General features: G+C 34.1%; 1 protein-coding gene across 1 annotated transcript; it reads left to right on the forward strand.

Annotated features, from left to right (window-relative positions):
- Positions 1-1,871: 1,871 nt before the first annotated feature.
- LOC149568960 (uncharacterized) lies at positions 1,872-51,778 on the forward strand. The gene is made up of 4 exons (XM_089821768.1): positions 1,872-2,135; positions 2,628-3,036; positions 3,124-4,333; positions 47,956-51,778. Exons 2-4 carry the CDS (start codon positions 2,876-2,878, stop codon positions 51,334-51,336), a joined length of 4,752 nt encoding a protein of 1,583 aa, XP_089677894.1. The 5' UTR covers positions 1,872-2,135; positions 2,628-2,875; the 3' UTR covers positions 51,337-51,778.
- The last annotated feature ends 20,311 nt before the right edge of the window (positions 51,779-72,089 follow it).

A 72,089-nucleotide genomic window follows, 5' to 3' on the forward strand; every position in this document is an offset into this window, starting at 1 on the left:
TATATCATTTTTCTACACAAATGTATGTTTAACTTTTGTTAATTTTTAAAAGAAAATAAGTAGCATACTTCTGACTTCCTTTTTCATTTGACTATTTTAATGCATCCACCCTTACAATACCAATCATAAATATATAAAGTTGTGTAATAAATTAAAAATAATTAAGAATCAAATGATAAATTCATCAAATACAAAATGAACACTCATATTCCTTTATATGAAATATAAAAATTGTTGAGAATGAATATCATATATATTTTTTGTCTATTTAAAAATATTATAATATCTTTAACAAATCTTGACATGCTATAAAGAGAAATTTTTAACAAGAATAAATATTATTCTTGTGGAAAATGATGATAAAAGGACATGAAATTAAGAATATTCATTTTGCATACTATAGATATTAAAAAATGAAATGATTAAATATATATACAACCAATTACACTTTATATCAAATTAGAACATCATGACATAGCCTAACTTAAAATTGTTCATTACTATGTCCATTTTTTGTACTATATAAACTAAAAAATATTTGATAAAAGTATCTGTACATAATTATGTTCTATATTAAATAGAACATCATTATTATGCTCTTTTGTATAGAAATAGAGATAATACTATAATTTAGATCTATGCATGACTATCTCCTTTTTTTTACAATAAATAATTTAAAGGTATAAGATAATTATAAATATCCAGAGAATATTAAACTCTCTATTAAATTAGAACATCATCATTACAATCTTATGTACTATAATACAAATAGAAACATAATTTAAAATTGTGTTGTGCTATTTGATTTTTGCATACTATACAAATTTAAAAAATGAAATGATTAAAATATCTATACAAAATTACTTTCTATATAGTAAACAAAGATAAAATATTAAATTATTATTTGTGTATTATTAGCGCATTGCTATCTTCTATTTGTATACCATAGAATCTTTAAAAAATGTAACGATACAAAGTATATGCACATATTTATACTATACATTATAAAACAATACAATATTATTACATGTTTGTGCATGAAAATAGAAATCTTAAAACACCTAAAACTTTTGCATTACCATTTTGTATACCATAAAAACTTACAAAATAAAATAATTTAAAAATATATGTATTATATAAACATTATTATTATTTTTTTAATAAATAAAATGATTGAAACTATTTTTACACACTCATATTCTATATTACTATAGAACAACATAATAATAATAATAATAACAATAATAATAATTCTATTGAAAATAATAATAATAATTATTATTATTATTAATTGTACACTAGAAGAACCATGGTGTTATGTATGTAACACGAAAGACACCGAATTTAGGTTTTTTCACAACACCCCTCTCTCATATAAAGATATTAGAGTTTAAGGAAACTCCATAATTTTGAAGCTAATATTTGTACAAAGACAGCTTTTCCTTTCCTTTTTGAGTGATACGGGTAAGTTTTAAATAGTAAATGACCCTTTACGGTCTTGTAAGAAATTTGTACCACCCGACTCTCGCAAGTGATGCCAATGTTAACAGAAAAAAGAATGGTAGAAAATTGAAATGAATTGAGGTTGTGAGCGTGAATGTGGGTAAATGGTGTCAGTTGTTTAATCCGGGCAATATGACGGTCGGTAGAAGAGGTGCGGGGAAAAGGCCATACAAATTATCCCGCCTATTTTCCTTCCACTAAATGTCAGATCAAGTATAAATTTGACTTGGATTATGGAAGAATAATAAGGATCGGAGGTGGGGCCTCGCTGAGTCGTCAGTGGAGCGTAAGAGTGATAAAAAGACGTTAAAAGGCGGTCTGAAATGGTGTGTTTCCATATGACCAGGGGACTAGTAAGTCTCCGACATAACAGTCAACGTGGCGTACAGAGACCCACAACCAGCCTTTCCTGTCATAATCATTCAGAGCACCATACATGGGATGATGATCATAAGGCATCCCACCATATTTAGGGATGCTCATCATGGGGTTGCGTACCTACTACTTGCCCTCATCTGCTCTCGCTCTGCTTCATTTCGTTTCGCTTTCCCACGCCCACCCGGAGATGAGACGGAGATGGACAATGGGCGCTTCTGAAGATATTTTCCACCGATTCTTCGATTGCGAGAAAGGTGAGTGGATTCATTAGGTTCTCAGTCTTTTTGATCCGTTTTTCCTTTGGTTTGATCGTTGTTTAAGGTTCGTTTTGTTTGCATAGGGGTTTGTATTTTGCTTTCTTTTGAAGGTTCTTTTGTGTTGATAAAGAAATGGATTTCTGAACAAGATTCAAAACCCTAGGCCGTAGTTGTGGAAAATTTTGAGCATTAGCTGTAACTGTTGTTTTGCTGGGGTTTTCTGTTACATTTTGGTTGAAGAAAACTTGAATCGCTGAACCTTTTACCTTACTTTTGAGGATATGGCAGTTCTTTTTATCGTATCAAATCGCTTGTTGTTTTGAAGTTTTCCGTTTTGGCATCGCCTGTTTCTTGTTTTTGAGCTGTGAAGGCTTTATTTTGGAAGATGAATCCCTTTTTTGGTTTCGCCATTTGTGGCTTTTGTAATACTTTGGAGCGCCTGAAGCCGTATCTAGCCATTTTAGTTTGTGAAATTTATTACCGTGGCAGGTCACAGGGAGCTCGACACTTGAACGTTTGTCCAGATTTCTAGTTCTGCAATACATTTTCCTTGACTTAGATGCAGGCTTTTAAAAATAGAATTCCGTTTCCGCATGTTTGGAGCTTTGATAGAAGCCTGAACAATGAAGGGAGGACAATAGTTGAGGATTCTTTTGGTTTTTCGAAGTGGTTTTGGTCACGGGCAGAATTTTCGTCGGATCTATTTTCCTCAGTTTTGGCATTCCTCAAAAGTAGAGATGGATGCTGTATCCAATTCACACGAATGTGCCGACGGAAATGCTCGGGAATCACGCAAGAAATTTGTTCACAAATCAAAGATGTTGTCAAATCCAGATAATCCATCGGAAGAGTTGATCCTCAACGGTACCCAAGCATTTTCCGAAGGCTTCTCTATTCGGTAAGGTTTTCTATTTTCCTATTTGCTTCCGTTGGATATTTGTCCCTAGATGACGATAACAAAGCTTCGTTTGAAATTGTTTTGCAGTGAATATGCAGGCAAAGTTAGGGATTTAAATATCAGGAAATCATGGCCTTTCTCGGAGAGTATGCTTGATGATTGCTTGAGAGAAGGTCGAAACCAGGTGCTTCCACCTCTTGAAAGGCCGACATACAAATGGTGGGGATCTCAACATTCCACAGCTGAGCCGGAAGGTAATAGTGAGGGGATTATAGTATCCGAAGTGGATGCGGCCATTTCCAAGGATTTAGAAGAACAAATTAGAAAACTTATCACTGTCAAAATTTCTGAATCGGACGACAATACTGCTAACAGAGAAGGAGGTCTAAAGAGGAGAGAAAGTAAATACGAAAGGCGGTATAATAATGGTCACCGCCATCGCTCTTCAGCGGCCATTTCAACGCCAAAATTTACTTCGCAGTCAGATGGAGAGAAAAAGCTGCCACAGGTACAGGAAAAGGGAAAGGCTGATAGCGATAGCTATGAAGATGTTGCTACAGGAAAGCAAAACCAGAACGGAAAACCGGATAGATCTCAGGCGACCGAAAGGCAGGTACTGCGTTTTAGATTTGATTCTTCCAAGGAGGATTCGAAGTTATTAACGCATGGAGGTGTCGGAGAGGAAATGGACAGGCCGAAGAAGTCTAGAAAAATGGCGCGAGATCAGGTAGCGTTGGGGTTAAATTTAACACAGACTGAGAAGAACAAAATTGATCATCTGAATGTTGAGGGATATAAATCTGAGTCGGTGAACGATTTTGACATTAGCAATAATGATATTTCCGGACTGAAAGTTTGCCCGGTCTGCAAAACGTTTACCTCTACAACTATTACAGCTGTGAATGCTCACATGGATGATTGCCTCGCACAAGCATCTAACGCACAGAAAAGGCATGGTAAATTACAGAAACAGAAATCAAAGGCACAAAAGAAGCGGTCAATAGTTGATATTTTTGCTGCCGCTCCACCGGTAAACAGGCCTTCAGATTCATCAGAAAACATGGCGATGGAAACATCAGCGGATTCAGCTAAAGGTTATTGCAAGCTAAAGGAGACCATGGCGCTGATGGAGACAGCAGTAGAAAGCGCAAAATCTATCAGTTGCAAACGAAAGAGGACAATTAGCGCACATTCGCAGGAAATAGGGAAAGCTGGACGAAGAAAAGCTGAGACTGTTGAAACGAAAAGAAAACGGCAACGGCTTCGTCTAATATGTGGTGTTAGCAAGGGAGTTAAGGTATGCCGCCTATCTTATTCAAGTATTTTAGTTTTCGGTTGAGATTTCCTTCGGGCTTTGTGATATTTCAATAACCAGTCGAGATGCGTAGCTTAAAAAATAAACGTAAATGCTTAAGAAAATCCGAGATCCGATTATGTGTTAAATTTAATGAGCGAGTTCCGTGGCATCAAAACAACTCAGATTGTTACCAACAGCGAAAATAAAACAGGTAGATGGAAAGTTTAGGTGAACTGTTCGTAATTGATTTCTTTTCTATTAAAATTTCCGTGGCGAAAAACATTGTGATGTTTTGGAACTTCTCTCCATAACCATAATCGGACTTAGTTAAAAGAAAATCTTTCAACTCTCAACCACTGCATATGAATTGTGAGGATTCGTTGCTGCATTTTCCGCTGAATGTTTTGGTTATAAACTCTCTACTATTTTTAATATCATTTTACATTCGACCTTTACGTAAGAACTGTGACTTGCGAAGAGCATTGTTGCTCGTTTGCAATGCATTTCCCCGAAAAACTGTTACCCCATCGCGTATACTTCTGCGTATAACCAGCCTTTGAGCCTTTAATATTTATTTTGAGTGATCATTAGGAGGTTTTCAGCTGTACGAAACCATTTTGGTTCGTCCAAATCAATAATATAATTGTTGTGGATGGTTAAGCCTTTAGTACGGTTAGAACAAAAAAATGATTGTTTTGGACTGTCAAGACTTCCCTAGGGTTCAAAGAATATATTCTTACGATTGTTTTTAGTTTTTTCTGGGTATATTTTTCAATTGACATTTTGGAACACTTTCGTTTTTGATAAGATCACCGAACATCATCCGATCGGGATCGTTTAAAATATTTACGCAGTTAAATCAAAACCAATAGCAAATTGTATAAAAATATTATAAGAGGGTTCGAAGAGCTGCTGGACCAAACTCTCTAACCAATTTTTGGGTAGATTCTATCAGCCATTTAAGAGAAGAATTTTAAACAGATTAAAAAAATATCACTAGGATTTTATATTTTCTGCTCCGATGTGGCTTTCCTTGTTGTCTTGCACATTTCAGGTCGATTTCAATCTGACTTTAAATATGGGCTCGAAGAAAATTGGCACGATCACTTCAATTACATTCTATTGTTGTCCGTAGAGGTGTCAAATCTAGATTCATCTATGAAGCACCGGATATGTAAATTCGAATATTGTAATCGGAAATTTCCTCGATATCATTCAACAGTTCAGGCAGGTTGAATTTCAACATCATGACCACTCAAATATGTGTACTTGAACTCTCATGTTTCAATGGTTTCAGTTGAAGCTTACTTGTGAGAACAAAATACTAGCACACGGTAATCATGAGTTCTTTTAACAGATTTAGCCTGTGATAACTATATATAATAGCTCATTATCAAGAGTACTAGAGTGTTGTATTATCAATTAGCACATTCATAAGAGTACTAGAGTGCTGTTTTTTAATTGAATGAAACGACAATAATTAAACTTGTAGAGAATTTCCTCTTCTTCTGGAGAACAATGATTTTCCACCAGTAAAATGGAAATTCCGGTTCCTCTTAGCAGTAATGGTTGTTTCTTTCGATCTCAGAACTTTGTCTTTTTCTATAAAGGCATGTTAATTGCGTCAGAAATCCATTCGTCTGATTCGAAAATCATGAAAGTATTTATGAATACAAGCGGACAGTTGTTTCGAATTTTACGAGATGCCGAAAGAATAAAAACAAAAGCCATGTATGAAATTCCGTGGATGACAAACGACCATAAAACCGGCTCTAACTCTAACTAGAATGCTTCTCATAAAAACTCAGAAATCTTCAGATAAAAGGTTCCAAGTCTGTATGGAAATATGTCTGTAAACTTTGAATGGCTGCTATTATAACAATAACAACATAAAATCAACTTGACTTGCTAATAATATTCCGTGAGGCACCGAGGCGTGATGATAATGAATCAATCAAAAGAATCAACAAATTTCAACAAAATCTCCAAGAAGCCAATGAGAGAAAATTGTAGACGACTCCTACATGGCTGGGATAATTGGAGAATACTGCACGCTTATGCAGATGCCCATTCACAAGCTCTGAATGTGAACCTTACCCAGATTCTGTGGAAGAGATCATGTCAACATTGTAACGGCATCGTTGATTAAATGAAGTGGTGGGAGAAATGTAAGAACCCTTTCCAATGTAAGGTGGGTAATTGAATAATTAAATTAGGTAGGATAGAGGGTGTCAGGTACCGCCGGATGACCCGGAGAGTGATAGTCTCGAGGCAACGTAACGGTACGCCCTTTTGTCAGTCCTCCGTTGTGTCAATTTGATGTGAGCTTAGTACCGCCCTTTTGCTTTTTATGCCTCCTTTCCCCCCACTCACAAATCACAATTACCCCGTTAGGGTCTCGTCTACTCAGCGCAATCATGGCGAGTGGTGCGAATAATCCATTTCTCTTTACTGAAAGGAACAAATCCGGCATTCCTCATCTTCAGAACTGTTTAGCCCAAAGTCGCTTCCTTCAGCCGTCCCACGGCCTTTTATTTGATGTGTACATAGACCTAAAACAAGCAATCTTGATGTATATTCCCGTGCTAAAGCCAGCGCATGGTACCCTCAAATAGACAGCTGGAAGTCGAATATACCTTTTCGGCCACATCAATAGAGAGGAAACGGTCCAGAAAGTGAGGATGACCCCGTTCCGTACATCAGCAATAGCAATCGCTTTCCGAAAACTATAGCTCTGGGCAATAAATTATTTTGTTGTCGACTTCGCCAATTTACAAAAAGTTCAATTAGCGAACCAAACCGTCTTTTAAAAAGTTACGTCGCACGCTGTCCAATGCAAGACTGCTTTTTGTGTCGAACAGGTCGTCAATGAAATTTTTCGAACAATCATTATTTTAAATATTGTCTGCCTTGATTTTGCCCATTGTTTTCTTGGAACGATGAATTACGAACGGGTGAAAATGCTGTCTGTTGGGTCGGTTTAGTCTCTACGGCATTTTTATTTGGTGCGTTTGTGAAATCTTTACATGTAATTTCTGGAACAGATTATGTGAACGGGTAGATTTTGCTTACAAGTACTCTGAGTAGAGTTCGATTTATTGTACTGGCAAAGAACTTCGTTTAGTTTTATGTCATGTATACAAGGAAGAATAAGTTTTTCTTCAACCGTCAAGGTTGAAATCTGTCACCGAGAGAAGCAAACTAGTTGACGTTAACTACTAGAAAGTATCAGTTGCGTGTCTGTTATTATTTTTGTAGGATGTCCAAGAATACAAGTGTACGCTATGTTCCAAGTTTTCAAAATCACAAGTTAACTACCAATCCGTGAAAAATGAAATTCATTTTTTCTGCGAGAGAAAATATTTTGGAAGTATATGTGAATTGTGATGAGTGAAATCCGACAACCCCTTAAAACAAGGGAAACAATACGCAATGAAATTTAACTGACCAGGTATAATATTAGGTACTGTAGATCTTATGCATATCAAATGGACATGTACTTCAAAATTCAATTATTCTTTTTCATTTAACCAATGGCATTCATATGAAATGAAGTGAGTTTTTAATTTGAAATCTAATAAAATATATGATTTTTAACAGAAATATATTTATTGTAATATTGAAAGGATATTATATTTGATAGTATTATCTTCTATATTTTTAATATTAATATTTGATGTTATCTTCTTCTATCAATATTTTTTACATTGATTTTTTTCTACACTCCACAAATATAACTCATAAGTTATCTATATATTTAGAAATAAAGAGCTACGGAATAATTTTTTATATAAATTTTTTTACAGATACAAGAATTTGAATTCTTTTGCATATAGATTTACATTATGTAATTGTTTTTCACCTTTAGAATTATCAGTTTATTTAAAATATATAAATTTTAACTGTTTGAGTGAATAAGCACATCAAAAAATTGATGAGTCGTAAACAACGAAGAATAACCACATCAAAAATTTGATGAGTCGTAAACAACGAAGAATAACCACATCAAAAATTTGATGAGTCGTAAACAACGAAGAGATCTGATGAGCAAAAGCACCAGCCCACTATTTCAGCATCTCGACGACTATTAAGTGAGGCAATCTGCATATTTCCAAGCACGTTTTTATTTATTTACTTACGCTGAGTTTTACGACAAACTTTTCTTAATCACCTACAGGTGTAACGTGACTGTTACAAAAGGAGCAGTCTAGGTGTGCGTGCAAACATGAACATGATTGTGATCGAAAGAGCACAAATAGCCGTGCATAAACGATAGACAGTCTTACCGTGAAATGTTTAAACAAATACGTTTTATAGTAGTCAAATATTTCAGACAAGCCACACAATAAATAGGTAGATAGTAACGTAAGGAATCTGGAAATGAAAACTGTTCCCTTGCTGGTGTCATCACAACATATGATCTCCCACACATGGTGATATGAACCGCTTCGTCTGCTTTACCGCTCTTTCCTGCCACGAGTCCCTTCAAATTCTCAGCGCTTCTGCTGAGATTTACTCTGTAAAGGCCGGCTATAATAAGCATACGCATCATCAATTAAACATTACCTAATAAATTATCGTTGTAAAGTGATAGACCGTAGTCTAAACCGGGTAGCTTGTCTTTATCATCGGCTGCAGATACTCAATAAAGCTGAGGAGTGGATAGTTTTTTGATCAGTTGGATGACTTAGCTTTATGGAGACGAGGAAAGATGGCGGCCAATAAATAGTCGGTATTGAAGGAAGCGGATAGGATCGTTGACTTACTCACCGTCGGCTGAGAAGGAAAACGTAGGCAACAATTCAACTATTTCTTGGGTTAGTTGCAAAGAACTCTCTCAACACTTAAACTATTTCTTGAGTTAATTGTAAATAAATCTCTGAAGACTTGACTACACTTAAACTATTTCTTGAGTTAATTGCAAATAAATCTCTGAAGACTTGACTTGGGCTCTTAATTTATGGTGGACCTTCTGCGGTGGGGATCTTCTCAAAAAAATAAACTAGGTTTAATATAGCCTTGCTATCTAGAATTTGAAGCGCCATGATTGGAAATTATATACTCCTTCAGTATTGAGAATGAGAAGCCACGTTATTGTGAAAATATCTATCTCCTCCTTATCAATTATATTGTCCTACATTCTTGTGTACAATACTGATGTTGAGTGTCGGCACTATTTCAAAGATTGTGGCCCGCAATTCTATAACATTTTAATTAAAATATTATTGTTTTTATTGATGTGATAAAGTAGCTAATTTGTTATTTCAAACCGGACAACATTCTATTAAGTAATATATTATTATAAATATTTTAAATAATATATCTTAAAGATGTTATATAATTTAGGTAGCTAATTTGCTACATGATGAAGTGAGATAGTACTCAACAATCTATGAAGTAATATATTATTAAAAATATTTTAGATACATTTTTAAATAATGTATCTAAAAGATGTCATAAAATATTAGTTTTTCAAGCGTATATTAAATTTATTATTTAGGGTAGGCAAATGGTTTAATATTTAAATAAATAATTTAAAGATATTTATGTTTGTTTAATTATTATTTTTATCATAATTTGATAATATCAATAGCATTAGTTTTTCATCTAAATAAATAATTTAAAGATATTTATGTTTGTTTAATTATTATTTTTATCATAATTTGATAATATCAATAGCATTGAAATTAAAATACATTTTAATCTAAAATGAACATATTATTTTGTTTGTAGATATATATAAAATATAAAGATTTTTATTTAATTATTGTATTTATCTAAAGAGTTCCTTTATTGTACTTTAGAGATATTCTAATAAGTGTCATAGACATGAAAAAGTAAATTTAAAAACATGTATAAAAAATATTATAGTTTTTATTTGTCATTCTTTCATAAAATTCTCTAATTTTCTCCTCTCATTTGCCTTTGTTTTCACTGTTAACATGTGGAAATAAGATTTCTCTAACATTTCTAGCTCTTAATTTATCACAATGTGCACTTTAACTCTAAATTTGTATTAGAGGTACATCTCTTCTCCTTACATGCTTCTCCACTCTATTATCCATTTGCATCTACATCACTCGATTTCTTAAATAAACATCAAATCTACTATTTTTTTATGTTTGCTCCATTGTTCCTTCACTAAGATCTCTAGTTTTGTATTAACCAATGTAGTGCTATATGTATATTCAAACTAATAATAACAATCACTTCCCTCAAAGTCTATATTATTTTTTGTTTTTTCAAGAGATTTATAAAATTTTATGCAATTTATCACCAATAAATACAACTCATACTATATTTTAACCTTCAATTTTTGTTTCACATCTTGGGCAAAATTTATTCATGTTTTAATTTTAGTTATAGTTTTGCATCAACAATTGCAACTTACTCATCTTGTATAGTTCCCATAGTGGTGAGTGTATCCTTTACCTCTTCTTCCATTTTAGTAAATTCAAACAAAGGAAACCAAGGTATATTCAAACAAAAAGGAAAGAAATTCAACAAAACATACAAGAAACGAGATTGTTCAAAATTACAATGCTTCAAATGTGACAAATTTGGCCATACTCATAACTTTTGTTTAGAATAGAAGAAAACTCAAGCAGCTCTAGCAGAAATCAAAGGGAAAAAAGATGAAACTTTGCATTCTACTTAGGATTCTCAAGTGAACTAAACTACAACAAAAACACTTGGATTATATGCTGTGGAGCATCATGTCATATCATAGACTTTAGAGATAAATTCAAAAGCTTTGAAGGATACTCCTTTGAACAAGTAACTATTGGTGATAGCTTTACACACCCAGTAAAAGGTATTGGATTGTGTTCAATGCAACTGAATTCAAGTATCACTCTTCAACTAAATAATGCTTTGTTTGTACTTGGTATAAAAAGAAATTTGGTCTCAATCTCTGGCCTTTCAGACCAAAGGTATCAAATCAAATTCCAAGAAGATAAAGCACTATCTTGTCAAAGAACTCTAACATTAAGAATGATATATCCATCGGATTTAGAGGTGGAAGTTTGTCCAGACTTTGTAATCATCAAAATTTAGTCTTATATCATGAAATCTCTAACACGAATGAAATTTGGCATAGAAGACTAGGCAATCTTCATTTTTGTGCTTTATCATCCATAGAAAAAATAGTAGATGGGTTACCTTGTTTAAAATCTAATCATTTTAGTATTTGTAAAGGATGTGCCCTAGGTAGAAACACAAAAGGGTCCTTCCCTAAAAGTGAACACAAATCCAAATCTATACTTGAACTCAATCATACTGACCCAAGTGGTCCAATGTTTGTACCTTCCCTAAGTGGATTTCTCTACTATGTAATTTTTATTGACAACTATTCTAGGAAAACTTAGATTTACTTCCTTAAACAAAAAGAGTCAACCAAAATGTTATCTGAATTCAAAGAATTTAAGACTCCAGTTGAAAATCAATCTGAATAGAAAATCAAAACCCCAAGATCAGAAAATGTCAGTGAATACATCTAAGAAAATTTTAAAGATTTTTGCATCTCTGCTGGGACTAAGAGTGATTTTTTTGTACCATATAATCCTCAACAAAACGGAGTCGCAGAAAGGATAAACATATCCATTATTGAATCAGCCAAAGCTATGATGCATGATCAAAATCTTCACACCTCCTTCTGGGCTGAAGTTTCTAGCACTGCAATTTATATCCAAAATAGACGTTCTCACTCAATTTTGGAAAATACAACTCTTGAAGAAGTATTTACGGGTAGCAAACTAGACTTAAGCCACCTAAGAATATTTGGGTGACCTATATATATTCACATTCCTAAAGAAAAGAGAACTAAACTAGACCCATAAGGAAAGAAGGTTATATTCATCAGAGATAGTGAATCATCCAAAGGTTATAGGATCTACGTCCCAGGACAAAGAACCATTGAAATAAGTAGAGATGTAAAATTTGAAGAAGACATTGCTTTTAACCTCTCCAAGAAAATTGATGAATCATACTCAAAACCTACTACTAAACTGAGTGCAAAGGTTCCAGTAGAGAATGAGAGGTAGATTGATACTGGAAATCTTGTACCTCCTATTCCAAATTTAGAGAATGCTGAAAATCCTAACAATCAAAAGAGACCACTTTGGGCAAGAAAAATGATACAAGAAAATCATATAGAACCTAATGAAGTATTCAGAGAAAACAAGAGAACAAGCAACCATTCATGTTATGTAGCACTACTCTCTGAACTCATCAAAACAGAGCCTAGAAATGTCAAAGAAGCATTATCATGCCAACCTAAAAAAGATGCAATGATTCAAGAATACCAATCCATATTAAAAAATGATGTGTGTGATGTTGTACCCAGACCCAAAGATAAATTCGTTGTCTCTTCTAAATGGTTATTCAAAATCAAGCATGCACCAAATGTTAGTATTGAAAAATACAAAGTTAGTTTTTTAGCTAGCGGATTCTCACAAAAAGAAGGAATAAATTATGAAGAAACTTTTTCTCTAGTCGCCTGGTATACCTCTGTTAGAACCATTATAGCTATTGCAGTGTCTAAAGGGTGGAAGATACACCAAATGAATGTTAAAACTACATTTCTAAATGGTGAAATTGAAGAAGTATACATCGAACAACTTGATGGATTTATCACTCATAAAAAAAATTCTCATGTATGTAAACTAAAGAAAGCACCATATGGTCTTAAACAAGTTCCCAGGGCATGGTACGAAAGAATAAACAACTACTTTGCAAAATTAGGATATTCCAAAAGTGAAGTTGATCCTAATATATATTTCAAAATAGTTGAAGGTGATATGATTATACTTGTATTATATGTTGATCATTTACGAATAACAAGTGAAGAACATCTTATAGCAAAATGTAAACAGGAATTGACAGCAAAATTTGACATGAAAGATCTAGGGCTTCGTCATTATTTCCTATGGCTAGAAGTCTAGCAAAAGAAAAACTACATCTTTCTAAATCAAAGAAATATAGTATTTGACATTATGACTGAATTTGGAATGATGGATTGCAAACCCTTATCTACTCCTACGGAAGAAAATCTACATAAACTAAAGAATGTTAGATTTGAATATGAACCTATTAATCCTACCTACTACAGGCAAATCATCGAGTCATTAATGTACTTTGCAAACACTCTCCTTGATATCTATTATGCAACTAATGCCTTAAGTCAATTCATGTGTGAACAAAAGAAGATACATCTTATGGCAAGCAAGCACATTGTGTGGTACTTATGAGGTACAACTGATATGGGTCTCAAATATGATACATCTCTCATCTAATTAGATGCAACATAACCTAGCTATTCCTAGGTTCATTTTCCTTTAATTCATCAATATAAAGATATACTTTAAAGAAATACCATTTTTGAAATATCTTTGAATGCTCTACAGTAGTACAACATGTTCACTTTTGCTTTCTCTTCTCTTGGAGCTGCATTTTCTTTTTACATTGCTTTCAAATAGGATTATAGATCAATATACATCATTATGCTAGATATACTTATGATACAAATCCATAATATGTAACAATACATCTCAACATCAAATAATATACTTAAATATAAAGTTTTCAACAAATAATTTGGAAAGGGACATGTAAGGATCATCCATGAGACCACAAACTATTACCTCTATAAATTTAAGCTCCCAACCACATGGAACAGAAAAAGACAACTCCCTCAAGCAGAGATAGAAACCAAGGTCCACAAAAGAGGTGATAGCTAGAATATTTCTAAGCTAGTAGTACCATTCCCAAAATAGGCACAATAAGGTTATGTAAAACAATAATGCAAAAAGGACTACTAAAAGCAATAGAAAATAAGAGTAAGGGATGTAGAGTACAAGCTAGGTGAATGTCATCGCATAGCCCTTCTCATTGAAATCATTTCTAGTGGTTATGGACCCTAGAATCCCCTTGCTAGGATCATTCCTAATAGTCACATGGACCTTAATACTTCAATAGACATATGTAAACAAACCTCTATTATCTTGTTTAGTGTGTTTATGCCCCATTCCCAATTAGTTTTATTAATGTTTCCACTTGCTTCAACTCACCAGTATGATGGTTCTAACAACCACTTTAGGCCTTAACACCTACTATGAGCCACTCACGTAGAGTACCTAGGTTCACTACTCTTAAGAAAATATCATACAAGCATAGGAAAATATATTATCATAATTAGGCATGCCATAATAACATCAGAATATATTTTGATTACGTTTAGGAAACATTTAGTTGTCCCTTTTTCATCAAACCACCCTAAATCTTACGCTAACCTACAAAACTCGTGAGAATACATCAAAATGAACCTTACATGTTATAAAAACAGTATTTAATGTAATAAAGGTCAAAATGAATAAAAATGAGGATCTTAAAAGTCTTTAGTAACCTACAAGCCTCTAATACTTGACAACTTCTGAAATTGGTTTATTTTAAAAAAAATTAAAAATGCTAAGAGTAGTCATTAATGAACAATAACATAGACATCTTTCACAAAACACATAATTAATCTAATCCCTTTAGTGAGAATCAAGAAAACTTCCCTATTTACTTTCACTAAAATTTATATGAAGCTCTAGTGATTGGAATGAAAGTTATGACTTATCTTCCAAAATAGAAAACCCTAGTCAGAGTTCAAACTTGTGTTTGCTACAACAATTGTAACTTTCACAAAAAATAACAAAACTCCATCAAAACATTGGCATACAAAAGATATGATAGAGAAATATATCTCATATCAAATATATAACTTTCGTGATTGTATCGACCTTTTCCATACAAATACATTTGACAAAAAATCCGAATAAAAGATGGGCATGAATAGTTCGACAAAATGTTTATAATAGTGCACCAATTTGACCCTTAAAAATATCCAAGAGATACACATTTGAGATTTCTAAATTTCCATTATAGATCATCATTGAAGAAAATCCCTAGACTCAATTTATTTTATGTAAATCACAAATCTCCAAAAGAGGCTTGCTAAAAGCCCTAGGAAAACACATGGAAAATTTCTTTAAAAAGATCTCAAAGCTTTTGAATAACTTTAGCATTGGGAAGTGCAAATATGATACATCATGAGAACATATAAATAGATCCATGTTTTATCAGATAAATAATGCAATCAAGAAATCCAATTCATACTTTACGTCCTACAAAGACACAATTAGGGGAGGGAGAAGATAAAGAGAGAAAGACAATTCCAAACTTGAGATGTATCATTCAAAACATATTGACTTTCAGAAATCTTAATGGAAGAAGAAGAAGAACCAATTCTAGACCAACAAATCTCTCTCAACCAATATATATGTGTATCTATATGTATGTATGTACATGTATGTATGCACACACACACACACATACATGTACATACATATGCTTAACATCATAATCTATTTTGTTATGAAGTAATAGACCACAACATTAATCTTGCTATGCATTTATTGTTACTATAAGATATAACATTCCCATGCAATAAAATCACATGCCTCGAATTAAGTCTAACAATCAAAAGAGGTTGCAATAGTCAACTATAAAACACATGGACAAACACAAGATGAAACAAGGTCAACCAAAGTCAAAAGATAAGTCAAGCCAAACTCCTAAGCAAGAAACAACTTGAGAATGATTGAACAATTTTTTGTTGTTGATCATGGTTGAAAAAGTGTGGTGAATAAATGCATGGTGTGATCCAACTAAGAGAGATTTAAGTGTGTTGTGAAGTGAATTTGAGTTTTATTGGATTTGATCAAGTAGATGTTATGATGTTACGCAAAGTATTCTTTCTATTGTTTCCTAATAGTTATAGTAGTAAAAATCCCTTAACTAGGTGGATCCTAACACATACTTTGTGGTAGAAAGTAAAGTCCACCAATACAGCAACCTCTTTGCCAATACAGTTCCTTTGAAGCTCTCAAGCCAACATCATCATAGTCGTCTACTCTGTTGTTATCAAATTCGCATCCTCAATATCCGAATATCAATTACACAATCACAAAAATCACACTACAACTCAAGGAAACAACCTTTCCTTTATACCATTTTCTAAAAACTAATTGAGTCGTCCTTTCTAGCTTTCCCAATATACAATTAATTATATAGGAACTCAATATGATATAACAATAAAGTTTCACATGCTACAATACACTTTACAACTTCCTAAATAAATCCCAATTGCATAGTTGACACTTAGTAAAGATATCACATGTTACACTTAAACGACCTCTAGATAATGATCTCCACATCTACTATCATGAAAATATTAGCGGGAACATGTCTTCAAGCATGATTTTAGCTAGCTCGCTCAAATTCATTCTGTCTCACCTATAATATACAACTAAAATACCAATAAATTATTTCCTACACACTTGCCTATAACTAGTCTTTACTAAATCAATTGTGACTCATCCCATTCTTCATATGAATGTGCACTAACATAGATGTAGCATTTGAACATATCCCTAAATATGAATCTAAGTCTAGATAACTTAACTTTCCATATGTACAAACCTTCTTGATCAAATCTTCCACTATGATGTATAGAAACTCTATCCATCAGATACATAAACACATATATGTTGATCTAGGGTGGACCCACAATAATGGGTTCACTCGAGATTAATGATGAACTTGTCATGAGTGCAATAAATAAGAATCCAATCCAAGTGCCAACCACTTGACTATCTCCTCCTAATCATAACATGATAACACATTGTTTTAAATCCTTTAAAATAGTGTTTAAAGTACTTTAACTATGCCACTCATCATATGGTAAAACTCCTAATAGGGCTAGAGGTACATCCCCTAACATTGTGGCACCTAGTAGTGTCTTTGTAACTACTAATAGGGTTAAGCTCCACACAAGACACACTTTAGAAGAGTGCACAATTTGTGGGTACAAATCCCCATCATTGTTTTCACCCAAGTTGGGTTTCTGCGATACCAAAATATCTATGTCAACTTTATGGATGATTTTATGAGTTGAATACTTTTATGTGTTGCTATTATGTTATTCTTGAGATAAAGGATTATTTGGTTGATTATTGGTTCACCTCCCCTTCTCAATAATATGATCCCTTAGGACTAACAATTGGTATCAGAGCAATGGTCATATATTGTGGTGAAGTTTACCAACTTGAGGAAAAGATCTAGAGATGATGAGGAAAGAAAGTCTTATGTTCACAAGAGAGAACTACCTAGTTTGGTGTGGTCGGATGAAGCTCTATCTCAACAGAATGGGTGAGCAATATTAGAATAATGCAATCACAAGATATGTTGCCCATGCATGATTTCTTGATGTAGATCAGTTTAAGGTACAACATGAACTTACAACTACTATGGAAGCCATTACTAGCACTCTTTCTGGTGCCAAATACATCAATGTCCAAGATCTAGAGATCAGTTCTAATATGATGCAGAAATTGGTGAGTCTATGCTGGAGACTCACATGTGCAGAGGGCTAAGGTAGACAACCTTAAAAGGAAGTTCGATGAAATGAGGATGATGGAGAATGAAAACATTGAGCTATATAGTCATAGAATCAAAGATGTGGTTGCTACTATCAAAGGTACTAATGGTGCTCTTGAGGAAGAGGATATTGTGAGTGAGATACTTAGAACTTTTTTGCCTCAAAATGCTATTAGAGTCTCTGCCATTCAAGAAGTCAGATCTTTAGGTATTGGTGTTGTTACTTTGGATGCATTAATATGCAAGTAGACTTTTTTGATATTGAATAACTTTGATATTAGTGCACCTAAGATAAAGTTGCATCTAAGTCTTCTATAGTTCTTGGTCTTACAAGAAAAGGAAAAGATATTTCAATTGATTCTTCAACTTTTTGTTCTAATGTCCATATGAATCTATCTTGTTGAAGAAAAGGAACATGAGGATTTGGAAGTCTTGCTTGCTAGGATGTTACCTAGAGGAAGTGGTAAATACAAAGGTATATTTCCTTTTAAGTGTTTTTCATGCAAAACATTGGACAACTTGCTTTCAGATGCCTTGACAAGGAAAACAAGGAAAAAGGAAAGATTATCCAAGGATAACAATAAAAAAGCGCGTTGCCTTGTAGAAGAAGGTATTACAGATTAGGAATTTGATGGAAGAGGCAAATATGAGATTGTGTTCAGTATTGTTAAAGAAGTTCTCTCTGATGATATTGACAAAGCATTGGTTTTAGTATAAATCACAATGGAGATTAGATAATAGATAGTGGTTGTTCTTATCACATGGATGATAAAAGAAAATTCATCAAGATGGTAGCATGCAATGATCGGTTAGGTTTGGAAACAATACTACTTGTGTAGTGAAAGGTAAAGGTTCCATTGCTTCGAACAATAAACAAATTGTTGTGATGTTTACTCGGTTGAAGATCTAAAATTTAATTTTTTAAGTGTTGCTCACTTGAATAGAAAAGAAGATAGATTGGAGTTCTATGAGGGAATGTGAAGAATTATTGAGAAATCGAGAGATGTAATTGCTAGAAATGAACAAACTAGAGGTAAATTGTTCCTTTTGAATTCTACTATTAAGAGAACTTGTTTGATCGCTAGGGTTGAAGATTGTTGGTTTTGGCATAAGAGGTTAGGTCATGTTAACTTTGATAATATGATCAAAATGAGTAAGGTGAAGGTAGTTAGAGGTCCACCTAACCTAGTGAAACCAAACAATGTAACATGAAAAGAATGTGATCTTGGGAAGTTAACCAATTCTAGTTTTATTAGGTAAAATCATTCTCCAGAAGTAATCTTAGATAGAGTTCACATCAATTTCTATGGTCCAATAGATATTCAGATTTATTATTGAGATAGATATGTTGGTTGGAGATGAGTACTCCATAATGATGTGTGCTGTATTTCTAAAATGTAAATGTGAAGCTCCCCACATCTTTAAGATCTTCAAATCTAGAACAAAAATGGAAATTGGTAAGAGGTTAAAGTTACTTAGATTCCATAGAGGAGGTGAGTTTATGTCATAGTCAAGTTGACTTCTTAGTGTGCAGAACAAGGAATCATAAGGGAAAGGTTTGCTCCCATAAAAATTTATTACAATGGTATTGATGAAAGGGGAAAAATGTTAGCCATTGATTGTTCAAGGACTTTAATGTTGCAGAAAGGTGTTTCTCAGGATTTCTAGAGAGAAGTCACACAAGCACTATAGTCTGTATATTGAACAAGGTACAACTAAAGAAAGGTACAAATAAAACCCCTAATGAATTGAAGTATGGTCAATTTCCCTGTGTAAGTTATTTGAAAGTATTTGGAAGAATATATTCTATAAAGAGAGATGATCTGGTATAGGAGCATCCTGTGTTGCTTTTGTATCTTGTTTGATAGATGTGTACTCAGCTACACTTGTAGATCCGCTCAGTGACTTTGTTGCAAATTTGCTTGACAAATGTGTTCTTAACTTCATTCATCGAGTGTTCTTGTTTTCATTGAGTTACTCGATGACCTTTATTGCTATCATTCACTGTTATCTTTCACCAAGTTATATGTTTGGTTCTTACTTGAGAGTTGACACATGCATTTAATTTGTGTTTGTCATTTAATCTATTTGGATCGATCATTAGGATATGCATAGAATGTTATGTGGTCAACCTTCTACATCATTGGGATGCATGTAGTATGTTATGTGGTCAACCTTCTCCATATGATGATCTATAATCTTCTATAAACCATTTTGGCGAGTATAAATAGAAAATCTTACTTTAGATCTAAGGAAGACAAGGATAACAGTAAGCTGGGAGTTAGAATTGGGTAATAAGATCATAGATCTCACATGTTGGATGTACCTTGTTGTACATATGAATTGTCATATTTTGGTCATAACCTAAAAGGCCACACAATTGAGCATGTGTAATAAAAATTGGATTACGTAATGAAATATTATGTTTCCCTCTCCTTCTAGCATTGTCTTTTATTGTGTGATCTCTGCAAGGTTGGTTGATTGTTAAGTGTGCACCTTCCCTTGCTCTAGGTGGTATCAGAGCCTCATTGTTTGTGGGAATTGGTTTGTGGAGAACCCTAGGTGATTTGGGTTATATAGTGACGGATTTGAGTCTGCCTTATAACCTCCAAAGGGTTATGATATTACAGGCTGTCAAAATGGTTCAAGGTAGAGGTAATGTTGATAATGCCATTATGGACATGTTCAAACAAATTGTAGCGCGATTAGATGTTGTTGAGACAACACAAAGGAGAGAAGTATATCTTGATGATGTTAGTGATAATGAACGAGCACTAGGAGCACCAACCCTAATCTTAATCCCAGATCTAAAGTTGAAGAGGATGAGGAGAGACTATTGAAATTTTTTTCTAGTGCACATTCCAAGCCTACTATTGAAGTTACATGTTATGATGGAAGATTGGACACCAACGCTTTATTGGATTGGATCTCTAAGTCAAAGAAATATTCTGAATTCGAAGGAACTCCTGATAATAGAAAGTGAAAATAATAGTTACTAAATTGAAAGCTCATGCTTCTCTTTGGTGGGAATATTTGCAAACTTATACACAAAGAAGAGGAAAGGAGATGATTAGAACTTGGTTGAAGATGGTGAACAAATTGAAGAAAAACTTCCTTCCTATTGATTAGCATGTGAATTTGTTGAGGAAGATGCAAAATTTGAGACAGAAGGATATGAGCACGAAGGACCATGCTGAGAAATTCTATAGAGCGAACATTAGATTTGGACATGTTGGTCATGAAGTAGAGAAAGTGACTAGATATTGAATGGTTCGAGAATGACAATTCAAGAAGAGATCAGTTTTGTGAAACTGGATAGTGTGGAAGAAGCATATCAATATGCCTTGAAATTTGAGGAAATCTTAACAAATAAGCATGAACAAAGACAAAGTTAAAGAGGAGGAAGATTTTAAAGAGGCAGAGGTAGATCTTATGGAGAAAGCACTAGATATGACAATATTGCACAAGATAAGGGCAAACATGAAGGAAAAGTAATGAGAAAGGTGAGAACGAGTGGAAAGGTTGTAGCTCTTACTGAGGTAGTTATGGAAGAGGAGGTTTTCGTGGTACTTGTTTCAAATGTGACGAAGAAGGACATAGAGCCTTTGAATGTAGTAATTCTAGAAAGAAGAATCATGGTAATAGTGGTAGAAACATTGTCATTCATGGAGAATCTGTAAGTCTACCAAATGGATCTGCAGTTCGAGAAATTTTTTTGGTAAGGAGAAGTTTGTATAATGAGAGAACTAATGAGGAAACTATCCAGATGAGAAGTATTTTCAAGATCAAATGCAAGATGACAAGAAAATGTTGCAAGGTGATAATTGAAAGTGATAACTCAACGAATTTGGCATCAAAAGAGACGGTTACAAAATTGTTGTTGCAGAGGCTAAGACACCCTAAACCCTATCATGTTTCATGGATCAAGAATGAGCATAAGTCACTAGTAATTGACCAATGTATTGTGAAATTCAAGATTGGGAATTACATTAATTAAGTCTTGTGAGATATTATATGCCTATGGATTGTTTTCATATTCTGTTGGGTAGACCTTGGCAATATGTTAGGCATATTATGCATGATGGAAGATTGAATCAATATACAATTATGATGAATGGGAGGAGAAAAGTGTTGTTACCTTTGATTGAGAGTCCCAATGAGGTTAATTGTAGTACCATAAGGGTTTGCATGGTGAATAGAAATTAGTTTGTAAAAGATATGAAGAAAAAAAAAGATTTTTTTTGCCGTGATCCCTAGTAAATTGAGTGTTTCTAGTGTTGATTGAGTTCTAACAGGCATTTTAGGAATTGCTCATCGAGTTTTAAGACATTATTTCTGAAAGTGTACCTGATGGTTTACCACTAGTTACGAGTATAAGTTATTGTATGGACCTTATCCAGGAGCTATTTTGTTGAATAAAGCACACTATAGATTGACACTAACCAAGAATGAAGAACTTAATAGGCATGTACATGTATTGTTGCATAAATGATTGATCAAAGAAAGTCTAAGTCCATCTGTTGCCCCTGTTGTGCTAGTAACAAAGAAGAATGGTAAGTGGAGAATGTGTACTGGTTCCAAAAATGTTAATAAGATAACGATAAAGTATAGATTTTCTATGCCTACGATAAATGATATGGTTAGAAATAGGAATTACTAGAGAGAGTGGGGTGAATTAGTAATTTACAAACTTTGGTCGCCAACTGGACATTATTTGTTACTTTAAACCATACATAACAAAGTAATAAAGTAAATGTTGAACAGTAATAGTAACCATGCACAAAGATAACTCATAACACCATATTTTGTTAATTACGGAAACCCTGGCCAAGGGAAAACCCTGGTGGGGATGATATCCACTAGATAATATATTGATATATAAGTTCTTTGTTAGAGGATGGACCTTGTTAGGAGTCAATGAGAAAACTCAGTATAGACAGTCCCTGTTATTAGAGTTTGAATCCCTGTTAAGGGATTCCAACCCTGTTAGGAGTTGTAGTACAATGGATGCAAGATAAGCCCATTGCCCAAACATGCCATTCCAATTACAAGAAGTGCTCACTGCCCAAACAAGTAATCAAGCTTCTTCCTCGATTGATCTCTGATCTTCAGCTCGATCTCAGATTACAAAATAGCTTTTACAAAACTTCGCATTTATCACTTTCACAAAAGTTTGTATACAATTGCTCAACACAACAATTACACAATTGCTTCACAATTGCACTTCTCATTGCAAGATATCCTTTGCATAAATACCATGCCTTTATACAACTTGTTGCTAGGTCGGCTAAAACCATAATACACTTTTCCAACTTAGAGTAAACATCTAGGATGTCGGCCCTAATTGGACAAGTAGTTATTTTGTAAACAAAATAATTCCTTTCCTTTAATTCCACTATCTTGTTTCACTGGTAAAACATGAATATCTCTTTTACATATAGTTTGTACTAACTTTCGAGGTTATACACATCATCATCAACATGTATATAATCTCCATCTAACTTCACTAGTCATAATATGATGTCAGTAACAAGTTACAAACAAAATAATACACTATTGTATACCAAATTCCATACTTAGACAATTTCTGAGTACCATAAGCTAAGTATCTTTATTTTCGAGGTTTCCTATAAGCATGTACAACATGTGTTGCCATAAATGACAAGAATTGCATATTTTCATTAGCCAATTGTCAACAATCTCCCCCTTTGGCATTGATGGCAACGAAATAGGGAAAATTGGCTATCAAAAACTTAAAATAAATAACACATTCACATTACATCTATTATAATTTGTCCATCTTACATATGCTCTCCCTTACAATATGCTTTACAATATGATTTTTTCCTCTTTACTTGATTTACAATTTTATTATGTACTTCTCCCCCTTTGACATCAATGACAAAGGTTAAGATGCCAAAAATTGTCCAAAAATTGACCAACTACTGTCAAAATGTCTGTAAAACATTTGCCTTGAATTGACAATATCTTCATGCAATCATCAAAATTTGCCTTAAGACTACTCATACCTTTAGTCCACATATCTTTGGTTGATTCAACAAAGGTGAAAAATGCACACAAGGCATATGATGCAATCTCAACTGCATTTAGGTTAGAGTACAAAAAAATAGAATAAGTGTCCTTGGCCTTGACACATTCTTCCAACTATTTCTCAATAATAGATATTTTCAGAGCAATAGACTCTCTGAAATCCGATACTCTCTTTAAAATTTGTTCCTTCCGAAGTTCTAGTTTCCTAATATTATTATGAATACTGGCCACTTGTCCTTCAAAATCATCAATCTTATTAGTTGGATGCTATAATTGGTTAAATATAGCTTCAAGCTCACTCATTTCTCCTTCAACTTAACTGTCAATGTCCTTAGTCAACTTATAAGATAAGGTACACTTAATATACAATATCTTTCCATCATGTTGACACTTCTGAAGTTCCTTCATACGAGAACTGTCAAATCATTCTTAATATTTTGACAAATGGTGCTAATCAAGTTAACATCATGTGAGATTTGTGCCTTAGTTACTGCAACATTCAACAAATTTGTGAATTCTTCATCAAAAGACATTAGCACTCCCTGTGCCCTCTGTTTTGGATATGCTTCTATGGGTTGTATTGCCAGAGTACTACATAGTCTGTATGTAACCTCCATCAAGGTTCTCTATAGGCTCTTCACTATTTTGTTCTTTTGAATAAGCTTTTATCAAGATGAGATCAAGTTAATTTGATCATCATCATCAGTTGTTAGGCTAGCAAGCAAAATCGGAGTAGATGAACTAGAAGGTTTAGTGTCATCCTCCCTTCGCTTCTTTTCAATTGCCTTTTTTACTCTTCTTTCTTCTTCCTATTTCTTTTCTCTTTCCTTCCTTTCTTTTTCTCTCTTCTCTTCCTCTTCCAATCTTTTCTTTTGATCTTCCTTTGTTTTCCTTCTTATTTCTTCTTCAGCTACCCTTTTCTTTTCTTCCTCTACTTTTCTTTTCATTTCATCTTCAAGTGATTTCTGCTTAGCCTCTTCTATTTTCCTTTTCTCTTCCTCTAGTAGCCTTTTCTCCTCTTCAATTTATCTCAATTTATCTTCAATATCCTCGGTATGAGGTTCATTCTATTCGGAACTCTCAAATGGGTTGTATCATCAATGTTAATGGTAACATTGATTTGATCTATCTACATTGTGTCACCGCTCACTAACACTTCTGAGGTTTTGGGTGTTGGTGAAGATGTTGCTTTGGACTCTATTATCATCTAGCTTATGGCTTCCACAGTTTCACTTCTTATCTTGTCCTTCTCACCCACCATATAAACATAAATGGTCGGTCTTTGTTTCTCAAGTAAGGTGCAAGATTGTTTAGTATTCTCTTCATTTCTTCTTTGTCATCAATCTTGCATATTGTTCTTAACATAGACTTTTGAAGTTCTATGTCCTCTGCTCTAGTTGGTGCCTTCTTTTCAATAAGTCTATCATGGACTTTCTGGTTTACTGTGCCTTCAATATCCTTTAGTTTTAGATTGTTGGCTATAATGTATCTCATAGTAGAGATATCAATCTAATCTTTCTCAAAATTGGTATCCAAATCATAGAATTTGTTCATCTGAACAATGTTGCCTTCATTAGCAATAGTTGAATTTATCTTCTCTATATTCAGCTTCCAGGGTTGCCGAGCTATTCCTGTTGATTGCTTAGAAGTTATTACCTTCTCTATCTGTTTGACTTCTTGTTCTTCTTGTTCTTCTTCGCTAGAGTCAACAATTGTCAACAATGTCTTTTGTCTCTATCTTGGTCTAGTCACTTTTTGCTTGACCCTTTTAGTCTTTGTGATCACAACTTCCATTAATCTCTCAGATTTTCTCTTCAGTTCACTTGGCTAAACATCTGACATTGTTGCATAAGGAATGTTGTGTTCTAAAGATGTCTCTGCAATAGACACTAACAAAGGTTGTACATTCTATATACCTTGCTTCATCATTTGCTTGAATGCTTGTGACTCACTCTTAGTTATACCGGCCTCTAATAAAGATTTCTTCATTATAGTTTCAATATTCTTGTGAGCTACCTTCTCCAAGGATGCTTGATGAGCTAATTGGGTAATCTCATCACAAGTTCCAAATCTGTATTCAGGTTGGTCATTCTCTTATTTTAATAGTAAATCAATGTATCCAACTATTGTTTCATCACTTAATTCATAACCTAAGGGATCAAGAAATGTTTCCTGAGGTTCTACTGCTTGAATGTAAGTATAATCTGTATCAACCATGATACAAATTTTTTCCTTAAATCTACCTACAATTATAGGTGCGATTTTGAATCTCTGTTTTATTTCATTCTAAAATGTCTTCATTATCAAGTTTCCACTATCCAATATATTATCAGTTGGATGTCTTCTACACACTTCTATGATCTTCTCCATTATACACCTACAGGGTAGAGAATACCTTTTTGGAAAATAGGGTTTGCTTCGAAATTGCCTTCATAAGTCACTTCTAAGTGCTCTATGCTTCGGATGTGATCCCAATGAAGTGAAAATCAAGCTTGTACTCCTTTTATTCCATCAAGTTGAACTTGCATTAATTATGTACTTTGCAAACATGAAAAAGTTGTCAATTGCATTTTGAAATCAAATAACTGCTCAAGATCTTCTATCTGATCTTCACATGCACCCCGAGGTTTGCCATAGGTTCCTTTCATCATGACGAAGCTCCACAAAACTTCGCTCCATTAGCAAAAACATAGTTTTCATCTTCTGTTATAGATTTAACTTTCTTTGTAGTAACAATAACTCTTAATTCCTTTGTAAGTAGTTTAGATAAGCCCCAAATTACAAGCGAGCTTAGATATAGTCTAAACTTATTGTGATACACCTTTTCCCAACTTCGCTACCCATACCTTGATCTCTGAGTTAAGTTACAAATTTTGGTGCTACAAACAACCTTAATTCAACTTAGTTGAATCAAACTCGATAACTTACTTCGATCTTCATGTCTCATCATCTTCTAGCTTTTCTTTAGAGATGTCTAATCCTTTTACAAATGCCTCATTGAGTTCTTCTCGAAGTTCACTGACTACATTTCTTTGTTCCTCATTATCTTTCTTAGTTCTGAAGCTCCTTTGATGGTGCCTTTTGTTATTTCCAACATTTCTTCCATCATTCATTTTGTTTCCAAAGTTTCTTCCATTGTTCCTTCCATCTCCAAAGTTTCTGTCCATTCTGCAATACTTTGTTGTATGTTCGAAGTTGTTTCATAACTCCCATACTGGTGGTCTGCTTCAAGGATTATGTTGATCATCAAGTGCATGACAATTCCAAGCAATGTGTCCAAAGTTGTTACACTTATAACACACGATCTATCTTCTGTCTTCATAAGGTTTTCCTTCTCTCAATGTCCTTTCATTAGATCTTCTTCTATTTGCAGGGTTAGTATTTTTAGACATTCTACTATTCCTTTTATCATTATCATATTAAGGTTTCCTACAATCAATTTCTTTATGACCCATACCATGACAATTATGATAGTAAAAGTCTTTAACATGATTAAATGACTTATTTGTACAATCTCTTTTCATATGACCTATTTCATTACATGAAAAACACTTACCTCTAAATGCATACATGGTTTCCTTAGGAGATTCCACTTGCTTTGGTTTATTAAAAGATTTACTAGATTCAATCTTATCATTAGATTTATCTTTTTCTTTCGAATATGATCTAATCTTAGGTTTCTTTGCAGACATGTTAAATAGATAATGAAGATCAGTCTTATCATAAGTAGGTCTTTGTATTGACATTGGATCATCAAGTTTTTCTCTGCTAGAATAAAGCTTCTCAAGTTGTTGCATGCATTGAGATAACTCACTTTTCACAATATTATTATACTTATGAAATTCTTCATCATCTTCTTTCAACTTTTCAAATTCTGATGTCTAAGATCTACATTCTCAGTCTTCAAATCAGTTACAATTTTGCTAGGATCATTCCTCAAAGTTAACTTTAGATTGGTAATTTTCAATTCATGGTTCAAGATCTTGTACTTTGTCTTCAGTTTTGAGTAATCATCATCACTAGTTTTAGGTTTAGTAGATTCAGGCTTGGATTTGAGATGTTCAATCTTTTCCTTTAATTGTCCAATGTATACTTTGGACTCTTCATATATATCCTTTAGCTTATCTCTGTCTTTGGTAAGAAGATCAATTTGTTCAAGTGTCTCTTTGAGGTTCTTCATCAACTGTTCCATATCCATAGGGATCTTACTCAACCTCTTCAGAGTAATTATGCTCTAATACCAATTGTTAGAAATAGGAATTACTGAGAGGAGGGTTGAATCAGTAATTTATAAACTTTGGTCACAAACTAGATATTATTTGTTACTTTAAACCATACATAACAAAGTAATAAAGTAATGTTGAACAATAATAGTAACTATGCACAGAGGTAACTCATTACACCATATTTTGTCAACTAGGGAAACCCTAGCCAAAGGAAAACCCTAGGGGGATGATACCCACTAGATATTATACTAAGATATAAGTTCGTTGTTAAAGGATGGACCCTGTTAGGAGTCAATGAGAAAATTTAGTATATAGAGTTCTTGTAAGGAGACTTTGAATCCTTGTTAGGAGATTTCAACCCTATTAGGAGCTGTAGTAGAACAGATGCGAGATGAGCCCACTGCCCAAACATGCACTTCCAATTACAAGAAGAGCTCATTGCCCAAGCAAGTAATCAAACTTCTTCCTTGATTGATCTATGATCTTAAGCTCAATCTCGGATCACGAAATAGCTTTTACAAAACTTTGCATATATCAATTTCACAAAATTTCGCATATAATTGCTCAACACAACAGTTACACAATTGCACTTCTCATTGCAAGATATCCTTTGCATAAATACCATGCCTTTACACAAATTGCTGCTAGGTCAACTAAGATCATAATACACTTTTCCAACTTAGAGTAAACATCTAGGATGTTGGCCCTAATTATACAAGTAATTATTTTGTAAACAAAATAATTCCTTTCCTTTAATTTCGCCGTTCTATTTCACTGGTAAAACACAAATATTTGTTTTCTGTATAGTCTGTACTCACTTTTAAGGTTATACACATCATTATCAACATGTATACAATCTCCATCTAACTTTGCTAGTCATAATATGATGTCAATAACAAGTTACAAACAAAACAATACATTGTTGTTTACCAAATTCCATACTTAGACAATTTCTGAGTACCATAAGCTAAGTATCTTTATTTTTGAGGTTCCTATAAGCATGTATAACATGTGTTGCCATAAATGACAAGAATTGCATATCTTCATTAGCCAATTGTCAATAGATATAATGGATTGTTTGAGTGGTGTTAAGTATTTTATACAGATCGATTTGAAAAGTGGTTATCATCCGATTAGAATTGGAGAAGGTGATGAATGGAATATTACTTTTAAGACAAAATAAGGTTTGTATGAATGGTTGGTTATGTCTTTTGGTTTTACTAATGCACTGAGTACTTTTATGAGATTTACGAATGAAGTCTTAAATAAATTCTTGGGTAAGTTTGTGATCATGCACATAGATGATATTCAAATATTCAATAAGACTAAAGAAAAGCATCTTGAGCATATTAGACAAGTGTTATAGAGATTGAAGGAGGAGGATTTGTTGATTAATTTGAAGATGCGTTCATTTTGGAAAGTGGAGATTATCTATTTGGGATTTGGGATTTCAGCTCATGGTTGGAAAATACATCTTGAGAAGTTTAAAATAATTCTTGAATGACGTACACCTAAGAATGTGAGTGAGGTAAAATCATTTCCTCATTTAGCTAGTTTCCATAGAAATATTATCAAGAATTCTAGTTTTGTTTGTAATGCAATGACTGGGACAATGAAAGGAGATAAAAAGGATTTCAAGTGGACACTTGTAGATGATAATAATTTTGAGGCTTTGAAATAAGAGTTTGTTGAATTACCTATGTTGGCTTTGCTTGATTTCAATAAAGTATTTCAAGTTGAATGTGATGCAAGTGGTAGTGCAATTGGAGTTGTATTGAGTCAAGAAGGTAAACTCATTACTTTTTGTAGTAAGAAGTCGGATGATGCTTAGAGGAAGTATTTTGTGTATGATCAAAAATTTTATGCTATTGTTCAAGCTTTGAAGAAGTGGAGACATTATTTGATTCCCAAGGAATTTGTGGCATATATTAGGCATAAGACTTTACAATATCTGATAAGTTAGCATAAATTGATTCATAAACATATGAAGTGGGTTGAGTATTTACAGAACTTCACATTTGTGATCAAACATAAGAGTGAAGTATCTAACCAAGTTGCATGGACATTGAGCCAAAGAAGATCTTTGTTTATTGAGATGAAGGTTAAAGTTCTTGGCTTTGATGAGATGAAGGATTTGTATGACGCTGATCCTAATTTTTCTAAGGAATAGAGAGAGTTTAGAGAACTAAATCTATCAGATCAACCAAGTTAGTATGAAGATTATTTCATTAAAGAAGGTATGTTGTTCAAAGGAATCCAATTATGTATACCAAGATGATCAATGAGAGTTAATTTGATTAAGGAGAAACATAGTGGTGGATTGGCTGGACATTGTGGCATAGATAAGACTTTGGGTTTTCCTTAAGGAGAAGTATTATTGGATGTACTTAAATAATGATGTTTAGAAGTTTGTAAGGAGTTGTGGTGTTTGTCAAGTTGTAAAAGCAATAAGTCAGAACATTGAATTGTATACACCTATTTCAATACTTGAGAAACCTTGGAGTGATAACAGTATGGATTTGTTCTTGGCTTACTGAGGACTGCAAGAGGACATAGCTATGTGTTTTTTGTTTATAGATTTTCTAAGATGGTACATTTCATACAATGCAAGAAGACATCTTATGCAGTGCATGCTACTGAGGTTTTCTTTAAAGAGGTTGTTAGATTGCACAGATTACCAAGGAGTATTGTATTTGACAGAGACAGTTAGTTTGCTAGTTAGTTTTGGAAGACTTTGAGGAAGAAATTGAATACTGCGTTGAATTTTGGTTCTATATTTCATCCACAAACTCATGGGCAAAGAGAGGTAAAACATATCGAGTGATTATGCAAAAAAGTAGATTGAAGAAATAGACCAGATTTCAAATCAAAGATTTAGTAATAACACAAGATGAAAGAATTACAAGAATTAATTTGAGTACCTGGTTAAGTGGAAGGACATGTTAGTTGAAGATGCTGCATGGATTTCTCAATCTGAGTTGTATTTGACTCAAATTGTGACATGTTTATGATTTAGGAGAATCATTTCATTTAACCCTAGTTGTTTGATGCAAGAGCATCCTAGATTGCTTTCCTATCCTTCTCAGTAGATGTGTACTTTGTTACACTTGTGGACCTACTCAGTGACTTCATTGTTGATGTCCTCGGTGGATGTATTATTATCTTCATTTATCAAGTGAATTGAGTTCTTTGTTCACCGAGTGTACCCTTTTTAACCAAGTGACTAGGTGAACTTTGTTGTTGTTTGATGTTATCTTTCATTGAGTTATCTAGGTTCTTACATTAGAGCCGACTCATGTATTTAATTTGTGTTATTCATTTAATGTATTTTGATTGATCTTGGGATGCATGTAGACCATAATGCAGTCAACCTTCTCCATATGATGTCTAGACCATAATGTAATCGACCTTCTCCATATGATGTCTAGAATGTTCTGTAAATCATTTTGGTGAGTATAAATAGAGAATTTTAGTTTAGATCTACGGAGGAGAACCATAGTAGTAAGCTGGGAGTTAGAATTGGGTAAGAAGATCATAGGTATCACATATTGGATATATCTTGATGTATATTTAAATCATTGTATTTTGATCGTAGCCTGGAAGGCCTCACAATTGGGCGTGCGTAATGAAAATTGGATGAGTAATTAAAGATTGTGTTTCCCTCACCTTCTTGCATTATCTCTTTGTGTGTTGTTTCCATTATGTGATCTTTACAAGATTGGCTAATTGTTATGTGTATCTTTGGCTCCTACTTGTAATGCCCCACCTAGAGATCCTTGGAACAAGGATTCATTTCAAGCCAAGATATATATTTTTTACAAGTATGAATGCACATGACAACATCATAAATGGTTCACAAAGACCACAATGGAAGACTTTACCAAGAAACTAGCAACCAACGGATCTCTAAACGCCACAATCTAACTAACATGACCAAATTGAAGAACGAAAGCCAAAGATGATATCAGAACACAAAATCTCCAATCTGGCAAAACATGGAACCACTAGCAATCTTAAAGGGTACTCAGAAGTCCAAATTGCATTCTCCAAAAACCAACGGAGAGGCCCCCTATTTATTGTGCGAGAGCATAACAACTGATTGTCTTGTGCAAGAAAGTACACTAAGCCACGCGAGGAATCACCATCTAACACGAGGACATACTTGGCCTAGAAGCCAAAACACTCAAAACTAGTGTGGTGTTCTGCACGAGGATTCACCCCAAGCCATGTGAGAAAACCCAGCACACCACACGAACATTTACATTCTCGTGTGAGCAAGTACAATTTTGCTCGAGGATACAAATCAGTAAGCCAAACAACATAAAGATAAAAAGCTACGAAATAAATTTCCTCCACATCGGGGAGTACCAGATCTACATTTTGAAGCATATACACTCAAAAACAATAGCTACTAGACAGATTTACATCTAACCATCTAACATAATAGTGAAGGGAAATAACTAAAAGAAACATCGTAGTGTACAGAAGCAACATCACTATGTATTAAAATAACAAACTAAGTACATAGTTCCTCCCAACTGCAATAGCATCATAAGACCATCGTGGGTCCTAGCCATACCTCGCACGTAACATCCCAAACTACCGACCAGATCATTAATGTTATCTTATAAGGATGTCACTACTAAAACTTGCTACAACATAAGAATAAGGAAATCTAATATGTTAGATGTAATCATAAGATAATCCTACAAAGCAAACTCATCATCTAACACATGCTAAACATCATATGAATAGGAAATCTGGCATGCTAAACCAATAAGCAATAGATACTCCAACAAAGCAATTCACATCATCTAGTCATATGCTAAACATCATAATATAGGAATGCGTCAACAAACCAACATTATCTAAACATGATATCCAAGCACTCCAATGAAAGCATACTCTGGAACTCAAAGTATCAAGTGAAAACATCCAACAATGATCGCACTAGGACAAAAGATCATCTCTGTACACTGGTCCCCAGCAGTGGTGAAGGTAACTACGCCTCCCAACCATGTGGAACCTGTAGGTCCACTCCTACTATGCTGATGGGGATAATGACTCAACCACAAACATACATAAAGAAAATGCCCATGGCTAACACTCACGCCTAACAGTATGATGACTGAAACAATTAACATAGAAAATGCATAAACTATAGGTTCTGGTCAGACACTCAATGAGCTACTAAGTAGGGGCTGACATCATGGAGAGCCGCTTAGCATCGACAATCCCAAGCCAATTTTGGTGGCTGCTCTCCTCAACGGAAGGCGCACAATCCAATTTTAATTATCTTAAGTTTTATTACCACTCACATTTTATTTAGTTATCACTTACTTAAAACTTCCCACACAATGCTCTGGGCATGGACACTAGGCTATGGAAATAGAAGCCCCCTCCATATGCTATCATACCCTGCCCATGCTCATCAATCAATGAGTGCCTGTAGGCATGCATAATCTGAACCCAACTCGAAATGATCATAACTTTCGACAAGTCCACAAAAGATCGAGCCTCGCAAGTCACCCAACAAATGTACGCACACGTACTTGTTTGTGGCGCACCACCATCACAAAGATAATAACACAAGGATTCGATGAGAACACAAGTGAAATATCACTCAACCGGAAACAACTCGGGAGGATGGATTCTACACAAATCCCAAGAAATAATAAAACCATACACCATGTACTCACTCAATCGTCCTCAATCCAGAAGGATGGATTCTACATGAATCCCAATGATGCAACAAGACCAAACATCATGAACTCACTCAACTAGCCTCAATCTGGGAGTATGGATTCTACTTGAATCCTAGTGTCTATGAAACAATAACAAGGGTCTAAAAGAAACAATAATATCAGGTATAAAATCACTCAACCAAATGCAAAGTCGAGAGTATGGTGCAACAATGGTTTAACTGATATCCTATAGATAATCCAAGTCCATGACCAACATCATGCCAAAAAAATTGAGAAAACTTGGCAGCATGCAAATTGAGGCGAAAAACTTCAAAAACTAAAAAACTTCGAAATTAAAGCCCATTTGGTCTTAGGGCACAAAAGCCACAAAAATCCAATAAAATCTGGGTTTGGAGTCTGCATGCAAAAATGACTAGCATAATGGTGCAAAACCCCAAACTCTCATCCCAAAAAATAGGGAAATGCTCATACACGCTCAACTGGGTAGAGCTAGCATACAGAAACGGAGGGGTACACTAGTTCTTAGCCTCTTAACAAACAAATACCAAAAATAAAAGTAGAAGCAGAAACAATAAAACAGGAGAGCCCTACCTTGTAGTCGAAAGAGCAAAATGGAAAACTTATCCATAAAATAAATACCCCTTAGTAGTAAAAAATTGTGGTAATACAAGGTCTCCCCAAGCTAGATCCAACGAGACCAATCTTGTGACGATCTCACGCCTACACCTCCCACACGAACAAAACAATAATTCCTCATGAAGAGGATTTTGGGTTTTACTCTCCAACTTTCTAATTCAAAAATGAGAAATGAGGAATTAAATTCCTCTTTCAAAACATATTCACTTTTTGAGTGAATAATCAATTAGGGAAAATAACCAACCAACCTAGTTAAACTCTGAATTGACCCAAATGAAAACAGACTATTCCTAGTAATATGAATTCATCTGTAGCAAAGCTGCCACAGATTAAAATTAATAAAAATAAAGCCTCAAAACTCAAAAATGATAGAAATTTCCTTAACACTTTCACGACAATGTGAACCTCTAAATGCATAAACATGCTCACTGGTCTAATCACATAATGTAAATGAGTTTGGATTTAATAATCACCAAAATGATTAATTAAACAATTAAAATAAGAATACGTCGACTATAGAGGGATGACATTGGTAAAATATGAATGATCGAATCACTAACTCCATGTGCCACTGCTAGGGATATAAATCTTGCACACTAAACAACATGATCAAGTGCAATTGCATATAACAACATAGTCGAAGCAATAAATGCATTAAATCACCTAATTTAACCATTTATTCAATTATACTGAAATAATCTATTTACATCACTCACGTTCGCATATAGCATAATGAAGCAAGAATGAAGTAAATAACCATAGCATTAATTCCAACGCATAACATAACGAGAGATATGTCCAAATACTGGATAACTAGACATCATCATAAAACACATTAACATCTCAAAATGGCATCATCATGCAATATGATCAATTGAGCAGCATAGTAGTCTAACATCTATGATACTCAAATCAAAGTATAATGTCTGACCCTTAGATCATCTCAAATGTAAAACATAACATGAATAACAAGTAACTCTCGAATCAAAATATCACAAGGTAAATATTCACAACACATAACCAATGAATCCAACATGGACAATCCATTTCTAATTATTTAAGCATTTAATAATGGTTGTTTAAGCAACAACAAAAGGCACTTAAAACACATAAGTGAACACAGTCATAATCATGACTAACCACTACTATAGGAACCTAGTCCAGTGTAGTACAATAATAGTACACAATGCAATCTTTGCACACATCTCAAGGTAATCATAGAAAAACATCATGATACCACATCAATCCTGGGGTAACCACTAGCACAAACCTCAATGAACCATAAATCACACCATAATCTCATAAATCAGCCATAAGCATAATCAAAGCAACTGATATAGTAACATAAATCCAATCACCTCAAGGGTGTAGACCACTCATGGTCCCAATCATGATCCATCACAACGAAATATCTACAAAGTTTCATCCATTAGGATGACTTACAGAGATCAATGAGAGAGGCACTACACTACAATTCACCTTCTCTTGCGTCATGATCATTTAGGAAAGTTTAACTCAAGAAGTGATGAGAGAATATTCTTAAGTTATTCCACCAAGAGCAATGCATGTAAGTGTTTGAACAAGAAAAACAAACAAAATAGTAGAGAGTGGAAATGTGATGGTTGATGAATACTTAGAGCCAAAAGGTGACATCCAAGAAAAGGGAGACATGAGATTATCATGGGTTTGTCTATATGCAACTAGTTGAGCAGAATGTTGATGCACAACCAATATAAGGACATGTAAATGAGTAGGAATTGATCCAAATAGTTAAAGAAGCTCTTAGAGTAGAACCAACATTGCCAAGGGATGCTAAGTTAAATCATTCTCCTCATCAAATTGTTAGTGACAAAAATGTTGGTATTAACAAGAAGACAAACAAAAGAAGCTACTTGCTTGCAATCTAAACTTGAACCAAAATAGTAATGGATGCATCAAGAGATGATGATTATGTAAAAAGACCAAAAGAATAATTATAACTGATTGAAATCAACCATACTTGGACATTAGTGTCGTTATAAGTGGACAATAATTTGTGATAGGTATGAAGTGGGTTTTTTAGAAATAATATGGACAAGATAGGTGAGGTGGCGAGGAACAAGGCATGATTAGTTTGCAATGGGTATACACAAGAAGAAGACACAGATTATGGAGAAACATTTGCACTTGTGGCTAGACTGGAAGGGGAAAGAATAGTTCTTGCATTTGATGCTTGCAATTGCATTTGTTGCTTAAAGTATATCAAATCTATGTTAAGTCACCATTTCTCAATGGAAGCTTCGAAGAAGTATACGTAGAAAAATGAGAAGATTTTGCTAATTCAGAAGGTAGGAACATGATGTGCAAAATATGGAAAGCTTTGTATGGATTAAAGCAAACATTAGGGCATGGTATGAAAGGTTCTATTCATATTTAATCAAGATTGGATTCATAAGAACAAGTGGTAACACTAATGTGTATTTGAAAGTCAAAAAGTGATGGCAAGCTTCTATTTCAAAAATAATTGTAGATGATATCATTTTTGGAGGAAATGATAGGATGAGTGTCACATCTGTAGATGAGATGAAGAACTCTTAAATGTCCATGATCGATTAAATCAAATTCCTCATTGGTTTACAAATATATGAAAAGCTTGCAAAACCTTGAAGGTTTAGTGGGTATGCTAATTAAGAGAGCATTGGTGTTGTCTTTGAAAGACTATGTTATTATCACAATTGCTAATGTGACAATAAGGATGATCAATGAATTTACAGTACAAGTACTAGGACAGTTAGTAATAGATGATAGGTGATTTGATTGGTTTGTCAAGTCTAGGACAAATGAAGTAGAGTGATTGCAAGAGAATTTAAAGAAGTCAATCAAGTTGATAGAGTTGCAATTGCAAATCACTAGGATGGTAGGTAAATCATTTATAGAATGGAAAGGTAATCAATGAAGCAGTCACAGGATTGATGAATAGGTTAAAGAGAAATGAGATTGTACATTCAGTTAATTATTAGTGATCAATATTAAGGCAATGATGAAGCTAGATGAGCCAACCATAATCTAGCGATGTAGATGCATAATTGGAGGTGATGATCTGGCATCACATTATTCAATGACGACACATGGAGATAATTCTAAAGGAAGCAAGTGTTTGATCAAATTGTGTTTGACCTCTGGCACAAAATTCTATGAATTAATTAGTACGATCATAAAATTGTTTTTGTAGTTTAGGATTTGTCTTAAGTCAGATGGATCTAATGAGATTTTTGAAATACATATTGATTTCAAATTCTAGCACTTGATTAAGGCGGTGGACTTAAAAGTCCAATATATATTTGTTGAAGTTGATGAAAGCTCAACCCTATAGCTCGCAAGAATCACTTGCATGCAAACACCTATCATGGAAAGAGAGAAGCAAAAACTATGGAGGCTGAAATTCCCAAATCCACGAATGAGACATTCTTGATAAGAAAATAGAGAAATTGCTATTATGAAAAGTGAATTAATATTATAGAGTAGATAAAAACGTAGAAAATACTACTAAAAGCAAATTTGGGTCTTGGGAACAAAGCTTGATGAGGTACCCAAGCACAAACAATTTTTTGAAAATAGGAGAAATAGAGAAAACCACATGGGAAAAAACATACTCCAAAAAGAGATGGAAGTAATGTTGAATATAACTAGTGAAGGACTCAAGAAGCCTCCAAACTAGGGAATGTCCCAGAAGATAGGAACAAAAGATGATCATGAGGAACACCACTAAAGCATGAACCTACTGACATAGTCAAATTGTTGCTCTAAAGAACCTCCGCTGTATAGAACATGACGAGGTAGAGAAGACTAAGTCTAAAGAGCTGATCAATTGAAGATGGAATGTATCTTCATGGCTAGAAAAACAAGAATGAAAAAATATCTATATGGTAAATGGTCCATCTCACCAAACTGCATAGGTTTCCAACCACTACAATCGCCTAGTACAAAGGATTAAATATTGAATACATAGCTTACTCCATTGAACTAAGAAAGCAATAGAACGAACATAACTCCCCTATGTTGATAGGTAAGACATGAACATTGAAATTGAATGCAATATCTCTTGAAAAAAAAAGAACTAGGAATATCGAGATTGCGAAAATATTACGAACACCTATAATGGCATGTGTCATCGACACATCATGAGGCTAATGTTGTGGAAGGAACACTCACTTGACAAAGACAGCAGATCTGAAAGCCAAGACAAACTTCTCATAAATAGAACAGGGGCATGAAGGTTTGGAGCTCTGATACTATGTTGAGGTTGATGAAAGCTCAATCCTACAACTCCCAAGAATCACCTACATGCAAACACTTGTCATAGAACGAGAAGTAAAAGCTATGGAGGCAAGAATTGTCAGATCCATAGATGAGACATTCTTGATGAGCAAAAAAGAGATTGTTACTATCAACAATGAATGAATAAATTACAAAGAGATCAATGATTATAAAAGGAGATCAAAACCCTAATAGTATAAAACCTAGGTTGCATGATAATAATTAATAAAAGAATTAATTATAATATGCCAAAAGTTTAGCATAAGTAAACTAGAGATAATAAGTGACTTAATAATTAAATCAAAATGATTTAATTAATAAGGCAATATCTTATTAGTATAACACGTGTCATCAACACATCATGCGGTTAATGTCATGAAGGAACACTCACTTAGACAATGAAAGATGGCGAATATGGCTAACACGACACCCCCCAAAGCACTTTATAATGTAGTCTGAGTACAACAGAACACAAAGATGTGTAAGATCCCAAAATGCAATAGAGTGACACTTTATCACAATGCATTTGCAAAAGTACTACAAAAGGATGTCAACAAAGATCGAAAGAGACATAAGGCTAATACAAGGAATAGTACAACCCATGATAAATCATCTAAAACAACAAAATTGATCTTAAGACCTAAGAAAACCAAGATATCCAACATAGTGCAAGAAAAACAAAAAATTGAATGGGATGTGCCTAGAGTAGAATCTAGAAAATAGAATGTCTAAAGATATGTATCCCGAAGTGCAAAATAAAACCTTTGACTTTGACTGCATAAACTAGCAACCAACCAACATCAAAAGTCCAAATAAACTGCACCATCATGATGGGCTCGGAATCAACTTTCCAACGATATCTTGTTTGCGAAAAAAAGAGGCTAGATTATGACTAAAAAACCACAAGTAGGTCAAAAAAGAGATGGAAGCGCAAAACAAAAAAACACCACCTCGAAAAATGTGCCAAAATGCCTCAAGGAGTGTGAATGTCAATACTAGAAATTACCTTGCGAAGTGTGCCAACTTGTACTAGAAAATGTCTCAGGATGCACGTAGGTTCAATACCAAAATTGCATTGGGAATTGTGTTAGTTTTGTAATGAAATTGCCTCAAGAAGTGTGTCTATTATGTACCAAAATCTGTCTCGATTTCCTTGCGAAAATATCATAAAATTGTTGCCTGGGGAAACACGCACAATTTTGGAGCATATTTTTTTGCCTTAGATTCCAATTGTGTCCAAATTGGACAAATTTTATATGAAACTTGGGGTTTTTGGGCACTCTGATTTCAATGGTGATGCCCGTTTGGGTTCAAAGTGACACAAAAATCAGTAACCCCCCAAATCCAAAATAATTGTTCTAAAGAATCGAAACCTTCTAAAAAAAAATACAGATATGAAAGCCAAATCATAACTCTTATAAATAGAACATGGGCATGAAGATCTAGAGCTCTAATACCATGTTGAAGTTGATGAAAGGTCAACCCAACAACTCCCAAGAATTACGTTCATGCAAACACCTGTTACAGAAAGAGAGAAGCAAAAGCTATGGTGGTTGGAATTCCCAAATTCATAGCTGAGACATTCTTGATGAGCAAAAAGATAATTGCTATTATCAAAAGTGAATTCATATTATAAAGAGAAATCGTCCTTATAAAGGAGATCAGAACCCTAACAGGTAACTAACCTAGGTTGGATGAAAATAATTATTTATTATATGCCCACTATTAATGATAAATAAATAATTATTAATAACCTAGGGTGAATTATTATATTAACAAAAAAATGTCTTTTTCTCTCCAAGGAGCTAACCCCTCGAATTTACGGGGTGCCAAAAATCCACAAAGCCAATATTCTGTTACGACCTATAGCAGATACTATAGGTTCCCCGACTTACAAGTTAGCAACCTATCTAGCCAAATTATTAGCCACACACATTGGGAACTCTGACTCCTTTGTTAAAGACTCTATCCATTTTGTCCAATTCATTAAAGATGCTAGATGTGATAGTAATGACATCTTGGTTAGCTTTGACGTCATTTCCCTCTTCACCAAGGTCCCCATTCCTGAATCCATTGAGATTGTACAACACAAGGTGAATGTTGAGGTGGCCTCTCTTGTTGAGTTGTGCTTACGATCTACTTTCTTCTCCTTCCTTGGTGTCATTTATGAACAAGTGGATGGTGTGGCAATGGGTTCCCCACTCTACTATTATTGCGAACCTCTACATGGAGGCATCTGAGAGATTGCATTACACTCTTTTCCCCTCAAACCCAAGTGGTGGAAGCGATATATAGATGACACCAACATATGTTGGCCACAAAGTCCAGACAAGTTAGAAGAGTTTCATGCACACCTCAACAATTTAGTTCCCTCCATTTCTTTCACCAAGGAGATCAAATCAGACATCTGCTTACCTTTCCTTGATGTTTTAATCTTAAAAAAACCTGACAGGTCTCTTGGTCAATAGGTGTTTCACAAAGCTACCCACACTGACCTTTATCTTAATGCTTCCTTGCACCACCACCCTGAACAAAAGGTTGATATCCTCAAATCCTTGCCCCTAAGAGTGCACAGGATCTGCGACAACGATAACCTTGACCAAGAACTTCAACATCTCCGTCAAGTTTTCAAGCGGAATGGATATTTGAGTAGACGAATCGCTAAAGCCTTCCACTTGGCCAAATCTCTCCATCTTTCACCACCCAGCAATGCTCCCTCTATCCCAGAGACATCCCCATTCTTCTCCATCCCCTATGTTGCTAGGATTTCCCACAAGATATCTAAACTTCTTAACAAAAAGGGCATTAGAGTGGCATTCAAGCCCATATCCACTTTAAGGCACTGTATCCCTCCTGCTAAGGACCACAGGGATGATTTTACTGAGTCTGGTGTCTACAGAGTCATGTGCTCTTGTGGAACCCTGTACATTGGAGAAACTGGTCGATCCTTCAACACTAGAATCAAAGAGCATGCTACTGACATCAAACATGAACGGATTCTTGAGTCAACAGTTGTTGAGCATTTTTCTTCGACCAAGCATCACATGTGCTTAGAGGACACCCAAATTATGTATAGAGAGGACAATTTCTTCAAACACAAACTCAAAGAGGCCATCGAAATCATTAACAACCCCTCTAACCTCAATCGAGATGAGGGTTGGAGCTTAAGCACATCTTGGCATCCATTATTATCTTTCCTTCGCAGCAACAACCCTATGCCTTGACCGTCTTTCTGTGCCTTTCTCCATCTCTTTGGTTTCTCTTCCCTTTCGTGCATTTCCTTAGTTCTCTTCCCCCCCCCCCCCCCCCTTCCTCGTACCTAGTCCTACCTTATTCCCATTTTTCCCTTGTCTTCTTACCTTGGGTTGAGGCCTTCCTTCACTCCTCTCTGTTTTAGTCTCGTGGTTATTATCCCCTTCTCTCTTTTTTATGTTTTTGTCGGTCATCTCTTTGTGCTTCATTTTTTAGCCGTATATGTTAGGGCTCATCTCTCTTCTTTCACTTGTCTCTCCCCTTGTTATTTTTATTTTATTATTGTTTATCTTTATTTATTCATTATTTCTATTTATTTTCCTTACTTTTTCTTTTCTTTTCTTTTTTTAAATTCTAATTTATTATTTACTATTATTATTAGGATTATCATTACACACACACACACACACACACATATGTTGTTATTATTATTATTATTCTATGCACTTGCACGTATATCTGTGTGTGTGTGTGTGTGTGTGTGTGTGTGTGTGTGTAGGCTGGGGTGTACACACACACATATTCATGTCCGCTTTGTGTGTTGGCGTGTTTTCTCTTATATGCATCTATAGTGTTTTTATATATTTGTACATCCATATATGTGCTCCATATTTGTATACACACACACACACACACACACACACACACACGTGTGTGTGTGTGTGTGTGTGTGTGTATTTATTTATTTATTTATTTTTGTCTTCTTTTGGTATGGGTGTGTGCATATTTTTCAATTATATTATTTTTTTAGTTCTAATATTATTATTCATATCATTGTTATTATTATTGCTATTTATTACTATTTTTAATCATTTTGTTTTAATCTAATTTTAATTCCTATTATTTTTGTTTATTATTATTATCATTATTATACATTTATACACTTATTTATTCATTTGTTGTCTTATCATTTCTTATTCTTTCTAATAATTATTATTTGTGTATTTTTATTTGTCTGACTTATTAGTTCCACTTATTTGGAGTGGTTGTCAATCTGTTTTTTTTTTCCTTAAAACTTATAGATTTCTTTTGTTCAATATTTCAAATCACACTCAATGATTCAATGTTGAATAATGAAAATGATTGAAAAAACATTGCAACAACAATCACACATTGTTCAAAACAAAAGTTTATGCATGTTAACCTAATTTTTTTAAAATGTAAATACCAAGATAAATCTGATTAATTATTTAGATTATGTTATTACAATTGTTATAAATTATTTAGATTTTTATATTTATTTAAAATATTAATAATAGTATTAATTACTAAATTATTTCTTTATAGTTATTTTTATTTATGTTAATTATTATTTGGTATGTTGACTTTTTATTTTTGTGGACTACTAGTACTTATCGTAATATATCATTTTTGTAATGATATTCGGAGGTTCTCTTAGGTCGGTCTCTTAGGAAGTAAATAAAATATTGCGGAAAAGTAGTGGCTAAATAGCCATGTACAACGTAAACTGTATAGAACCGATTGAAAAAAAAATCTCCCCCTCGGTAAGATACGCGTTCTACTTCTCAGTTTAGACGTTGCCAAAATCTAGTCCAGTTCCTGAAGGAAGCGGCAATGCGAGCACTAAATCTACTTATAAAATAGTCAGGAATTAAGGCAAAATCTTATAGCCCCATCAGCCGCGGAAAACGCTTAGAAAATACAGGTTGGTAAATCTGAAACGGAGAAAGTACGTTGAACATAACACCCTTATTGGGTTAGTAGCAAGAGAATATTAAAGGATCTTAGATGGCCGGTTTTAAGATGAGTTTTATTTGTTTGGAAAATTGATATCGTTTCAGTTCAGGATCTTACAGAAGACTATATATTATATCATGCTACGAATTCTGCAAGGAGATGCTGGACACCACCTTATTCATAATGAATTCCAAAACGAAATTAAGGCTAAATGCAATGCAATGTCGCTTCACATTTTCCCACGTGGTTTTTTCTGTCTGCTTAGAAAATTGATGCCATCTCAATCATTCATCTGGCAGACGACTTTTGAATCTAGCCATGAATTCCGAAAGGAGATTTTCGACACGTTGCAATATAAAATGGAAAAAAGATGAATGCAATGTCAATGTCACCGCACGCTGAACAAACATAGAGACAACCAATCAAAAACGAGGATAGGTGAACAAAGCTCTGACGGCTAGGGCACTGGTTATTCCTAGACTTCTGTTCATGCTTTGATTTAGTTTTCATTATTATTATTATTACCACTACTAGTTGCATGTGAGTTGACAATCTCCCCGAGTGGTTCTTATTATTACTTATATATTGTTAAACGTCGCCAATTGACAATCTCCTTGAGTTGTTGGACTGTTCATTCTACATCTCCATTGATTTCGTTATCATGTTGTGTGATCTCGATTGCCGCTTGGAGGTGGCTGTATTCTTTTACTTTATTGTAAATCCCATTCTTCCTTGGTTTTAGTTTGGTTAGTTTATACGAGTTGCAAGCATATTTTTTTCAGATATATACCTATTCCTTTGTCTGCTCATATTTGTTTCATCTTTAGTGTTGAAGAATGTTTCAATACAGACGGCTCGAATGCTCTTTTATGGATTCTTTGTTGTTTCATTTTGAAAGTTTCGTGAAGAGGAAAATGGCATTGAAGATAATAGCAATCCCATTATTATCAATTTATCATTCCTAAAGCGAACAGTGAATGCGGGGTTTTGCAATAGAAAATGTTTTCCACCAATATTGGGATAGCTATGCATCTTATTTGTGTATTTTCATTTAGTCACAGATTGTGGGAGTTATGTATCAATGCAAAAGAGTGGTTTCGTAATAATTTGATGAAAGAGAAATTGTGAAATTTCTAATTTTTCCTAATAATAATATGAATATTTAGTAATAATTTGATAATATTTTTAAAAGTGACTTACACTGTAATCATTATAGTTCCATTATCTAACTTATATGGGAGAAAATTTAGATTTTCACTTTTTAATATTATTTATTTAATATCGTATCATAAATTTTTTCAAATTTCTATTATAAACCTTTAGAACTATTACTACCTTCTTTTATTACATTAGGAAAATTTACCTATAAAGATTTTAAGTCAAACTCATTAAGCTACATTTCATTAGTAGTGGTTCAGACAAGCTCATCTCTCATGAGAATGAATGGTCCACGTAGCACTCATGGTACCTCGATGATTCTCACAAAAGTGTAGCATTGAGATCTCTCAAAAGGTGACTTGTCATAGAGTACTACAACTTAAAGATGCTCTACAATTTAAAGTTTCCAAGGAAACCCTAATTTGTCACTGTTGTTAGCATTAGCTAAATGGAATGAGTCCTCCAAACCCGTGTGCACCTAGGTCAATGATGTGCTTGCGTCTGAGACTTGGCATTCCCAAGTCCCCCCATTACCAACTTCACGACACCATATTTCTATTAGGGGTTTTAGCAAGAAAAAGTTGAAGGTGCAACACTTGTGATAAAAAGAGGTTTACTAGCTACCAGAATGGTCATTGCTACACTCACACACTACATATGCATATTTATAAATTTGTGTACAAAAATTTGTACTTTCTTTTTTATCATTCTACTCATTGTAATCATCTTTACAGTATTTTTGATATTCATGTTGCAATTTTGATATATTAAGCATTTGGAATTTTAATTTATTAGTTCTTATATATTTTGACATCATTGAATAACTAATATTTCAAGTACTATATGTATCTAATATATTACAACACCCCCACCCATGCCATCCCAAACTTGAAGCCCCCCTTTTCCCCCTCTAGATGTCCTAGTGTCCCAACATTCCCGAGTGCGTCTGTTACATTGCTAAGAACTTTCAGTTTTTTGAGAGATGTTTTTTTTGAGCTACTAGTAATGAACTATATGTCAATGATTTTGACATAGAAACTAAAGAATTGAATATAAGTAGCAATACCGTAACTTGGTGTGTTGTGAAAAGTAGCCTCTACTAATAATCTGCTGAGCTAAAGAGGCTCTATGATGAATGGTCTGTAATGCACCAGACTTGGTAAACATTGTATATAGGATACCAAAATAAATGAGCTTGATCTTGGGGGAGAATTTGTGATTAAGTGTATTAAAGTTGGAGAATATTGCTAAAGGTGATTAAAAAAAATCAGAATGCTTCATCTATCTGAAACATCACCTAAATGCAATGAATGTTAAGTTGACCATTCATTCTCATAAGAGATGAATCTATATAAATTGTTTCTCCTTAAGCATGAATAGTTGAATTCAACTCAAAATATTCATAAATAAGCTCTAATAATAATATAGTTACCTTCAAATATATTTTATTTCTCTTATTACTTTTTCCCTCGTAAAAAAATCAAAATATATTTTATTCTCTTTCATCCTTTTACACTATCTCCTAAAATTATGTATGTTAAATATGTATCTTCACCCTCCTTATATATTTTCTTTATACATTTATGTAAATGAAGAAACTCATATATCCCTAACATAATAAGGCACTTGCATTTGTTGTTACATGTATGCGTATATGGCACAATGGAACAAATGTTTTACATGGGAGATTATATATTCATTGTACTTTATCATCTACATACATAGTTAATACAAATCTATTTACACAAATAAAAAATATATTATAATTTATTCACTAATTTTATTTTAGAATATGGAAAAATTACTTTTATTTTATTATTAGCTTTTTTGAAATACGTGTCAATTTTGAATCTACTTGAAATTAATAAAACTGACCATTTTGTATTAAAGTCAATGCATAATAGTTAGAAAGATTATCTAAGATTAAAATTTAGAAAATATAATCTTAACAAAGAATGTCATCATCTCAAAAGCCAATCATACCTGAATTTTAGAGTGAAGATGAAAACATCACCATTTATGTATGCCATATATTAGAAAGTCATTCTAAATATTAACCATCTACCATTAACAATTCTAGATTTAACTTTAAAATTATTCCTTACAAACTACTATTAACTCAAATTGGTGGTTTGTAAATTGTGATCCATTAATGAATTAGATAGCTTAAACGCAAAAACAATCTAAGATCACTCGAAAATCAATTATAATTTGTTCCTTATTAATTAAGAATACTTGAAATATTTCATTAGTCGGTACTTTTTCTAGAATAATATTAAACTCCCTCGGACTAAGCATTTAATGTAAGTACTGGAAATCACCATCGCAATATCTGCAGAATTTAAATAGAATACACTAAACGTTTTATCCGAGCTGCATGCTCAAGGACCCTTGAGACTCTGGCATTTAAATAATTTGTCAGAATGATGCTATAATTTGGGTGATAATTTGTGATAATTTGACAATATAAATATGGAAATAGGAATAATTATTGTAGAATACTTATTCTCGAATAGAAAATGGGAGTATCTATTCCTATTCTTGCTTGGTTCAGACAGAATTTGATGGGAATTACAGACTCAAAAATTTATGTTTTTTTAAAGGTCTATTCATAAAAAAAACAAAACAAAAACACTAGAATAGGAATACATATTTCAATTCCACCTATTTAGATGGAATTGCAAATGCTCATTTTTGGGTCAAAATTGGAATATGTATTCCTATTTTATTTCTATTCCAATTCCAATTTGGTGCATCCAAATAGAAAATTCAAATTTTTAAGAATTTACATATGCCTTCTATTCCACTGCCAAACAGACCCATAAAGTTTAAACCACATGGCAAAATAAATATCCCTAATCAAACCCAGTCAAAGAAAAATAAATAATTATTCAGGTTTATATTACGTTCATCTCAAGAGTTTCTGCCAAAACACATGAATATCCCATTCCGTCTCGGAGTTTTAGAAGTGCATTTATATGTCCAACCATATCACCAAATTAAGCATGAATCAATTGCTAGAAAAACAAAGATTTTAATCACCCAGTATAATATTGAGGATATAGATGCAGGTGTTTGGGACCTTGAACTGCTACTTACAATGACGTATCATAAATTTCAGGTTCTCAAGAAGCCATCTGCTGCTGTTCGTTCCAAGAAAGTTGACTGTGGTGTACAACAACATACAAAGCCCTCAAGCGTAATAGAAGAGACCCGAGATTCAAATGTAGAGCAACAGCCAAGCACGGAAGAGAGATCAGCAAAAAAGTACCTGGCAAAGAAACAGCAACAGTCCAACTATGCTCACGCTACAAGTATGTTATCTAAAAAGGGTAAAGGGAAGGAGGGCAGTGTTTCTAAAAATAATGCACTAGTAGGAGAGAGTAGAATGTTTCCTGGAGAAGGGAACAGAGGACGGTCCCTTTCAAACCTCACAATGGCAAATGCTACAAGTGATGTTTCCCGCTCATATGAGATGAAAGACACTGCAACTCCACAAAATCAATTATCTCAATCTGATTATGACAGGTCTGATATGTTGGTAGATAATGAATGTGGACAGGAGAAGGCATACAACATTAATGGTTCCAGGTTGCAGTTAGAAGAAATATCCAAACCGCAGGATCCAAATCTGCTAGGAGTTTCCGGCAAGATCTCTGGATACAAAAAAATCAGTCCTGCAGAAAATAGAACACCAGAACAATTTAATGTGACTTGTTCAGAATCAGAATTCAATTCCATGCATTCCGTTGAGGAAGAGGGATCTCCAGTAAAGCCAGACATTTCTGAACAGAATCAAGATCTAGGCAAGCCGAGGGATGAATTTGTTGTTATAACAGAAAGCAAGAATGGCCAACAAGGTAATGCAAAGAATAATATGGGTCTCATCAGCACTAGTTCTTGTATAGATGATATCGGAAGGGAGAAAGATAACTCCAAAGTTCAAGACAATCTGGAAAATGAAAGACTAAACTGTGGAACTAGAAGGGAAACAGAGGAGAATCACACGAGAAATGCTAGACTTAATCTGAACAAGAAGGTGTGCTTTCTTCCCAGAGACTCTAAAGGACGTTTTCTCAGTTCTCACGGTTCAAATGGAAGTAAAGAAGGTGATATCAATTCTCCTCCACACAAAAGGAAACAAAGCCAGAAATCTATTAAATCCCTCAAGCATTTTCCCAAAACTTATCCTATGGAGAAGGACATTTACCATGGAAAAGCGCATCTATCAGAAAATGCAAATGGGCATGGCAAGTTCAACATTCAAGGAAATAGCTCTGGTTATAGCTACAGAGGCTTCCCTCTGGATTCACAAGGAGAGCTACTCAGGTACATTCCAAATAATGTATCAGGATTTAATCAACTAAATAACATTGGAAATTACTCTGCTGGTAACAAGCCTTTAACCACAGAAGGTACCAACGCAGTTCAGGAATTCAGTTTTGTAGAAAGTATGAAAACGTTTCCTGATATTACAACAATTAGTCAGTCTCTTCAAAGAAACAGTTTAAACTGCTTGCCTCAGCATAACTATTCCATTCAGTATCAACATCCTGACTGTCGACAAGAACATTCTGTATCCAAAGTTAGCCAGTCAAATCTTGATGAGAGAGTCTCACAATATTCTTCTCTACTTGATCGAATTCAAAGGGATGAAAGTTCAAATGCTAGAAGATCGGGTTCCTCGTTTGGGACACAAGATGCAATGTCACTGTTGTCTATGCAAGCCTCTATTCAATTTGGATACAATGAAGAGCAGAAGGAAAAACGTTCTGCATTGGAAAAAGGTTATCCTGAATTGGACATCTCAAGAAAGAAACAACCTACTCCCCAACCTGTGATGAGATTAATGGGACAAAGCTTCACCGTTGGGAGAGAAAATGAGGCTGGAAATGTTCTGAATGATCCCCAGCAACGCGATAGCACACACTCCAAAAGCATGCCAGTAGCCACTGTGCGCGTCTCGTCCCCTTCGGAGCTGGTGACACATTATAATGACCGCTGCACGACATGCGGTAAAGATCAATTTTATCTACAAAAGCCCAGAGGTAATGCAATGTGCCAAAATTGTAGAGGAAAAGCAAATATGTCAAAAGGCCTTCCATATATCTTGAAGGAAACAGAAAAGCAAGAGATGAGGTATAGTGAAAGTATTGCAACCCACAAAGTTGGCACATCGAGTCACAATGCTCCTAATCTGATAGAAAAGAGACTACCCACAGATTATGTATTTCACGGAGAGCCCTTAAGAGACCGAAGTTATTCTGGCCAAGCATGGATATCCGGCTCGCCAGTTTCTGCTCCCAATGCTAATATGCTTATTTCTCCCGTCGGCTATCTATGCAATAACACATGCTTGAATGAGGGACAAAAAATGGCATATAGAGCTTCTCATATCCGTAATCACGGCTACCCCCTACAGCAGCAAACTTACAGTCAACTCTTAAACTCATGTTTGGGGCAGAACACATTCCAAAAGCAGCAGCAGAATGAGTTGAAGCACACCAGTAATCCATGTTCCCATCCAACCCATTCAGACGCTATCCAACCATTGCCTTGCACTTTTAAGGGTTTGGGTTCCTTTGCTGGCACTCTACAGGCTGTTCCATGCGCCCCTGCTCACTCAACTTCTTTCCCAACTGGAACACAAAATCCCTGCCAAGCGCCCTCTTCCTCTACTTCTATTGCAGATTCTACCACCTTGATGTTGCAAAGGCATGGTATCTCATCCCCAATAAATATAGCTGATCAAGAAATGCTGCTACAGAAATTGCCCAATAACATGACTAGGAATAAATTTGAGTCTTGCTGCGAGAAAGGAGGATCGATTGAAAGCATCGATGTTGACAGAATGTACGGAAATATTGCGAGGACAAAAGATGGTGTTCAACAAGCAGAAGGATTGCAAGGGAAATTGACTTCTGAAAAGTATGAAATGTGTGGAATCAGACCAATGCATAAATGTAATTCATCTCCAATAGCAAAAGACCTGTTCAAAGGAAAGAAAGTAATTCATAATCAAATTGGTTATTCCAGTGTAGCTGGTAAGCATATCAAGAGCAGAGGAGCATCACAAAATAATAATATGTTGGGAGTCAGTCATGGTCAAATACGGAGAATAAATGACCCTTGGGCTGAATTTACAATGGATAGAAGAAACCCTAAGGCGGGCAATGAACCCATTTTGAATTCTCGTCCTCCCACGGAACTCCCTAAAAAATGTCCGCCGACTGAAAATGTACTATTCTCAAGACCTAATAGTAACTATTTGGAAATGGGGATGAGAACATCAGCAAATGGTTTTCATTGCTCAAATGCAAGATCTCCGGTCGAACTGGTAGAACCAATTAAACTAAGTGGAGGTGCAAAGCACATATTAAAACCCTCATCACAAAATGGGAATGGACAGCAATCCTGGCCTATCCATTACACTCGACCAATTGGTGAAGCAAATGCAGCGGTTAGAGACAGAAATATGGAAGGTGCAACTGCATACAAATAAAGTGTAGAAGAAGAGAGCTCACCTCTATGTTCAAAACTAATGGGGTGGTCCGACACGAGCAACATCCTCTCGAGGAAGCTATAAGATTGCAAAAGGACCATTAGCACATTGACCATAGCTGATAGGTTGGGTCCTTTTGCAGAGATGGGAGGCCACATTCCGTGGCAGGGGACAGGGTTTACTTTATCCTCTTACTACCGTCTTTTGAATTTTCTTGCATGGATGCTAATAAATATTTTCAGGGATGAAATGCTAGTGGTTTGATGATACGGAGACAAAAATGCCTTTAATACTGCAAATATGAGCTGCTGGTAATGTACACCACTCTAATGTGGAAGACCTACTTCCAATTTAGTTAGCTTTTCACTTGAATTTACCATGATAATATGTAATGCTGAATTTACAAATTTGTATTATGATCTAACAACTGAATTGGATTGAACCCTGTCCATCATGTTCCTTTTGGTCATCTTTGCGTTGCAAGAAAGAAAATTTAGATCTTATGTATATTTAGATGTGAGTAGCTTGTGATATATAGTTTTTACATGCATTAAGTTCGAGATCACCATGAATCTCAATTTGCAACTGTCTAATTATGATTAATGATAATATTATCTCCCAAATTCGTACACGTGTGAATAACCACGGGTGAATTGCATAGAACTGCTATGTTTGCTGTATCGGTGTGGGGTCTAAACAGGACCCCACGACCCCACGTGATAAAAGTAAAACACCTCTTACCACATACTTTTTATATATTTCTAATCCACATACTCTATCAAACATACTCAGAATCATAACCCATTTCTTTGTACGATTTGTAAGAGCTTTAGACAAAAGGAACTTAATTAGATCAATATTGTCATGTAGTTTATTCTTGTGATTAAGTATTTAATGATAAAGTTTCTATTTACAAAATAAAACAATTAAGCATGCTCATTGTAGAGGAGGTTGATTAAGCGCATATTCAACTAAACAATTAAGCATGCTCATTGTAGAGGACTTTGATTAAGCTTATATCCAACTAGTGTTCGTTTAAGATTTAATAGATTATTTTCCCTTTCCATTCTCAGCTAGCTATGTTAAAAGTCCTCTTACAACAACTATGGTAGTGGATTGTATAGAAGCAAAGGTCATCTTAGGATGGGTATGATCAATACAGGTGGTGAAGATAGATATTAATTAAGTTGATCAAAAGCTTTCTAACAAAGACAATTTTATATAAATTTGATACCCTTTCAAAGGAGATGAGAAAAACGGTGGACATTATCTACAATCTCAATGATGAATAAATGGGTTGAGTGAACTCTATTGTTTAAGCCATAGACCTATTTTAGTGTTTTGTGAGGTGAAATGTTTGAAATGTATTTTACTTTCTTTGAAATTGCCTCAATTTCAATGTGGGACATAATATAACCTAACACCGAAGATGCATATCTTGACATTTAGTTGAACATTATATTTTCTATTCTATCAAATATCCTCATGAGTACAACAATTTGTGAATATTTGGTTATTCATTTTCCCAGAAGATCATCAAAATGGTCTTCCATGGTATCATGTAGATTATCATGGAATATGGTGGTCATGACTCATTGATATGTGGCTCCATCATTCTTAATTCCAAAGGACATGAATTGGTGACAAAAGGTACCCTAGGGTGTGGTGAATTTGGTCTTTGTATTGATATTTCTATTTATAAGGGTTAACATCTCTTGTTGTGTAGTCTAATCCACTATAATGCCAATGTTGAGAAGTAGAAAATCGTCCTTGGGTATGAATTCTTCTAGTTTCAAAAATTTGTATAGATGTGGATGCTCGTGGTAGATTTACCTACTAGCACAATGTTAGAGACCCATTCAGTACAATTGATAGGTCTTGTGAATTCAACATCAAACATCCTATGTAACTATAATTTCACTAAGAGTGTTATCTTTGGGTGCATCTTGCATAGAAATTGCTTGATATGTTTTGCATTAGGATCCACTACAATGTGGTGTATGACTAGATCAATGTCTAGTTTGAGCATAACTTTGTAAGTTCAGTAAAAAAAAAATTGTGCTTTGCAAATGAATTAGATCACACCTTGTCATTCTTTCTAATTTAGGGATGCTACAATGAAAGTGATCTTAGTCTCTATTGTAGTACCAATTTTTACTTCAATGGTATCCTCTAGAAGGATGAATGATTTCTCGCATAGAAGCATATCATGAAATGGAAGTCAAATTCTCCCTCTTTTGGTGCCTAAGAAAGGTTATCACCAGAAGATGTTTACTAGTTGATTATTTTTATCTTTTCTTCATTTGAAAGTGCCTTATAAAGGTATTTACCAAGAGGCATTTTGTGGTGCAGGGGCACCTAGGGTGATTTATAAGTATCCTCAATTGTTTGCAAATGATATTTTCATGTTTGTAATAAGGCCTAATAGGTCATTTGATCTTTGCATTTAATCTTTGTAATAAGGGCTATTTGTAGACCTTTTGCATCATTGTACTTTTAAGACCTATAGTGGGTCAACGATGATCAAACACTTCCAATAGTGCCAAATGAGGTGTAAGAATGTTTTAAAGTCCCATTCGTCATGTTTGGATGCGTCAGGAAATATTAGATCACAATCATGTGACAAATGTAATTGTTTTTGTAAATGTTGTCAACGTTGCTTGAAAGTTGCTCTTGTAACTTAGACAACTTTTTGAACAAGGTGCACCCGATGACCAGGAAGTTGGAGAATTGGTTATAGCTGGTTGGACAACATTCATGCGGATGTTTATAACCTCTACGAGCAATATCAAATGTAATGATGAACTTCGTAATGCACACGGGGACTTTGTTTTGCTAGAAATATATATTTTTTCTTTAAATTGTTGTTCATTGTGTGTGTGGGGTCATGTATAGATTAGTCATCCTAATCCACATGCGTACAAGTTTAGAATGATGAACTAGCCTTCCTCTACAATTGGAATGAAATCATTTGGTGTATTGGTTGAGAGATCACCAATTTGAGTCCAAATTGGACTTGGAACCCTTAAAATACTAGGTAGTGGTTTCAAATGAGGATATTCTAACATTCCACTATTGGCATTGTCCAAAACCTTGGGGAATGTCAAAATCACATGTATACTACATGTAGGAAATATGGGAACAATGGGAACAAAATTGGAATTTTTTCATGACGTCTTGACCTTCGCATATGAGTGGGACAAGCCAAAATAGCAAGGAAACTAAATTGTAGAGGATACATTAGGGAGCATGGATGTGAACTAGAGATCGTGTGCAAGTCCCCTTGGATAGACAAACCTCGTGATAAAAGTCATAGATCTATTAGAGATATAGTATAAGCAAACATTTAGATATATTATAAGAAAACTTAGTTTTATGATTAGGCAAAAAATTACAACACAATGGTATATTGTGAGCCTCATATCGGAGAGGTCTTGGATTCGACTCTACTCAAGCTTAACACAACAATAATTAATTTCAACAAATAATAATAAAATAAATTATCTAGACATTGACCAATTAACTATAAAAAAAAACCTAGTTTTATGATTATTTTATCGACCACAATATATTCCTATTAACAATATAAATTTTAAGTAAACCTACAATATTTATTTATAAAGATAATCATAAAATAAATATTACTAATTATTAATTATTAAAGTAGGGTTATAAATATTAATGAAGTCATGTTACTTTTCATTATACAACTTTAAAAGCTAGCCTTAAAATTTGTTATAATTTAATTAAAGTGAGATATATAATTATATTTTAATATATTAAATCTCTTTAAAAATAGTCATTTTAAACTTTGAGAAAAGAACATTTAACTATTTATATTCTTTTTTAAAACCACAAACCCCTTTGGTGGGGAAGTCGCGATTTTTTTTAATGTAAAATAAGTTTTATTTTATATGGTTTTCTTTTAAACCATTTTTTAGTTTGAATATGTGTGTGTGTGTGTGTGTGTGTGTGTGTGTGTGTGTGTGTGTGTGTGTATCTATATATCTATATATATACACACATAAATTGACATAAATATATTTATCTATGTATATATATGTATGTGTGTGTGTGTATAGACACAGACACACACAGACACACAAACATATATTATGGCAGACAATGTGGGGGATAGCAACATCGAGTAAATCTCTCTTAGGAGTGACTGTATATGTGTGTGTGTGTGTGTGTGTGTGTACACATAGACATAGGGTCAGTGCAAGAAGTTGGGTCTCACTTTTGGCCAAAAAGTGGAAGTGTTTTTCCTGTTTTTGAAATATTTTGTCAATTGATGCCAAAATTTGAGCCATTTAGAGATTAAATATGAAAAAATTTCAAAAATAAAAATTGTAATGCTTGGAATCTTCTTTCCGAATATGTAATTTATTTGTATACCCATATGATGGATTATTTTTTTGATATGGATCTTCAAAAACCACTTTTTCAAAATGCTTGTTTCAAGACCATACCACACTCGTGTACGAACACCATAATTTGACACAAATGAATGAATTTTTGTGAATCCTTTTAAATGGAGTTACCTGACACACCAAAGATTGATGAGAATATTTTTCTTGAATTTTTTAATGAATATTTATTTTATTATTAATTTTTAATTGGCTATAAAGGAAAATTTTAAAACCTCTTGTGTACGGACACCATAATTTGATCAAAATTTCACTTTTTTCAATTTTTTTTTCAACTTCAAAAGAATTGAATGTAGATTGATGACATATAAATTAATTTAAGAAAAATTATAACATAAAAAAGTTATTAAAGTTTTAGTGAACGTTGCTATTTTACATTTAGGTACCACCTTTGATTAAAAAATAATACAAAAGTAGTAAATAAAATCATAACACTATAAAATTTATATTTCTAAAATCAGGACAGTGAGAGCTCTAATGGGTTTTTATTTCGTAAAAAAATTTGATCGGGAAGAGTCTCTAAAAATTATGGCAAAGCATGAATTTGTCAATTCAATGCCTTAGCCAAATCTTGAGAGGCCAAGGCATAGGCTTAGTCTCACCAAGCTTGTCCCAAACCAAAATCCGAGGCAAGAAAAAAAAAATCCCGCCTCATGTTGTAAGAAACAGGGACCTGTTATTTGAATTTCAAAAAACGAGTACCCATTCTGAAAAGCTAAAAGCGACATGTAAAATCTGCCGAAAACTTAAAAATTTGAATTTTTAATTTTTTGAGAAACGGGTACCCGTTTCTTAAAAATTCAAATTTTTAATTTTTTGAGAAATGGGTACCCATTTTTTGAAAATAAAAAACGAGTACCCGATTTTTAAATAACGGGTGACTGTTTTTTAAATTTAGGGTCGGGCACCCAAGCCGAAAATGAGTGCCTGTTTTTAAAAATCGAGTACCCATTTCTAAGAGGTCTCATTCCGCGGATTTGGTTTCCGCGAAATTGCAACCCAACTTTGTGCATTCACCCCATATTATGGTAAACAAGGAGGGGGATAGCAACATCGAGTAGATCTCTCATAGGAGTGACTACGACTTCCTCCCCTTTCATCCTACACTCATGCCATGTACTATTCATTGAAAATATGATAGGTTTAGTATTGTTTTCTCCAAAATAATCGTAATATGATAATTAAATAAAATGGAAGAATCATTAATATACAATACAATTATCTATGCAAAAAGTTATAAGAGATCTTTAACATTCTAAATCATCATAAATGTAACAATAATTTCTAAAAAAATGTCTTATCATCTAATCTATATAATAAAAACACAAAATCCACCAAGAGTAATAATCATGTCCATGTCTAGTATCAAATAGAAATGTCACTATGCTAGGCATTATATCGCCCCCCCTAGAACTAGGGTTATCCTAGAAGCCCACAAACTAGATTTGGGAAAGAAGCTCTTAGCCTTCTAGCATTCTTCTAGGTGGCTAAAGCCTCATTATTGGGGTCTCGTTGGACACTTTCCTCCAAAGGCTATGGTGCGACCCTATTGGCCTTATCTATGGTATAACCCTTGAGGGTTAGTGTTCATTGCTAGAGTATATGTATGAGCTCCAAAGACTATGGCCCATCTATGACTTGTAAGGAGGTCCAATCCAACACATAAGTTGAATATATATTAAAATCTCAAAGAATATATATACATGAAATACATCATGAATCTATGTGAGGCAAGGTGGAAGGGTGAGGCAAGGTGGCAGGGTAAGTTAGTATGCAACTGGTCCAATCTTCTGAAAGAAATAAAATGGGCTAGCAAACCTAGGTATTGACTTAGAACCTTTTCCATAATGGATATGGCTATTTTGGGGCCAAGCCCTCAATAACAACTTAGTTCCAATGATAAACTCTCTATCAATCTCGTGGGCATCTGCATTCTTTTCATTATTTTTATATGTTATTACTAGGCACTCTTTGATTCTTTGAACCTGCTACTCCATATCCTATAACTTCTCTAGCCCAAGAAGTATGTGATCCCAACTAAGAGGTATATGATAGGGGTGACCATACAAGACCCAAAATAGTGACATACAAATAGATTTGTGTTAACCATTACTTTATCCAAACTATACCAACCCTATTATGAGTTGTAGAAGGTAGATGGACCCATTGTCCAAATAGCTTCAGGGCTAAGATCACTAAACTCACTATCCAACTAATCTACGTATTATTCCTTGCATAATAATAGAATGAACTTTACTTGTACTTACTCTATCATGTTCTTGTTTGCAAATACTATGCTCTTGTTCACACACTTCACACACTTAATATATCACATTTACTTTACCAAATAGAAAATATCCTTCCTTTATACCATGTCCTCAAAATAATTCCTTGAGTCAACCTTGGGTTTTCCCAATTAAGTATAATAGGACCTCTTTAAGATAATTAATTTTTTTTATAATTGCACAACATTGTTAGCCCACAATCTTTACAACTTCTCAGACATGCAGCCTCTACACTTGCACACTCTCTAATGTCATCATCAACACATCCTTAATTATGCTTCATGTGATCATCAATACTTCATTCATATGACCTCATTTTCTGTCTTCTACTCTACCATACTTTACAGAAACACTTCTATGTGAACATCAATGACAAACACAATCATGAATGCAACATGTCAATCATGCTAACAATCTCCCATTTTCTCTATCAATACTTAGGATACTCCCCCAAAGGAATACCAAGAATATCAAATCAAGTTATGTTGATGTTGTTGTTCTCTTCTATTCAAATCCTCTTCATCAATCAAATCTGAAATCCTTTAGGACACTACTTTGTATGCATCTCTTCTTTAGGATTGACATCAATTGTTCACACTCTGACTCTTAGGAACAACTCTTAGTCTTCTATACAATCTCTCCCATTCATACATAACCTAGGAGATGTCTTTCATACTTTCTCCCCCATTAGAGGATCTTCTACCCCATTCATGGTACTTCTCTCTCCCCATTCATAGGACATGTTTTTCATGCGATCACTCCCCCATTGGCATCAATGAAAAAGGCTTCATTATGTTAGTCATCTGTTCCAAATTTTCAACTAACTCAAGTGTCCAAAGACACTATTTTAAACTAGCTACCAAGTGTTGTGGATGACTCTTCTCATCTCATATACTCCCCTATACATGAAGCATCAACAATCAGTCTAGTCAAACAATAGTGCTCAGTACCACTGGACTGATGCAATCTATACATTATGTACTTAGAAGTAGGTAGGGGCATAACCCTAAGCATACCTCACAAATAATGAAAAGTATCTTTAGGAAAAGGTTTTGTAATTTGTAAAGATATCCACAATCTGCTCTTTTGTACTTACATACTCCAATCTAATTTCTTTCTCTGCAACTTTTTATCTCAAAACTTGATACTTAATAGATATGTGCTTAGTCTTAGAGTGCAATACAAGATTCTTGTGCATACTCACTATACTTGTGTTATCATAATGTATGATGATAGGTTTTGAAAACTTTATCCCAATATCCTTCAACATCTTCTTCATCCACATGATTTGATTACAATTATTTTCTACTACTACATACTCTGCTTCAGCTATACTCTGTGAAATATAATCTTGTTTCTTTCTTAGCTAAGAAACCAATCTTCCTCCAAGGAAAAATGCTCTAGAACTAGTTCTATTTCTATCATCCATACTACTTGCCCAATCTGCATCAGTATAAGCACACAAAGTGAAATCACTTGATCTATCATACCATAATCCAAAATCAGGTGTATCCTTTACATATCTAAATATCCTATTTACTGTTGCATGATGAGATTACTTAGGACCAGCTTGAAATTTTTCCACTATCCCAACTACATTTTCTATATCTAATCTGGTGTGAGTTAGATATTGCAAACCTCAAGTCGTAGATCTATACTTCTTCTGATCAACTGTAGGTGTCTCATCCTTGCTAGATAACTTGTAACTTGTTACCATAAGTGTAGAAACAGGCTTATAACTTTCCAAATAATTTTTGTTCAACAAGTCTTTCAAGTACTTAGCTTGTGATATGAAAATACCAACTCTATTTTGCACAGTATGTAAACCTTCATCTCACCAATCATACTCATCTCAAATTCATTCTTCATTTCATTAGAAAAGTTATCACTTGCTTCATCATTACCTCCAATGATTAAGTCATCAAAAAATGTCACAATGATTAACAATCCATTCTCAATTTCTTTCAAATAGAAATTACTATGTATAGTATCTTTAGAAAATCCAAGTTTTTCCAACTACTTATCTAATCTTGCATACTAGGCTCTAGGTTCTTTCTTTAGACCATACAAAGCTTTCTTCAATCTGCATACCATATCCTTTTCTTTTTTCAAAAGAAAACCTTTAGGCTACTCAATATAGACTTATTCTTCAAGTTCTCCATTCAAAAATGCTAACTTTACATCCATCTAATATACTTTAAACTTTTTACTTTCTGCATAATCCAAGAACATTCTTTCTGCTTCCATTCTGGCAATAGGGGAAAAAGTCTCTTCATAGTCTATGGCTTCTTAATATGAATATCCTTTGCATACCAATCTACCATTTTCCTCACTTCATTGTGTCCATTCATCTTATTTTTGAATACCCATTTTGTTCCTATAACATTCTTATCTTTAGGTGTAGAAACCAATTCCCATGTTTCATTCTTCATAATCTGATCTAGTTCTTTATTCATTGCTTGAATCCAATAATCATCCTTGCATGCCTCATTTTCACTCTTTGGTTCAACTTGAGAAATTAGACATAATTCCTCATGTACTATGTTTCTTGTCATTACTCCTTTGTCTTTACTTCCAATATTTTGTTCTATAGGGTGGTTCTTTGCTAGATTTTTGTTAGGTGTAGGAGTTTCCATCTCAACTCTTATCTCTTCTCTTAGTTCAGATCTATGTTCTTCTCTTTGCTTAATAGTTTATACATCATTCTGCAAATAGTTTTTAGTCTCAACGAAAACTTCTACATTCTCTCTTACAAATCTAGGATTATCTTCTTCTTCATCAAAATTATGATCCAACATTCCATCTTTAACTCCAATCTTGTCATTTATCTTCACATTTGCACTTTCAACAATTGTCTTAGTTCTATGATTAAAACATTTGTAATCTTTTCTTTTCAATGAATAACCAAGGAACATGCCTTCATCACTTCTTGGATCAAACTTACTAGTATCATCATCTCTCTTTATGTAACACTTACTTCCAAATATTCTGAAATACTTCACTAATGATGCATGTACACACCATAGTTCATAAGGAGTCTTGTTTGTACATTTTCTGAGCCGCACTCTATTCATGGCTTATACTATTGTACTAATTTCTTCTCTCCAAAATATCTTGGCTACATCATTCTTAAACATCATTTCTCTTGTTGCCTCTGATATAGATATATTCCTTCTTTCTGCTATCCCATTTTGCTTAAGGGTCTTGGTTGCTAACAATTGTTTCTCAATACCATTTTCTTCAAAAAAGATGTTAAACCCTCTAGAAGTAAACTCTCCACCTTTATCAAATCTTAAACATTTAATCTTTACACCAAATTCATTCTCAAATCTATTCTTAAATACCTTAAACTTTTCAAAGGCCTCAAATTTTTCTATAAGAAATACTATCCACATCATTCTACTGATATCATCAACAAAAATCATAAGTACCTCTCTCCATAAAATTCTCTTGTTCTGGTAGGATCACTCAAGTCTATATGAACAATCTCCAACTTCTCTGTACTAGTAAACTTCTTGCTAAGAAGTGCAACCTTCTTCTACTTGGCCATATTGCATTCCTTGCAAACAATGCTAGCAAACTTCATGATCTTAGGTAAATGTATGACTACAAATGTACTACTAGCCTTCACAATATTATCAAAGTTTATATGAAAAAACCTTCTATGCCATAATCAACTATTATCGACTTTTGCAACCAAACAAATCATTTTTGTAGGGTTCAATTGAAATAAATTACCTCTAGATCTTGTACCTGTTCCAATCAACTTACTAGCCATATCTTTAATAATGCAACTCTTATATGTGAAAACGCAATTGATAACCTTTATCAACCAATTGTCCAACACTCAACAAATTATGTTTTAACCCTCCAACAAAATAAACATCATCAGTGTTAGCCTTTCCATCAAGAGTAATAGATCATATCCCTATGATGTGACAAGCTACATTGTTACCAACTCTAACAATTCCTCCATTACAATTTTTGAATTTAAAAAACTTGTTCATGTCACTAGTCATGTGATGTGAACATCCACTCTCTAAATGCAATTAGATTTTTCTGCAACTTATGAAACTAATGCCTTTTCTTCTTTAATCTCTTTTTCAGAATGTTCTTCCTTTATAGCCACAAATCTTAATTCATCATCACTTTCACTTGAACTCTTTCCTCAGATTCATCATCTTCATTTGCACAAACAAAATCTCTAGGACTTTTAGGCTTGAGTGTTTTCTTATATGTTTTCTCTCTTTTAAGACACTTAGAAGCATAACGACCAAATTCATTGCAAGTCTAACATTTAAAAATTTTCTTACCATCTTGTTCTTTTCTCACAAGAAAGGTTGTTATTTCTTCAATCTTTCCATCTTCTTAAGATTTGGATCTACTATTGCTAGCATAGTCTCCAACGACACTTGGACTTCTTGTAAAATAAGGACAAACACTCAATGCACTAAAAGTTGTCTATACTCTGGGAAATTCTCCACATTGCCTCAAACTAAATTTTGTCGCTTTCAATCTTCCAAGTAAAACTTCCCTAGTGAAATTCTTAGTCTAGGGTATAATAAGTTCAATCATCTACACTACTTGTTTGAATGATGGTGTTAAGGTTCTCAAAATCTTCCATACAATCTCATCTTCCCCTTTGGATCCTTCACAAGACTTAATTCCTATAACAATCTTAGATATTCTACTAACATAGCTTCTCATAGATTCACCTTCCATCATTTTAGCATCTTGAAACAAACATATCCAGTTATGTAATCTTACTCTTTTTGCATGTTTATCTCCTTCAAAAGTAGATTCTAAAGCTTTCCAAATTTTATGCGATGTCTCTAGTTATTTTACTTAACTGTATTCATTTTCAGGAAGAACTAAATGCTTCTCTACCTTGCATGTTACACATAAATATATCTCTTTTAGCTTTACCACATTCCTCAAGCTTTCTTTCTTGCACAAACTCTCAATCATTCTTTGTCAAAAGCCAATATCCTGGACCCATACATAGAAAACGAGTCTTCATTATTTCCTTCCACCTGCCATAGTTAGCTCCATCAGATTTAGGACTTTCTTTTCTTAAGTGACTTGCCATTGTTCTCTGAAAGCTATTCATCTTTCTCACTAAAGATCTAAGGCTCTGATACTAATGTTCAGAAAGTAAAGCCCACCAATATAATTGAGAGGAGTGGTGGTGAATCAATTATCCAACTGTCAAAATACTTATCAACCTTATTATCATTTAAGCATGTTAAAAACATAATAAACAACAATAACCTAATACTACACAATGACACTTGATATGTTAACTAGGGAAACCCTTGATTAGAGGGAAAATCCTAGTGGGGATGGTACCCACAAAATGATACACTAATATAAATGTTCCTTTTTAGAGGATGGACTCTTTTAGGAATCAATAAATAAATTCAATACATATTAGTCCTTGTTAAGAGACTTTGAATCCTTATTAGGAGATTCCAACCATGTTAGGAGTTGTGCTAGCCCTATTAAGAGATGTAGATGGTAGATGGACCCACTATACAAACAACTCTAGGGGTAAGATCACTATACACTATCCAATTGATCTCTATATTATTCATTGTAGAATAACATAATGAATTGTACTTGTACTTCCTCTTTCTTATCAACTAGACTTGCTCTTCTAATCTCGATACTAGATCACCAACTTCACATCCAATAATCCCTTAGATCACTTACTCATATTTACCAAACACTCTTCTCTTGTTCGCATAGTTCACATATTTAATATATCACATTCACTTTACCAAAAGGAAAATATCCTTTTTGTATACCATGTCCTCAAAACAATTCCTTGAGTTGGCCTTTAGGCTTTCCCAATTAATTGTAATAGGACATCTTTAAGTTAATTAATTATTTTATAATTGCACAACACTGTTGGCTCACCATCTTTACAACTTCTCACACATGCGACCTCTATGCTTGCACACTCTCTGATGTCATATCAGGATGTCTACTATCACTATCTAACCTCACATAACAGGATTATACCTCTGTTAGGAGATACAATCCAAACAACAAAAAAATCTTCTCAAGTATTCCATCTACTTGCTATCTTCTATAAATCAATCATATGTTTTGCATGCCTTCAACTTTCTACATTTTCACTCAATCACATCATTAGTACATCGTGTAGAACATGTCCTTAACTATGCTTCATCCAATCATCAATACTTTGTTCGTCTGAACTCTTTCTCTATTTGATACTTTGCCACTCTTTACAAAAGCATTGCCATGTTCACATCAATGACAAATATGGTTATAAATGTCAATCATGCTAACAATATCCCACATGCTCTATAAATTCTTAGGGTACTCCCCCAAAGGAATACCATCAACATTCATGCTAACAAAAAATGTATTAGTGACTATGATGGTCTGTGTGCAACTCAAACCTATGCCCTAACAAGAAGTGCCTCCATTGGTTAAGGGCATGAACAATGACTTCCAGTTCCAAATCTTGTATATGATAGTTAAGCTCACAGTCTTTAAGTTTTCTAGACTCATATGAAATATCACTACCTTCCCACATAAGAACTACTCCTATACCTTCTAAGAATGTATTTGTTAGGATTAACTATAGATTGAAATAAAAATTACATGCAAATATAACCAATATTATAAAATAGTAAAGCACACATAAGAGAACAAAAAGCCCCAAAGGTTTAAAGTGCTTCACTCAATCCCTGGGCTATGTCCACACAAAATAGTTCCAATACTATTAATGTCCAGTGATTACAATCCACAATCTCTTACAACTCAATACTACTACAAGAAGCTACAATATCATCATAGATTATGAAATCCTTAACCCTAAGCCATTTTATACAAGTTTTTTCCGCTTCCAAAATTAGGGCTAGAATAAGTCATCCTATTGAAAATATCACAGCCAACACCTTTTACAATAGTAGAGTCATTTTTGGCTTTGGGGGCGATGCTCCCAAAAACTACACCAAATAAACCTCTAAGTTTGATCAGGCTCCGCAAACCATAAATCTTTCTAAAGGGTTGGGTACTACCAAGATTGGAGAACTAGTTCATTTCTCTTTTAAGCATTGGAAAGGTTTTGCATATTTCTTAGTCTTGACAAACTTCTTTCCTTTTCTTTTAAAAGGATGATCTATTCTAAAGAAACATATGATAAAATACCTAGAATAGCCCCCTAGACCCATAAAAATGAAAACTTTTAGAGTATTAGTGGGTATTGGCAACTCAACTATGGCTTGGACCTTTGCAAGGTCTACTACTATTCCTTCCTTTGAGACCATATGACCAAGATACTTATCTTTTATTTGAAAGAACTCAAACTTTTCTAAATTGGCATAAGACTAGTTTTCATGCATCTTGATGATGGGTGCTCCATGTAATACCACAACACATAACTAAAAAAGGAAAGAACACAAATTGAGAGAATAAAATATGGGCTTCTTATGTTAGAATATATAGTCCACTAATATAACTAAGAGGGGAGGTGGGTGAACTAGTTATCCAACTAATATCACTACTACCAACCTTATTAGACTTTAACCATATGAGCAATATAATTAGAAACTATAACAAGACACTCATACATGATAACACTATATATGTTAACTAGAGAAACCCTTGATCAAAGGGAAAACCCTAGTGTGGATGGTACCCACAAGATGATGTACTAATATAAATATTTCTTGTTGGAGGATGGACCCTGTTAAGACTCTTTAACAACATTCAATACATGTCAGTCCCTATTAGGAGACTTTGAATCTTTGTTGGGATATTCCAACCCTGTTAGGAGTTGTGTCAACCCTATTAGGAGTTGTGGAAGATAGCTGGACCCACTTTCCAAACAACTTTAAGGTTAAGATCAATGAACATGCTGACCAAATGATCTCTATATTATTCCTTTTGAAATAGTAGAGTTAAATAGTACTTCCTTCCTCTATCCTATCAACTGAACCTCTACTACTAATCTTGTAACCATATCATAAAACTCTTACATTCAATAAACATTCTTCTCCTCTTTGTACTCCACACTTCATACAATACTACATACACTATGCAAACAAGGAAAACATCTTTCCTTTATACCATATCTTCAAAATAATTCCTTCAGTCGGCTTTTAGGCTTTCCTAATTAATTATAATAAGATAATTAATTAATTACAATTACAATAGCACTTTCGGTTCACAATCTATACAAAACTCCACATGTGTGATACTAGGGCTTGCACATTTGCTGACATCATCATCTGACTGTCCTCTATTAATGTCTAACCATACATCTTCTTATTACATCTTAGATGAAAGATATAATACAAACATCAAAAAATTCTTTCCAAGCACCCTATCTCTAAACTACCAGTAAATCAAGTACAACCTTTGTACATCTTCGATGTAGGTGTTGCGCATTGAACCACATAATCAGGACACTATACTCAACTTTCCCATGATAGTGCATCACCAAACAAGAAAAACCTTGTCTGTACAACTACAATCTCTCTCTTCTACTCTGCTAGTCTTGACAAACTTACTGCTATGTTGACATCAATGAAAAATATAGTCATGAATGCAACATGTCAATACTTTCCAATACTTAGGATACTCCCCCAATGTGTTATCGTTAGTATTCATGCTAACATCTTATTATCAATGCAAATGTAGAATTATAGAATTACAATATGTAAATCCATAGGGGCACTTTCCTTACAACATTATGCAAGATAGATCTATTTAAACCACCCATATTTATTGTAGATAACCTACATGCCTTCCTTATATAGACACTTTGAACTGCTCAAAAGGGTTCTAGACACTAAGCCCTAACTCGTGAGGCTGACCAACCTCAAATGATATTATTTCATTACACTATTACATAAGATTGACTCAAGATAATTTACAAATTACATTTTCAGATGTGTCCACTCCTAGAGACTATAAATAGGAAATTGTTGACCTAGTGGGCTATTATAACCCCATTCCGGAATCCTCAACTAGAGGTCTACATCGATTGATTGTGTAAGCATCCATTAATTGAGGTTTTTCCTTATGCTAGAGCCATTTAGGCTTTCATCATTGGACTTGAAGTTTGGATAGTCAAAATTCATACCAAAAATCAGCAATAAGTACACCAATACATATGATATGAAAATAAAACTCATCTAGCAGGCTAATCTATCAAAGATGGACCTCCATATATGAGATTAGAATAATCAAAGAACATAATACAAACTTAATAAAACTAGGAAGCTCCCTCAAATAACATCTCTATATAGGAATAACCCTTATTAAAAATACAAAAACTCGAAAACTAGAAATAGAAATATTTTTCAGTGATGCAAGATTTCCCTTACACCTAGGATGCTCTTGCATCACAAGCATTCTAATACATATCTCAAATGTTGTTCATACTCTTCCAATTTTTTTAGAGTACACTAATATATGATCCAAAAAAAATTGTCAAAAATATTTTTAAGAAGGTTCAAAATACACCATTAGTTAAACCCATAAACATTAAAGAAGCATTGTGCAAAAAATGTCATCCTCCAAAATCCTTAATAGATGATATCCTCAAGGTCAATCTTCGAAAATATATTTTTACCTTTTATTTTATTAAATAAGTCATCTCACTACTACATTTGGGCCCAAATTGTGATGGTAGGCTATCACAATTAAGACAATAACCAGTTGCCCAACTGATGTCAACCTGAATTGGCTCTTGTTGGATGAGTGTCAAATTTTTTTGTTGCAAGTTGCTATGACAAGGGTTACTATCATAATTGAGATGACTATAGGTGTCATAAATTGGGCTATCGTTATGGAAAACTATTCATTTTCACTATAAGAATTATAATAAAAATCTATTGAAGACCCATCAAAATTGTGACGTTTGTGCAACATAAATGTTATGTGTCCCGCAGGTCCCATGAAAAACCTATGGAAACCTCCTTCACAATTGGGACAAGCATGTAGCAGGAATATTGTGGGATCAATGATGAGCCCTCGTAATTGTGATGACATGATGTACTAATTTAAAAAAAATTTGGCAGCAAATGTTGAATAGCTATGATGCAATCATAGGTTAATATTGAGCTTCACTTGGTTTTGAGAATAGCTTAATATTCTCTACTAGTTAGGGCCAACCATGTGAAGGATCAAAATTCCATCTAAATTCCATGTTAACACCTAAAATCTTTAAGAGATGATCAATGTCTAAAGTACAAAAAAAGGTTCTAGACTTGCAAAAGTGACATCATTTTCCCATCTTCTAGTGGATGTCATTTTTCCATTGCATCCAAAATAAGATTCTTCCACTTTGAATCAAGAATGCACATGAAAGTGCATTCAAATGCATGGACAACAGATGGAGTTGATAAAACATAACAGAATTACATTTATTTAATAGGTCTATTAAGTTTTTAAAATTATAAACCATCATCGTGAAATGTTCATGATGGCCAATAACTTAAAATACTTAATTAAAGACCTCTAAAAAAAATGCAAACCTATTGCATTTTTTAGCTCTTCCTGATGTCATATACATATGAATTAACATTGCATATTGAACTATGGTATCCTTCTACATTTCCTAAAACCAAGAGATTCACACAATTATGTTGGTGTAAATACGTATTTACTATTTACACTTACTTAAGTTTACTTAGCTTAATGCATTATTTTATTATTTTATTTTGTGAGAAACCTAGGAGTTTGTGCACCTTTTTGAGTTTTCATGTTGACAACACGAGTACGCAACTCTATTTTAGCATATGGTCTCTACAACACTGATTTGTGTCTCATGCCCTTGTAGGCTTATCCTCTCATGAATGCACTTACTTTCGTGCTTAATGGAGGATAACCCATATCTGGTGGATATGTGCCTAGTTGTTGACATATCATGTAGCTGATTACGAGGCATTCTAGATCTATCTAGGAGGCCTTTATATATAGGCACTCCTAGTGTACTTGACAACACATATTAAATGAATATATCATCATTTTGATCATACTTTCTCTTTCTAGTCTACAATTGTGCTTGTGTTTGAGTTCTTAGTTCATGGGTGAATTTTTCCCTTAGGAAAATTCTTATATGGTATCAGAGCTTGGAGATTTTCTCATCACATAGCCATTCGAGACCACCTTGTTTTAGCACCTTAGCTTGAATCTGGGGTACTATAGAAATTGGGAGCATCTATAGCTAGATCTGACCTTTCCATTGCGTCTGGGTACCCAAACTCCATAGACCATATCCAAACTCCAAATAGATTCATTTTAAATCGACAGACATATTGGTCAATTCAGCACAAAGATCATACACATCCAAACATCGATGAATATTCCCTGCCAAACACATATAATTCTAGCACATTGCCCTCGGATCGGCCAACCTCACATTGGCGAGCTTTCCTTTGGTTAACACTTGACAGCCTTTTACATATAAGTAGTGCCAAAGCTGCACCCACAACTCATGTGGGATAAATCCCACTACACTGGTGAGGCATTTTAAAAATCTGACTAAGAAAAGACATTCTCTACCTCGTGTTTGGTGATTATGGCAGCCGTTGCAAGAATTTTTGGCTTTGCATTTATAGTCACCAGCTCACAGAGTTCACCACTCGATGGCACCACCTTTTGACATCTCGACCATTGTTTTGAATATATTGATGACTATTAAACTTTCCCACCCACATGCGTAGTGATACATGTATGCCACATAGACACAACAGAGTTCACCATGTCACCTCTGACCATATTGCCAACTATGAGCCATGTCACATCCATACCATACATATGCCAAGTCACCTTGCCATGTCACCTGCCGAGCCCTTTTTTCACTGACATCAGCAGAACACTAGGTTAAAATTGATAATCATTTGACCATCAAAACCAAGCATTTTAAATTTAACATAGCAATTTTCCTACTAGACCCCTCTCCAGATTACTTTTCAATTTGGTAGCCTAACTTTGCAAGCCCATAACTTGGATATCTGAACTTTGATTCAGGTGCAATTTTTTTTGAAATTGGGTAGAATTTTTTGAATTTTCTAATGGTGGTTTTGTTTTCTAGTTTTGGTGCATAGATTTTGCAAAAATTGCATTTTTTGGTGACTGTACCTGCATAATCCTTTTCTTGCAATTTCAAACACTCCATATGGGCACATCTGGTCACTTTTTCAGGTTTTGTTTTTGTTGAAAGTGAGTATTTTTTTGTCTACTTTCTAGGTTTGAAGTTAGATTCTAGGGTTGTGTGGACCAAAATCTCAATTTCAAAATTAGGCCTTTTTTTGCATTATAAAGCTTTGATTACTTTTTAGAATTGTTGTAAATCTAAGCTACAATGCTTAGTGATAGATTTGAGCCTCAAAAGGTAGTTGTAAAAGTAAAATTAGAAAGTCCACTTTGTACATTTTGACAAGTGACCCATTGTACACACACTATTGATAAAGTGCCAAAATCATCTTTTTCTGGGGGGGTCTTTTGATTGAATGAAAAGTGGTGTGTGTATTGTGTTCTTTTGTCTCTTTATTGTGCTCTTTTCATTTTTTGCATCATGGGTTTTAAATTTCCTTCTCTAACTTCACACAACTATTCTACATGGAAAGATATTGCATGGAGTAGATTAATGGAAAAAGGATATAGTCTTTATGTTGATGGTACAGTTAGCAAACCTACTGATGCTAAAGAACTCATTGAATGACAAAGACAAGACCAACAAGCTTTAGGATCTATCAGGAGTTGTGTATATAGGGATCCCCCCTTTCACATTACCAGTTGTTTAGAATCCAAAGCAGCTTGGGAAAAAATTAAATCATTGTATGGTAAAGTGGATGAAGAAAAGGGATTTCAAATTGAAGATGATCTACTTCTCTTGGATTTGAAGAATTTTGACACAATTCAAGATTACATCAACAAAGCCAATGAGTATAGGGCAATTCTTAAAGATTGTGAAAATCCCATGAAGGATGAAAAGTTGATTCATCACATCTTGAAGAGGCTACCTTCTGAGTACGCTTCCTTTGTTTTGAGTTTTTAATACTCATAGGTTTACCATGGGATCTACTTACTAGAAGCCTACATTTGATGCATTTGCAAAGATGTTGATTGTTGAACAATCTCACTTGATGGATTCAGGACTTCTCAAGTCATCAAAGACCAAAGCCTTGGTGGCTAGTGATGAGCACCAATCAAGTCAAAAAGAGAAAAGCAACAACAAGAAGCAGTGCAAGTAGACATCACAATATGAGACACAACAATCCTCCTCACAATAAGGGGGTTCTTCTTCCAACCAGAAGGGAAGTAATGACAAGAAGGACAAACTCTTTTGTGCATACTACAAAAAGCCAAATCATGATGAGCATCATTGCAAGACTAAAAGAATTGATGAGTTAGAAAATCTACTCAAGAAGAACAAAATTCAAGTGCCAAATACTTCCAAGGATTCAACTCCAAAAGGTAAAGGGCAAGCACCTATAGCAAACACAAGTTCTTCTTTGGAATGGATACTTGACTCAAGTGACTCTTACCATATGGGTTTTTCAAAGGGAGACTTTCTTCATTGAAGCAGTCAAAGGTACCACACATCTTCATTGGAGATGATACTAAAATGGAAATTGAAGGGAAAGGACATGTGGAAATGGAAAATGGGGAATTCAAAGATGTTCTCTATGTTCCAAACCTTAGCTCCAATCTCCTCTTAGTTTACCAAATCACTCACCTTGGAGATGGTCACAAAGTTGAGTTCCTTCTAGATTCAGTGATGGTGCAAAGTCTTAGAGATGATTGGGTAAAAGCACAAACCTGTGTCACCTTTTATAAAGAAACGTGATATCAGAATGTGACAGTTCAACATTAGTGACAAAAAAATTGGTATTTGTGTTTAAAATATGAAGATGATGTAAACTAATGAAATGTGTAGAATTGGATGAATTTTATGCCTATAATTTTTATAAATTTTTTGAGTAAGAATTTGTTCATTTTATTTTATTTTGAAGTCCATTTTTTAATTGTAAAAAATATAGGGTGTAGT

This window comes from Cupressus sempervirens, chromosome 3 (genome assembly GCF_028749045.1).
Source record: "Cupressus sempervirens isolate cs-2001-9-10 chromosome 3, ASM2874904v1, whole genome shotgun sequence".
NCBI lineage: Eukaryota > Viridiplantae > Streptophyta > Pinopsida > Cupressales > Cupressaceae > Cupressus > Cupressus sempervirens.

Bases quoted from the DNA above. Each gene is read 5' to 3' on its own strand.
- LOC149568960 (XM_089821768.1), top strand. From the start codon at position 2,876: ATGGATGCTGTATCCAATTCACACGAATGTGCCGACGGAAATGCTCGG. The intron at 3,037-3,123 runs GTAAGGTTTTCT...ATTGTTTTGCAG, and splicing joins TCCGAAGGCTTCTCTATTCG to TGAATATGCAGGCAAAGTTA. The intron at 4,334-47,955 runs GTATGCCGCCTA...CATAAATTTCAG, and splicing joins GTGTTAGCAAGGGAGTTAAG to GTTCTCAAGAAGCCATCTGC.